Below are 72,089 nucleotides of genomic sequence, written 5' to 3'. Positions count from 1 at the left end.
CCAGAGTCCACCCAAACCCATGTCCATTGAGTCAGGGATGCCATCCAACCATCTCATCCTCTGTCGTCCCCTTCTCCTCCTGCCTTCAGTCTTTCCCTGCATCAGGGTCTTTTCACATGAGTCAGCTCTTCGCATCAGGTTGCCAAAGTATTGGAATTTCAGCTTCAACATCAGTCCTACCAATGAACACCCAGGACTGATCTCCTTTATTAGCCCTCTTCAAACAAAAGTCTTCTATATCAGCTCACTTATCCAGAGGACAGCCATTGACTAGCCTCAGATATCCATTAAAGTCTTTATGCCTGATTATTAAAAACAATTACTATTCATGTCAGAATTTTATCCAAAGTGTACTTACTCAAAGGCACAATATTAATAACATTCATTGATATAGGAAATTATGAGGAGAAAGGAAGGCACAAGAAATGATAAATATTCCATGACTTAAAAGTTCTACTTCTTGAAAGTTATCCTAAATAAATACCTGGGCATGTGCACAAAGATATGTGAGCAAGAATATTAAATATTCTTCCATTTGTTAAGAATTTTGCAAATTTTATTTGTAACAAACTAAAATCATGGAAACAGCCTAAATGTCGATAGACACTAGGGAAAGGCTGAGAGATCCTACAGATATAAAGAATGATAAAGATCTTTATATACTAACATGGAAAAAATCTAAGATATAAGTGAAAAAAAAAATTTACAGTTACCAAAGGGGAAAGATGGGAGAGGGATAAATTAGGAGGTTGGAATTAAAATATACACACTTCTATGTATGAAGTAGATAACCAACAAGGTCTCACTGTATAGCACAGAGAGCTATACTGAATATCTTGCAATAACCTATAATGGAAGAGAATCTAAATAAGAGTATATTATATGTATATATATCTGTATATATGGATCACTTTGCTGCATACCTGAAACACAACATGGCAAATCAACTATATTTCAATACAATTTAAAAAAAATCTTCCTGCTGAATAACATGTGGTTGTGATTTTACAAGGTCACTTGTAAAACTCATGTATATATAATATACTACTTAATTATGTAGAATGACATGTATATATGTGTAGATACACACGAAATATCATGGAGGAAATATATCAAAATATAACAGAGGTTACTTTTGAACCAGAATAGAAAATGGTTTCGGGGAAGTTTTCAAATCAATGTATTGTTTGAATCATTTACTATGAATATGTATTCAGGTATGGTACTATTTATGTAATTAAAAACATGAGTGACAGCTGACATCTTTTCACTCATCCAGAAGATCAATCAAAGCAGAAAGAACAACTAAAATCTCATAGCTGTCTAGGTCATATAGTGATGGGGAAACGAATTTATATCTTCATGTCCCCTAACACTATCATTATAATAGAACAAGAAGCAATGGTTGTACTCACACTCCAATCTCAAGGAAATACTGAGATATTGGCAGAATTTCAATTTAAAAGACAGCAGATTATATGTGATGTAAACTAGAAAGATGTCCACTAAAAATAGGCAAAAATACAAGAATAAAAGACCTGATACTGAATAGATTACCTTCAGCTGCATATAAAATTCACTTATAAAGACCAGTTATTTGCCCAGCAGAGACAAGTAGGGAAGGGTTACTGTGTGAACTTCACACTTGGGATTTTCCTGAAGTTTGCAGGCTCAATTAGACAGATGGCATTGTATCCAGTGAGCTGCTGGTAAATGTTTAACAACTGGCTCTGGGGGTTGCGTAGGGGGGATTCTGATGTGCCACATTTCAGATTTCCATGGTGAAGATATTCCCCCCAACGGTTGACTGCAAGAGGAGGAATTGGGCAGAGATGCTGAGTAGCACACCAGTCCATAACAATTCCTCCATGCAGATAACAGATGTAAGCAACTTTGACATCTTTGTATTGCAGTAGTCAAAAGCAGTAAGATATTAAGATATATTTTGAGTAGTATTACCTTTGGTTTTAGGCTTAACCGTGGCTGAGTGGTCAGGAATCTGCCTGTAATTCAGGAGACAGAAGAGATGCAGGTTCAATCCCTGGGTTGGGAAGCTCTTCTGGAGGAGGAAATGGCAACCCACTCCAGTATTTTTGCCAGCAAAACCCCAGTGACAGAGGAGTCTGGCAGTCTACAGTCCATGCAGTCACAAAGAGTCGGACATGACTGAGCACTCACACACCTTCATTTTTAATATGATTCATTGAGTTGTAAGTTTATATAATTTAAATGTTAATCACATTAACTGTGATTTAAAAACCAGTTTGCACAACCCCTGCAAATTTGACAATCACCTCTGGAGCTGGTGGGGGCCACTGCTGACGAGCAGCTCCCAGATTTCTATCTGGAACATTTCCACAGAGGATACTTCGAGGAAGGGGCCAAGTAGATGCTAATCAGAATTAGAGAAAACGCTGTGTTTGGCTCTAGAAATATAAACAGACAGATTGTGTTTTTGCAGCAGCCTGACACAAGTTTTGGTTGGGAGCAATGCTCCCTAATACCCCCAAGCAAAACTTGTCTGAGCAGGAGAGCGAGTTAGGAAGACAATGTCCCTTCCAGTGGGGAACAGATTCTACTTCTGAGGCCTGATGTTGGAAGGAAATTCATACTGTGTCAGATGCTAAAATGGCCTGCCGCAAAACACTTTCAGAGTTGAGATATGATCTGACCAGCAAGTGGTCTGTAGTCATTGCTGTTCTTATTCATGCCTCTGCATATTTTTCCCTTTATTCAGTTTTTCCAGAATGAGGAGACTCTGCTAAGATCGTCTTTCTAAGCAATACTGTTTGGGATTTTTTTTTTTTTTTAATTTCATGATCACTATGTTTACTTGGGCTTTTTTTTTTTTTTTTAACTTGGGCATTTTTAAAGTGGGGTTATATTCTTGGCTATATAAAAATGGAGAGCTTTGTAAAACAGCAGAAACCTAATATATTATGTTTCCTCATTTGTAAAATGGACCAGGAAAGGGTGCTGCACCTCAGAGTCACTGAGGACCATTTTAGATGAATTTTTGTTCCATGCTTTTATGCAGTTAAAACATAACTGATGGCCAGTGAGGAGATCCAGCAGGAAGGGGCCGGAGTGAGACCCCAGCACCTGGGGCATTCTCAGTGTCTGATAAATGCCAAATTTACTGCTAAAGTGAGATTGATAAATACTAACTAAATCACAGCCATGCTCGGGGCTCAGTTCATTTATTTTTTGCCAACCCCCCGAAAGGAACACAAAAACATGGAACTCAAGTCAGGCATGACCAAACCTGAAGAATTTGACTCTTCCATCCTGCTGCTAGCAGAAGTCCTCGTGATTTGGGCAGACGGCGGGGGAGGCCCCGAGTTGGGGGAGAGAGGTGGGCTGCTGGGGCCAGAGTAGAGTGGGGGAGGGGGTGGGAAGGGGTCCTTAATCTGGCCCGGGCTTTGGGAAGGAAGGAGTCTTGCGGCCGGCCAGCCCAGTGCAGTCTTTCATGAATAAACACTCTAATTGGGGACATCACAGATAATGGGACTGACTTCTTTCACTGGAGGGCCGGATCATGATTTGCTAATTGGATATTCCTGGGGTAGTGGAGGCGCCCTCACTGGCCCTGAGTGATTACTAGTTAATGGGGTTTTAGAAGTTCCTATTCCAGACTGATAAAGGGAGTTACGCTAAGGAAAAAGAGCCGGCGCCCTTCTCGGAACTGCAATCAGGAAGGAAGCCCAGCATTTGGGAAAGCACCCGATTGGAGGGGTCCGTCAGGTCCAGCATTGACTTTCCGAGCTGGGAGTGCCCATCCCCGTTAGACCTCTGGTACTAACCCCTTCCCTGCGGGAGCATATGATCCAGAAGGAAAAGTGCCGTCCCCAACCAGATCTTCCTCAACACTGGCCTTTCGGTTCATGCCTTCACACAGAACAAGTACCCAGGAAGCCAGACTCGGGGGTGGGGGTGGGGGTGGGGGCAAGATAAACTCCAGGGATGACTCACACCAAGGGCAGAGAAGGCTGCGTCGGAGTCTCCGCATTGGAGCTGGAGTGTGGCGGATGCTACCTTTCTTGGAAGGTGAATTCTGTTCTGTCCCCTGCCGGCAGATGATGGCACCCGAAGAAAAGAGCCGCAGAGAAAGGAAGCCTCCAAGAGCGCAGGGAGGGCTGATGTTTCAGAAGTGGTGCTCCTGCCCATCCTTTTTTCAAGGTCACTCTGGAGTCCTTGGTCTGTCCTAGCAAATGGCCCGGAGGGGCAGAGGAAAGAAGAATTTTGGAAAAGACAGGACAGAAAAAAGGGTAGGCAAGAGATCTTTCTAGACCAAAATTCAAGTAAATTCCTTGCTCCACCTCCCCCCAAAGTTCTTATAATCCCAAGACGAATGGCACTTGCCAGAGCCAAGAGTGTGCTATGTCCCATAGACCATCCAGTTTCTCTTCCCACAAGAAAGCATGACTTCTTTCCTGATGAAATTTACAGATAATTCAGGATCTAGAGACTTTCTACTTTGCTTCAGCCCGCTCATGAGCAGTCAGCCTGCTTGGTTGATCCTGTCATTAGTCTTGTTTGTAGGGAAGGGACTCTCTTCCTGGGACTCAATTACTAGTTTTGTTAAACTATCCTTTCACACATGTGTAAAAGATGTGGCTGGGGGGCGCTTAAGGAAATCGTTGCTAGAGGCAAACAAAGGAGGGTGACTTTATCACGTTGAAAACCTAAGATGTTCTGGATGAAACCTCCACCACCGCCACCAATTCTCAAAAGTTATCCACAAATAGTGGAGAGCTGACATTATGAAATCGATTTGCATTTCATAATATTGTTACCGAGTCCACGCTCACTCTACTTGCTGCAGGAGAGGCCAATAAATCCAAGAGACGAGGTTTTGAGGCAAGGAATATGACTTTATTCGGAAAGTCAGCTGGCGGAGAAAATAGCAGATTAACATCTCAAAATATTGTGGGGGCCAGAGTCTGAATGCCAGGGTCTTTTATGGATAGGAGACAATTGGTGGGGGGGGGGGGGGGGGCGGGGGGTGAAGAAACAAAGTAAAAAGGCCTTTTACTCTGGCAAGTATCTCCTAGAAGGACAAGCCTCAGGCAGGGGTATGTGTTAATTTCTTCTTTCTTTCTACAGGTGGACAGGGTTCTGAACAAAGGCACTTTAGCTTAACAGGCAGAGGGGCAGGATTCTCTGAGGCATTATGTGTGATTATAATAACAAAAGCAGCCAAAGACACAAATCTAGCATGGAAGAGTCAAAACTGACTCTTCCTTATTACAATATCTACCATTTATTGATCCCATTTTACACGCTAGACACTGTGCTTTGCACTTGACCTATAGTCCCTCATTTGATCTTGTCAAGAGTCTGAGGAGGTAAACACGACAATTATCTCCATTTCACAGATGGGAATATTGATTGACTTCTTAAGCTAAATTCACACCCTGAGTAAAAGACCAGCCTGGAATTTAACCCCAAGTTCATCTGACCCCAAAGCCCTTGTCCTTGTCCACTGTGCCCCATCCCTTCCTTGAATTTCACCCAATTCAACATTTCTTTCCTGAAGAGAACAGACCAGAAGGGAAATGGCCTGGATTCACAATGCAGAAGCACAAGGAATCTAATTTTATTTTCATAGAAATGGTGAGAAGGGAATTCTAACAAAGGATATGTTTCTTATTGGGGGTCTTCAAGAATGGCACCTTCTTTTCCAGGGGCAGTAATAACTGGTCACTTCCCAGGAATGGCCATGCTGAGCATCAGAGAAGTCTTGCTGATGACGCTGGGGAAGTTGTTTAAACTCTCAAGGACTGATTTTCTAACCACACAAAATGACCTGTTGGAATGGGTGTCATCTAAGCCCCATCCCAGCCCCATACTGATGTATCAGGAATTCTAAATGTGTTACAAAGAGGGAGTTTGCTATTCCCCCCAGTATTATGAGGTACTTTTGCCATAGCTCAGAGTATTAGTTAGAGAGTGGTGGAGGGTTTACGCTCCTATTTATCAGTACCCTGTTTTTTCTCTTACTTTCATCTTGCTCTCCCTTTCTTGGTGCGCGTCCCTGTTTCCTGGAGCTATCTATCTCCTGGCATTTTGGGTACAGCTCCATCTGGCACATTTGTTATTCATGAATTAACATGTGTTTTGCATGCATTTGCCTTTGAACCACTGTTCCAAAGTATACCACAGTGTAGCAACAAGGTCCCCATGATTGATGCTGTATACCATCACTCAAAGATATTAGAACATGTATCCCAAAATAGGTATATTAGCTTCTACATGTGTTCCTTAAACAAGATACACAAGTACACTTTTAATAATAAACATAAAAATAGAAAATAAGAAATTCAAGTATATTTAAGCCATATCCTATGGGTCATTTGGGGGGCCAACCTGGCTGATTTTAGAAAACCCCAGTTATCTAGAATGGTGGAAACGCTTAGATATTGATCTTAAGATTTAGATTGTGTAGAAAAACTTGAACAAACTTTTTAGCCAACCCAATACTTTCGGCTTAGATATTTGAGAATGAACCCTTAGATATTTGAGAATGAACATTTGAGAGTCAACCCTTGTTAAGCTCTATGACCCTCTTGAGTTCACAGATACCCAGTGAGAGAGAAATGATGGAAGACAGAACTAGATTCTTCAAGGGAGGCCAGACTTCCAGACATTTATGGGAATTCTGCTAAATTTTAACAGTGGTTTATTTTTTGCTGTTACCCTGTGTACGGAACCAAAGACATGTAAGGGTCAGCTGTGACCCATGTTCTGCCAATTTGTCACCCTGTCCTATAACCTAGAGGCCATCTTTGGCACCTCGTTAAGACCCAAATCCCTCAGAGAGATATCTCATTAAACTGGGTTATCTCTTTTCACTGCATTTGACAAGTATAGATAATGGTAGAAAAAAGTATAACAAAAACAAGAGAAACTAAGAGAAGACAGCCCCAAAACAGTTAATTTCAGATTCTCAGGAACCCAAGGATCCGATCCTGGTTCATATGTTCCTTCCAACCTACCACCTACCACTCCCAAGTTTGATGAACATACAGAATCATCAGTCCCTTAAGCGAATGATTTTCTTCCATCCCTTTGGACAATGTTGAGCTCGCTGAACTTGTTGAGAAGCTATCAGGGCTCTGTACCTTGACTTGGAGAAGACCAAACACTTCCCTGCACCCACTTCAGTATCTCCCACCTTCTGCCCTAGTGACCTTCCCAGCACAGTGCGGTCTGCTTGCTAAGACTGGTTAAGGGAGGGGCATGCAAAACATATGATAATAAAGGCAGATAGAGCTGTAATGAGGATGTCTAAAGATACGTCAAGGAGACAGAGACGGGCTCAGGAAGGAGACACAGCAAAAAGCAAGGGAGCAAGAGACTCAAATACGGTGCAGAAGAGAAGAAAGAATTTGGTTTGTTTGGTGATGCAAATACATTAGAAAAAAGAAAAAGTGGGCCGAGAAAGTACTACTGGGTAACACTGCAAGTCAAGGTGCAGTCTAGGTGTTACTTGATTCAATAGACGTATATGAACTTGGACTCTACCTTGAAGTAAAGCCATTCATAATACTTCAGCATTTCCCATGTGCCAAGATGTATTGACACAGAAAAATATCATGTAATGTATTTAGTCCTCACAATGTTCCTATGACATGGGTCTATGATTACTTTGTCAATGTTACAAATGAGGAATAGAGGCACAACAGAGTTGGTGAAGTTAGCCCAAGTTTGCACAACTGCACGTCTGAGGCTGGGAGCTAAGGTCTCTAGAGCCTGCCAGTCTACACAACAAGAGTCTACACCAGCTGGCAGAGGACCCATATCTCAAGAGGCAGGATTGCCATGTTCAGAGGGAAAGTCCCTTTGATGTCATTGCTTTATTTCTTCCAACGGACAGAATTTAGTGGGCAGAATGGAGCTCCCACATGGCTCGGTTGGGAAGCTTGTGCTGGTCTCTTACCCACTCTGGGCTTCAACTTCTTGGGACAAAGGACGGTTGTTTCTTGCTCAAGGTATCTCTGGTGTATTGATTAACCATTATAGTTTGCTAAGGGCATGTTTAAAATGGGGTTAAAAAAATCATCTCAGCATAAATAAAGTAATACTTGAGATCTGTTCATTTAGGAGATTAATATTCCTTTCCAAAGCACTGAGATTCATCATACGTGGAAAATATTTGTTTGGACAAATTTTAAATTGAGGATCATTTGATTGATAGATAATTGTTTCCAATGTCAGTTACATACTCTCAGCTGTCGCTGCCACATCACAAATTGATGCATTGTTACCTTTTTCTGTTTTCTTTCTTTCTTTAAAAAATCGTGAGCATTATTTTCTTATGATCAGCTCTGAAGTCAATTTCTTTCCTAAGGAAAAAAACAAATGACTCCCTTTTTAATTCCTGAAGGACCCAAGGTGTTAGGAACCCCAGAGGGAAGAGTTTGGGGCCAGACATCACAAGATCTTGAGGATACAATTGTCTGCATCCAGCCTACTGAGCCAAGCACTGTTTCACCTCCATGTTCTGCAAGAACTTCCTGTGCCTATTTGTCCCTCCTCCCCCATCCAACTGCTCACTTTCCAGGTGAGATGATTAGGGGCCAGATGGATGATTGCCCTGTGATCTCAAGGGAATTTTGTGCCCTAAGAATATATATACATGTATACATATAAACATGCACACACACACACACACCCTGCGTCCTGACCTAGGAGTTAAAAGATGGAAAGATGAATGTAAGTCAGGAAAGTCAGAAAAGCTTACTGGAACTTATCTTTTAGAAGTTAAGTTGATTTTTTAAAAAGAAATAGGAGGAAAAGGAAAAAGTATTGGTCAGTTCTCCATGAGGAACAGTAGTTGGATGAAAAAATAAATATTGCTGCATTCAGCACACTAATCTGACTCTTACTAGACCTGCTCTCTAGTTGCTTTCAATTCCCAGACCTTTCAGGCCTCTATTTATTTTCATGGCTCCTTTACAAATAATAGATATGATTTCTATGGCTAATTAACAAAGTAATCTGTATTTTTATTTTCCCCTAATTTCTGGAAAAGTTAGTGGCCAGAGGAGGGAAAAAAAAGCTAGATTCTGTCTTGTTTGAATACTCCTCTTGTTATTTTTTTATAAGAAGTTTAAAAATCTATTATTATAGAGTAATTGCTCATCAAATTTCTTTTTAAAAGTCAAAGCAATTTTCAAATTATAAAGAACTTCTCAAATGTGTCTAGATAATTATGAGGGTGCAATTTATATAGCTCCTGTACCTTGCAAGACTGCAAGTCCTGTAGAATCTTTGCCTCTGAAGCCTAAGATTGCATCATCTAGGTTCACACAAAAGGCATCATGTGATACATGTTAAACATACAACAATGCAGAGGTCATGAACACATACACATGGAAATTATCTATCACCTTCCTATAACATCAGAGGTTAGGACCAACACAAATGGTTTTCTTTCAGTTGAAGTTTCAAGGATGATAAAATTGCATGATAGGTAGAGAGATGGATACATACATACATACACACATACATACATACATACATGGATAAATAATAGATAAACAGGCAGATAGATAAGTAGATGAATAGATACATATACTGAGTTTAGTCATTCAATTGTGTCTGACTCTGTGACCCCATGGACTATAGCCTGCCAGGTTTCTCTGTCCATGGGGATTCTCCAGGCAAGTATACTGAAGTGGGTTGCCATGCTCTCTTCCAGGGGCTCTTCCTAACCCAGGGATCGAATCCAGGTCTCCCTGCATTGCAGGTAGATTCTTTACTGTCTGAGCCACCAAGGAAGCCCGGTAAATACATACATACTCACAAACATACATGGATTGATAGATAAACAGATAGATGGATAGATAGATACATGCACACATAGATGGATGTATGAATAGACAGATATACATCAATACATACATTCATACATGGATGGATGAATGGATGGATATATAGGAAGTAGATAGATACTAATAGATAGATAGATAAAGTAGATAGATAGGCAGATAATGGGCAATGACATCAACTCACTTATTCCTTCTTGAGAAAATGAGATGGCTAAATGCCCCTGAAGAGCTAGAATCTCCAGAAGGACTCTTGTTATCAGTAGAACAGTTTCCTCTAACCTGGGGGGCAAGACTGTGTGACTTAGCTGTGTCTACAATTCTCTCACCAAAGCCAAAGATTGGAAACCAAGTAGGGTTCTGAGGTTCCTGGCCACAATTTCAACCTACCAAACAGCATCTGAGTAATTCTTACTTTTTTAAAAAAATTGTTGATATCTCTGTGTACATAGGAACCTGAAGGTCTGTGGGCTATCCTTAAAAAAATGAAATAAAAGGTCAGTTTTGGGGTCTCTAGTATTGTAGATTGATTCTAGGATATAGGGAGAAGTAATGAAAAGTTTTAAACATTCCTAACATTGATCGCACACACGTGCATGATTGTGTATGTGTGTGTGTATGTTCCCACACAGAGACAGTAATGCATAGACGCACATTCATCGCACATTAGTCTTCCTTTTCCTGTTCAATTCTTGAGTGTGACTTTTAGTGCTTGCATCCTGGAACTTACTGGACACTTAGAGGATGCCTGATTAACAGCTGCTTCTCTAAGACACCTAGGCAGAGAAGACAACTACAGCTGCTTGGAAAATGCTTTAAACATTGCTTCTCATCTGTAGTCTCTACCCCCCAGTACAGTTGCCGGCTGTGATCTGCTGCCTTTCAACTTGGAATAAAATACATTACTTATGCAGTGAATGTTTTTAATGTAACAAAGCAAAGGAATAAAAATGCCTTACAACAGTTTTATTAAAAACAAATTCCCACAGTAAATACATATACACTCCGTTTCTGGGAGCAAAATAGCCAAGGACATCACTGCTAAGTGCTCTGGGAAGTGCTTATAAATTACTTGAAATAAAAAACATTGTTGCCCGGACATCAGGGATGAAATGCTGCAGTTTGTAATAAATTAACACAGAACTTTACTTCCCCTCCTCGAACAAAGCAGCCATTTGTCTGAATAACCCACATTCAGCTGTGAGTTATATTTTCACAACTCCAACTGCATTCATTTGCAAATTATTCTGCAGTTTTAATGCTCAAGTTTTAAATACCTTAAGAACGAATAAATAAAGCAAAGTCGAGCAAACTGTTGGCTTGTAGTTTAAAAACTGCCCTAATTTCTGCTTTTCTTTTGGCTTTTTTCCTTTCAAAGTTTTCTTTTTTTTTTTTTTTTAAATCGCACAAAGTTTCTTTAAACTACATTAAAAAAATTAAAAACTAAAATGTATTTGGGGGTATTCACACCGGAGAGGTTTCCATAAATCCACGATCTTTGAAGATATTTGGCTAGTCCTCATTTTACAATTTTAAGACTTTTCTTCTACCAATACTTTAATTTAGTGACAGAATAATTTATAACTATCTTTGAGGTTTTGCCCATTGTGTGTAACTTTTGTCTGCTAGTCTTGGAATTGGTTAGGTTTTTTTTTTCTCTCTCTCTCCCTCTACTAGACTTTGTCCAGAAAAAAAAAAAAAAAACTCTAAAGAAAAAGTCGTGTCACTTCCCTTGAATTATTTTGATTATAAAACAAAAACTCTGCAAGAAAACTCTTTTCAAACCTGTTCTGTAAAACAAAACGAACCACTTTCCAGGTTCTTGAAAGAAAAATTTGATAGAAGCATTTATAGATTCAGTTTGATATTTGAAGGTTATTTTTCTGGCTAAAAAAGAAAGGAAAAAAAAAAAGGCCTAGTTTCCCCGTGCGGAGTTACTGGCTTTGTCGGATTTCTTTGCATTGTTTTAAATGAGGTCCTGGGTAGCCACTTGCATTGGATAAAAGTAATGTCACCATTTTCAGGAAGCGATTTGGGGAGGAAAAGTCTTCAGAAGCATGTTATTTTCAGAAAAGTACCTCATAAAATGATTTTATAAAGTAGGAGTTGAAATCATTTAAAAATCACTCTTTTATAAATCTGTTTGGAGAAAGCTCTTTTGATCCCCTCTTTCTTCTGATCTTCATCTTTTATTTCGCTTAGAGGTAAACAACATTTGCCGCGTTTAAAGAAGGGCATTTGCCATTGTGGTTCTTAAATAGTTTTCCAGTCACCCTATGGCAATTCATCACATGGGATAGAATAAAGATACTCTCCTTGCAAGACTTTTATCACCTCCCAGAAAATGTTTGTTGTTTTTTGCTTTGGGTTTTTTTTCTCTTTGCCTCCCACCCCTACCTCTACCCTGGGCGAGCTGCGGGGGATTGTTTTAGGACATTTCAAAGCCTTTTGTGAAGACGGAACCAAAGTCCTTCTGCGGAGGATAAGAAATGCTTGATTACATGCACTGTAAAACGGAAGATATTCCCAAATTCCCTTTTAATTAAGATGTTTAAAGAACCATTGCCTCGGAGAGAGAGACTTCCAAACAATTTAAAAATAAGGATGCTTTTAGATCGGCTATAGATACCGACCTCTCCCCAATCCTGGGGAGAGGGGCAGTTGTCACCTCCCCCTTCTCACCTGGGGGGAGGTAAATGAACATTAGGAACTCCACCAGAGTCAGATGGGGAGGGGTACATGAAACAGAGGCTAGGATGCCGAAGCAACCAGGACCACAGAGCTTGAATGACTCCACCGGCTTCAGTTAAGAGAGAATCACTGCTTTAGTTAGCCGGGTCCTTTCTGTAAAGGCAGACACCTTTGTCATTAAAAAAAAAAAAAAATCACTTAGCGATTACTGGTTTGATGCTATTTGATTCTCTGACCATCCAAGCCTGATTAAGAGCATTTGCTTAGGCCCTAAAGACTTCATAGCTGGCCACCCATCTGGTGTTAGGCTTGAGTCTGTGAAAATCCCTCAGCTTAGCGCTGAATATTCTTTTTAAAGACTTTAAGTAAAAGGGCTGACATTAGCATATGTTCCCCCCAAGTGTCCTGTTGAACTTTCTGCCGGGCATTACCCTACCACGGGCTTTCTGGATGTTGTCCAATGAGAGATTGGCTTGGAACTGTAAAATTAGCCATCTGCCTATTAAAAATGTAACCAGCTGCATCCGATGAAACACAGTGACTATTGAAATGAACTCATCCGGGAGAGAACCCGGGTCCCCTGCTTGGACATTTTTCCAATCTACTGCTGGAGTGAGACTCCACAAGCAAAGAGCCTCCGTCCTTGTTTGGGGAAAATGACACGCCTCACGAAAGGAGAAGAAACCTTAACGGGTTTGTTTCCATGCTAAAGTTCTGGCATTTCTCAGGTTGACTTGGGTCCTAAGTGCAGAATTCTCTATTACTTTGCTACTTGCTTAAAGCACCTCCTTCTTGTAGGAGGAAACAAAGGACAAAATAAATCAGCCAATTCCTACTCTCTCTCCCTTTCTACAAGATGTTATGTCCGGATATTCTATCCCAAATCCTGGATATTTATAATCAGCCTTAACCCTCAAGCCTAAGATACGCTAAGCGGCACAGAGTAACTTAAAAGAAAGAGCCGGAGCCATAATTACTCCTGCAAGAGCTACCATTTCAGCAGATATTAAGCACTCCATATTTACTACAAGGTCTCTTTATTAAAAATGAGAACTTTCAATAGCTTTGCGCTATTTTTTTCCTCAAGCCTAATGGAGCATTAAAAAAATAATTCATTAACTAATTAACAAAACTGTGTTTATTTACAGTATATAAAATGTTTCTATCAGGAAAATAACACACCATAATACAGCGTTGTGTTGACAGCGAAACATCTGCAGCTTAATTTAATGCATTTACTAAATGACGAGAGGAAATCAAAGGATGTTTAAACAGCTACTTCTCTGCCTGTGATTTTTGTTTTTCTCTCTTGAGGTCACAAGGCACCAAGATGCCCCTTGGGAAGTCAGAGCTGCTTTCAAAGTTGCTCAGTACATTTGTCTTTTACAAAATTATGGAAGAGTCGGTGCCGTGAATTGTTTGGACTCAGTGCCCATTTAAACTGATGGGTCCCTATGAGTGAACTAAATATAACCGCTTTGTAGCCACTAAGTGCTGTGGGGGAGAACCATATGAAATTATCTTTTTTTGTATGTTAAGATTGGTCAAATAGTGACAAGTTTCTTTCATTCAACCTGGTATTTCCGATTTGACTCGTTTTCTCTGTCTCTCTTTTTCTTATTTTGCCATGGGCAAGAATATACTAAAAGTGAGTATGAATTGAAAATTTGCCTATTCTATTACTCTATATTAAAATCTATTTTGCTACATCTGTTTTCCCATTGAATCTCTCCTCTCCACTGCCCCTGCCTACAGTCTCTCAGGGGACAAAGGTATTCTGTTTATTTGTAGGTTTGATCTTTTTATCACCAAGCCAATATCAAATTCCAAGAAAAAGAGATAGCAGTGATTGTATTAACACACAATTCAGGTAGATGTGTAAATTACAACCTATCAGGTGATAAAGCATGAAGAATAAATAAATAACTCCAGAAACAATACATGCAAAAGTGATGTTTTAAGAATTTTTCTTCCAAATTCTTAAAATTCCTAGTGACCTAAAGTTCCTAGTGACCTCGGGAATTACAGAATGAACTGGGGGAGGGGGGAGGGGGTGGAATCTGGTTTTCCTATAACACTCAGTGAGGTCCATGTGTCTACCTTTGTTATAATTATAAAATAATAATAAAATATTTAACTTTAACTCGACTACATAGGAACCATCCTGGCTGCCTTTTTATATTAGAATCTGGATTTATAATAGCTATTAAGAGATTTTGTAAAGCAAATTTACCTGTTTCAGATGCAAACAAATTTAAAGCTACACAGAACAAATTGAATATATCTCGGGGCTGGTTAAAATTAGATTATAAAATATTGAAAAGATAGTTTAGCAAATCATATTTGCTGCCCAGAACTGTTTTATCTATGTCCCTCTGGATTCATATACAAGGTGCTGTGTTTTTATCTATTAACTCACAATCCTGTGTCTGCCATGCAATTATCTGGGTGTGGTCATTTTCTGTTATTATGGGTTGGGCATGGACTTTGGTTTGGTTCCCTGTAGGGGGCCTGAATTAGGGAAACCATCCACACAACCTCATTTTTCTCTCTCTCTTAGTTCTATATCTTTAGGTATACTATTAAAGTAGAATACCAAATATCTGCTACCTTGCCTCAGAGTTCTTCTTGATCAGAAGCTTAGAAATTACTTAGCAAATATACTTACACACCCCTGTCTGTAACCTTGGCAGACATTACTGGTGGATTACTGCACTCATTCTCAGGAACCCCAATCAGAACTGGCTCAACAGCAAAACCTGTTAGGTGAAACTACAGCCCACAGAGATCAAATCAAGGACCCCACTATCAATTTGTTCATCATGGTCTCAATGAGCCACATGCTAACTCATCAGCTCTTCAATTAGGCAGGCTTGTTTTTCTTCTGGCTGTTCCCCATCTGTAGGGGAAGGAGATACGTGAAAAAAGAGAAGCATATATCACAGAATCTGGGGAACCTAAACCTTCCAGGCTATTTCCTGTGATCAGGACATAATTAACCTCATCTCTTTACCCCATCTGCACCCACCCATCCTGGCCTGCCCTATGCAAAATGTTTAGATTGACAACTTAAACTAGATTTGTTTTTTCTCAAATAGTTCTCACTCCCAGTAAACTTAGACATGTTGGAAAGAATAAAGAAAAATATATAAACTAAAAGAACCAAAAGCTGAAACCGAAAGAATTCTCAGGAATTCTCTGATTTGATTTGCATTTTGGACCATGGAGACCCTGCCCTAATCAGAGTTCAGTGCGTGCACCTCCCTGCACAGGATCTTCAGAAGCTCCCTATTAACCACAAAGTAGTTAGCCCAGGCCCTTTTCTGTAAAAAAAAAGACAACATGCTTTGTCAAGTTGTATATCATGCAGTCTTATGCCTCCACACCCTCCTATTATTCAGACTCTGTCAGTTATTCACCTGCATTGTTTTCTCAGACGCCAGTTCAATTGTTTATGTATTCCTCTCTGGTTCAGTTCAGTTTCAGTTGTCAGTTGTGTCCGACTCTTTGCAGACCTCATGGACTACAGCATGCCAGGCTTCCCAGTTCTTCACCATCTCTCAGAGTTTGCTCAAACTCATGTCCAGTGATCCGGTAATGCCATCCAGCCATCTCATCCTCTGTCATCCCCTTCTCCTCCTGCCTTCAATCTTTCCCAGGCTCAGGGTCTTTTCCAGTGAGTCAGTTCTTCACATCAGGTGGCCAAAGTATTGGAGTTTTCAACCTCAGCATCAGTCCTTCCAATGAATATTCAGGACTGATTTCCTTTAGGATGGACTGGTTGGATCTCCTTGCAGTCCAAGGGACTCGCAAGAGTCTTCTCCAACACCACAGTTCAAAAGCATCAATTCTTTGGCGCTCAGCTTTCTTTATAGTCCAACTCTCACATCCATACATGACTACTGGTAAAACCATAGCTTTGACTAGATGAACATTTGTTGGCAAAGTAATGTCTCTGCTTTTTAATATGCTTTCTAGGTTTCTCATAGCTTTTCTTCCAAGGAGCAAGTGTCTTTTAATTTCATGGCTGCTGTCACCCTCTGCAGTGATTTTGGATTACTGGTATACCCTCCCTGGTATATGGTATATGCTGTGTTTCTCTGCTTGTTTGATTTCTAATTATCCCTCAAGTCCCAGTTCAAGTAGCAGATTTGTGTGTGCCTGATCCACACAAGCTGTGCCCACTGCTCTCTTCCCTTAGAATGTGTGTGTGCAGGCATTTTCCATCCATCACCTCCAACTGTTTAAGACCCCATGGATTATCGCCTGCCAGGCTCCTCTGTCATGGGATTTCCCAGGCAAGAATACTGGAGCAGGTTGCCATTTCCTCCTCCAGGGGACCTTCAGGACCCAGGGACTGAACCCACGTCTCCTGTGTCTGTTGTACTGACATGCAGATTCTTTACCAGTGAGCCACCTAGGAAGTCCCTCCCTGAGTATATGACTGTGCAACTGAGCTGTGAAGAAGAGTCAGGAGGAACTCAGGCCCTGGAGCAAGACTCTTGAGTTTGCAAGCTTCACTGACTACTTACTAGCACTGAGTCCACAGGCAAGTCATTTAACCTCTTTGTGTTTTGATTTTCTCATCTGTAAAATGGGGATAGTAGCAACTAAGATGAAGAATGCAAGCATGCCTCAATGTATTTAGAATGACAAATAGTGTTGATAAACGTTAGCTATGATTTTTCTGCTAGAAGATCAAACAGTTGATCCTAAATGAAATCAACCCTGAATATTCATTGGAAGGATTGATTCTGAAGCTGAAGCTCCAATACTTCGGCCACCTGATGGGAAGAGCTAACTCATTGGAAAAGCCCCTGATACTGGGAAAGATTGAAGGCAGGAGGGGAAGGGGACGGCAGAGGATGAGACGGTTGGATGGCATCATTGACTCAATGGACATGAATTTGAGCAAGCTTCAGGAGATGGTGAAGGACAGGGAAGTCTGGCCTGCTGCAGTCCATGGAGTCACAAAGAGTCACTGTGTGACTGAACAGCAACAGCACAATTTTCTATTCTAACTCTCAACTTGTATGTCTGGGATGACCCACTGAGTCCAGAGACCTTCCTTTAGTCACCCTGGCATTCCCAGTTCTTCACCTGGAGCCTGACATGGCATAGGTATCCAGCAAATGTCAGCAGAGTATCTAAATGAAGAATAATAGAATGGAAAGGTAAAGAAAGGGAAAAAAGTTTCGAGTGGGCAAAACCTAGAGTCTACCTGCTTCTTATTAATGTATATGTAATAAAAAAGGCAGTTGAAAATATAGCTTCTTCTACTTGAGCCTTACTGATAGCCACTCATCAAGAGAAGTTAGATTTTTGTAGGGGAAAAATCCCCACTGGACTTATTTATTTTCCACTCCAACAACGAGGCTACGAGACTCATTGAAAGTTCATCCCAAATACATGGTTTTTTAAATCAGTCTACACTTGGATTGCCAGAAAGCCAAACCACCTCTTGTCTAGCCAGGGAAGAGGGTAGGGGTGAGTGAGCTTGGAGAAGGGCAGGGAACAAGTGGTCAGAAGAACAGCACCCCAGGGATGGTGTATGGCTCTCCAATTAAAGCACAGGTTCTGGAGCCAGATTACCTGGGTTTGCATCACAGACACAAAACTGACCAGCTAAGTAACCCTCAGCCATCACCTACCCTTTTTGTCCTCATCCTGATGCTGGAAAAGATTAAAGGCAGGAGGAGAAGGGGACGACAGAGGATGAGATGGTTGGATGGCATCACCGACTCAATGGACATGAGTTTGAGTAAACTCCGGGAGTTGGTCATGGACAGGGAGGCCTGGCGTGCTGCAGTTCATGGGATTGCAAAGAGTTGGACACAACTGAGCGACTGAACTGAACTGATCTTGTCTATAAAACAGGGATAAGATGGGCGTTGCTGGGAAATGAAATGAGATAATCCTCATAAATCCCTAAACACAGCACCTGGCACGAAATATGTGCTTCGTTATTATCAAACGAAGCTTCTCAAAGGTGGTCTTAGAAGCTGGATCAGTCAAACTCAGGGGAAAGAGCTCGCCAGATAGGAAGAGTGAGGCTGGGACCTGGCAGAGTGAACTTAGCATTCAGTGGGGAAACAGCATGTGCCTTCTCCTCTTGCCTATGTTTGGATCAGTTTTTAACACTGCACAACCTCCGCTAACCTTAGTCGCAACACTGCAGTGAAATGTTACTCCCAGGATTTGACACCTTCTTATTCTTCCCACTACTGTTTTCTCCTTTGTTGCTTTGAAAATATGAATTAATGATGAATACTAATGAGCCCCGTGACAAGGCTAGACTCCATGAATGTTGGGAGCTGCTGCAAGATTCATGACACTTCCAACAAGGGAGAGTGTAAGGAATCCTTTTCCTGATTCCTGAAATTGCATGACCCAAATACTCATTTTTTTTTAAATCCCACTCCTTCTGTCCTTTCTTTTTAAAATTTTTAAAAGAATCTTCATAAAAGCCTCATGAATAAGACTTTGAAGTTGTTCATAAGATTTTATGTGTCTACCTGGAGTAGGCTTGAAATTGCTTTTTTTTATAAAAGTACTGTTGCATTTATGAAAATTTTTCTGGATGTCTTTTTACTGTCCTGTGCCTTCTTTTTTTCTGCCATTGGCATGAAAGACAATTTTTATGGCATGGTCTGCACTACTATATCAACATGATGGTAAATATTTCAGTGTTAAAAACCAAGGAGAAACCAGAAGGACTGTAATATTCAGGATTTTAGAATCAAGTCATAAGGTCTATGAAAAGAGAGACTAAGTATCCAGCTTTCTCAGTGAGTGTCAGTACTTACTCTGAGATGTTCTGCATGATCAACAGGTATTGCAGTTAGAACAGACTTAAGAAAAAGGGCTTCCCTGATAGCTCATCTGATAAAGAATCCACCAGCAATGCAGGAGACTCTGGTTTGATTCTTGGGTTGGGAAGATCGGCTTGAGAAGGGATAGGCTACCCACTCCAGTATTCTTGGGCTTCCCTGGTGGCTCAGCTGGTAAAGAATTACCCAAACCCATGGGGTCTCAAAGAGTCTGACACGACAGAGCAACTTTCACAATTTCACTTTAAAAAAGAAACAATAGCTTGCCCTCAAGGCTGTCTGTCCACCCTAAATTCCTTTCCTTGGCTGCACTCTAAAGACCAGAGTCTTGGACATCTACAATGGATAAATGGCAAGAGAAGGGCAGGCAGGAGCCTGAGGGTCCACCAAAGCCATCATCAATCAGACTCTTCCTGCATCGAAGCTCAGCAGAGAAGCTCAGGAGGGGTCCTGTTGTAAAAAGGGCCTTTCTCGCTAGATGAGCTCTGGCTCATCTTTGAAGTGTATGTGCGTGCTCAGTTCTCTCCAACCCCATAGACCGTGACCCACCAGGCTTCTCTGTCCATGGGATTCTCCAGGCAAGAATACTGGTGTGGGTTGTCATTCCCTTCTCCAGGGGTTCTTCCCAACCCAGGGATCGAACTTGCATCTAAGGCTTCTCTCACTTTGGTAGGTGGACTATTTACCACTAGTGCCACCTGAGAAGCCTCATATTTGAATATGTGAATTCAAATCCTCACTAGTGTGTGACCTTGAGCCTGCTGGCCCCATGACTCAGTTACCTTCTCTGTAAAATTGGGATACTATTAGAACATGCTTCCTGTGGCTGTCAAAAGGATTAAATTATGTGCTTCTTCTAAAGGCCTTAGCATTGCATCTGGCTAATGGCAAGAGCTCAGTGTTTGTTAATATACAAGCAGGTCTACTTATAACGGAGAAGCGAAGCCTGGCGTGCTGCAGTCCATGGGGTCGCAAAGAGTCAGACATGACGGAGGGACTGAACTGAGATACTTTCAAAGGAGCCAGGTACCCAGTGGCTTCTGCTGTCTGTAGAGGTAAATATTCTATCCAAGATTTAGCAGGAGAACAGGACTTTCTTGCCCAAGAACGTCTGAACGCAGAACATCTTCAAAACAGAGTTAGAACAGTTTGTTTCACTAAAATAGTGCTTAGCAATTCTTCCCTGACTCACTTTCTCATTTCAAGTTCAGTTATTTACCAGCCTCACAGGTTTTCTAGTAAGTTCTTCAACAAATCATATGTAACCTCTTAGCATGTACATTTATTCAACAAGAAATTCACAGAACTTCCCAGCTCTGGGCAATGGTTATAGTGATGGTGAGGGCAGAGGGATAGCTTGCAGGGACCACCAGCACTACAGGAAATAGTTCCTATCCTTAAGAAATTCATGGGGAAATGAATGCCAATAAACACTCAAATCTACAACAATGAAAATGATAATTTGGCATAAAGATTGAGTATAATCTCTGTGACCAAGCAGACTTAAATCCAGCCTCCACCACTGAATAACCTTGTGAAAGATCTCTCAGTCTCTCTGTGCCTCACTTTCTTCATCTATCAAATGGGCATGAAGACTGTACCCACCTCATAACATTGAATGAGTTAGTATACATAAAGCATTCAGAATAATGCCTGATGCATAATTACAGTATATAAAATTGACCTTAAAAATAATCAATGAGAGTGAAAACTTGATGCACTTACAATGGATCAAGCCAGATGCTATCTCATTTCACCTGCACAAGGTGATAATGGATTAACCCTGGTCAAGTTAATTGCCCTTGGGGACTTCCCTGGTGGTCCAGTGGATAAGACTTCATGCTCCCCATGTAGGGGGCCCAGGTTCAACCCCTGGTAGGGGGATTAAGATCCCACAAATCACTGAGTCTGAACACTTTGGAGCCTTCATGCCACAACTAGAGAACCCCGTGTGCTGCAATAAAGAGCCCATGCAGCCAAAATAATTGTTTTTTAAGTTATGAAGAAATTTAAAAATTTACTTGACCTTGTTAGTAAAATGGGCTTAAGGAAGTGCCTATATAATTGTTGGAAAAATTGAATGAGTTAACATATGTTGTGTGATCAGGCCCAGGCCTGTGCAGAGTAAAGGCTCAGCAAGGAGTCTAACAAAGTTTAAACAATTTGCCCAGATTCACAGAGATAATTGACTAGGGTTGAATCATGGTATAAACCCAAGCATACTCTTGCCACCTTCCCATAGCAACTGACTCCATATGGTAAACACCCAGAGGTCCATGTATAATATTATGCAAGCCCACTTCCATCCGTCTATCTCTCTCTCTCCCTCTCTCTCTCTCTCCCTCTCTCTCTCTCTCATTATAGCAAGTATGGGAGACATTCATCCACTTTATTAATAGTTGGATGCAACAGTAATGAGTCAAAATATACTTATGAAAAATGATACGAACTCTTGCTGGTCAAGAGGAAAGGTCATGTATCACGGGCCAAGATGTAGTCACACATCACGTGACCACACAGGACTGTAACTTTAGTCATGGCTGGTCTGACTCAGCCTGAAGCCAAGAGGAAAGCAAATGTGGTTAATTAAGACTCCAGGGAATGTTTAGACTGTGTGCAACTGATACCCTGGCCACCGTCTCCAGGTTTTCCTGGAGATAGAATCCTGCATACAACTTGAGTATGACTTCCTTAAAACCCTTCTAGATATTGTCAGGGAGAGACTTGAGGGGCAGGACTTAGCACTTGCAGAATTATCTTAGTGGCAAGCTTGAAGAACGTTGACGGATGAGAAAGGACAAGTCCTAATTCCCAAATTAGGCTTCTATTTGCACTTCAATTATAACTTGAAATCTAAAGCGCTGCTCTTGCTGGAAGAAACCAAGCCTTGTGTCTTGTCGTGGCCTCCATACAACTGAGCTTGATGGCTGTCATATAGATAGTGCCCAGAGAGCAATGATGACCCCAGAGAGAAAACAGAGTGTGATTTTGGTCTATTTTTAATAGAGCAACAGATATCTCTCTCAGCTCTTTGGTGAAAGATCGCAACGTAATAACATACTTATGGAGTACAGTTTTCTTTACTAATGACCTGGAAGTAGAGCAGAACTTACTGGGTAAACACTCCCTGAGGTAGTTTTGAACTCTAAGTACAAGGCAGTTTACTCTCCTGCTAATTCTTCTTTCACCTTCAGAAACCAATCAGTTGGCACAAGACATTAAAACATAACTCTTCCCAGCTAGAGGTCATTACTGAGCTTCTCTCAACTCCTGAAACAAGGGAACCTTCACAAACAAGTTTGGAATGAACCTGCTCCACAAATTCCTCCAAGAAATAAGGGTTCTCGTTTCAGTAAGTGAGGAAAATAGCACAATAACAATCCTTCCTTGGGGGAGAATGGATACAGATATATGTATGACTGAGTCCCTTTGCTATCTACCTGAAACTATCACAACACTGTTAATTAGCTATACTCCAGTATAAAAGCAAAAGTTAAAAAAATTAAAATTAAATAAAGCTCCCTTGGGAAAGATGCTTAAAAATAATAATAGTAATGCTTCCTTGAAGATTTACAATTATACATTATTATGCTAAAGAATCCATAACAAAAAATGGATGCAGCTGTGTTCAGTGCAATGATTCCCAAACACATTTGGCCATAGAACTTTGAAACATATTATATTTTTATTAATATATATTATATTTAGTTTATATTTATATTTATAATTTAATTATATTTAATTTATAATTTAATATATATTATATATAAATATATTATATTTGAAAAATATATATTTTAATATATCTATGTATCTATAGAGAGGTGGATATCCATCTTGAAGAAATGGTTTCTAATGATGTACATGTAAACAACTGCTGCCCTTGGTGGGATTGTGTTGGTTGTATTGAAGTCTGGGTCAGAGGTAACTGAGACCCTGTTCTCCAAGTAGCTATGTGCATGATTTGATGTCTGTTAGAAGGCTTTAATTGAGGAGGAGATCCTGTCCTAGAGTAGAAAGAAGAGACTCAGAATACAGGAATCAATGAAAGTGAGCAATGAACATGGAGAAAAATAACAAGACATCTGATTCATGACTACTACCGGCTCCACCTCGCCATCCATATTTATCTACCCCCAAAGGGTTGATTTTGAACCCTGTGGTGAAAGTGAAAGTGTTAGCTGCTCAGTCATGTCCTACTCTTTGCAACCCTACAGACAGTAACCCCACCAGGCTCTTTTGTCCATGTGATTCTCTAGGCAAGAATTCTGGAGTGGGTTGTCATTTCCTTCTTAAGGGGATCTTCCCAATCCAGGAATCGAGCCCGGGTCTCCTGCATTGCGGACAGATTCTTCACCATCTGAGCCACCAGGGAAGCCTGAAGGGTTGATTCTGAACCCTGAGGTAGAGATGGTTAAAACCGAAAGCTGTCTTCATGAGCTGCTCTGCGAGGTCTGGTCATTGGCTGGGTAGACTCAGAAGCCAGCTAATAGCATAGGATTGAAGGCAGGAAGCTCAGGGGAGTAGTGTCCTCAAGGGGCAACTGTGGCCAGGGGTTCAGAAGAGAAACCCAGGTGTAGATTCATTCTAGAACATATAGTTGATACACTACCTTCCTGAGACTCTCCAAAAGAACTGGGGAAGTGCTGAGGGAAGCTGAATAACCAAATGACAACCAGTTGTCACAGTTATATGTGCAGAGGTGGTCACTCTTGAGGAAATTTTAGTTTTACTCGCAGTCTCTAAGACCCATTGGATTTTTATAAGACATTTTGACTTCATAATATAAAATACACCAATCCATTTTTTCTTTACCCTTAAGCATGACTAAAATCAGACCAAATAATTAGGAATTACTCTGCAAATACATACACTGTACAACCCACTTGAAGTCACTTTATACTCACCATTTTCAAAACTCTTCTTAACTCTCTCGAAATTGTCCACAAATAGTCGTCTTCTCTCATCTTCTAAATGAGTGCTGTGCTGTGGGTGTCAGGGTCATGGTTGCTGGTGGGGCAGGAAAGAATGGGCATTAAGAGATGCCTACAAAACAAAAGCAAAACAAGCAAACAAAAAGACATGCCAAAAAAACACAAAAACTTCTGGTGTGATGTTGTGGGAAGGATTTGTGTTCTTGGAAGAAATGGTTAACCTGAAAATCACCATGGGGCAATGGCCAAACAAATCCAGAATGTTGAGCAGGACCTGGTCTGGGACTCTTCAAAGAACATGGAGCAATGAGCAGAGGGAAGTGGTGGGACTTATCTAAGTGTACTGGGGAGATAAAAACACATAGGAGTCAGGGAAATACTGGGAAAGGGGAGATGTGTCATGATGTGTGCAAACTATTTTTGGACATGGTGCATAGGGGAACTACAGGAAGGTCGTGAGTGTAGGTAGATGGCAATATTCGGTGAATATAGATGAAGACGTATGGTCATTTATTATATTGTCTTTTCAGCTTTCCTGCAGATTCTAAGTCTTGAGTTAAAAAGTGCTTTTTTAAAAAGGAAAAGTCACAAAAATAAGAGGAAAAACTGAAGAAATAATCATGATGCAAAATAGTATAATTTCCTTTAGCCCAAGTTTTCTGGAACAAGTATCTCCCCTCTTTACACTGTGGTTCATGAAGGTATTTTATATTCTTCTTAAGAAACAAGGAAGGGATCTAAAGAAGTGTGATTCCTCCTGTTCTCATCTTTAATAAATGCTTCTCTTTTCTCAAATAGCTCAGTGAATCAGGAAACTCTCTCCCTCACCTTCTGAGGAGCACTACCATCCCCAGACTGAGCTTTTCTGGTACTGAGGTTGACTTTGCACATTTTAAAGAGCCAAGAGATGCTCCTGAGCACGGTCCAGGCAAAGATTTTAAATTCAGCATTTTTAAACCAGACTAAGTTACTTGAGCCGATAGATATCTGGCAATCTCAAAGAATTCGAGTAGAAAGGGTTCAACACCAACTCCCATGAGAAAACCCCACCCTCACTTTAACACTGGTAAGAATGTTCCCAAACGCCTCTTGGATTCTCCCATCAGAAAGTCTGACCTCTTTGCCACAGTTGAGAAAGGCTTGGGCAGATATTTTAGGGGAGGAAGACTAGGTGGAGTTAGACTCAAGGGCACCAAAAGGAAGGTCAAGGAAACTGACATTGAACATAAGCTTTGTGGAACCTGTGAGCACTGTTTCCAAGTATCTACTGTACAAAAATATAGGATATGAACTTGATTTCTCTGTGGCCCCAATACTTAGACATCAGAGGGAGGTCAATTTTGACTCAAGATCAAGGATGAGTGGTTTTAAACGGAAATGACCAAAGATGGAGTGGTAGTAAGTGCCACACCAAAGGAAAAGTGAAAATGAAGGATCTACAACCATTGGGTGAAACACTACTTTAGGAAAAATGGAAGCATCGGGAAAAAGAATAACTGAGAAATCTCTGAGCTCCTCTTCTGCCTGGTCACATTTCTTTCTTCACTCTCCCCATGACAGTGCCGTCTCCTTGAAATAGGACCGATGGCATTAAGCAAGATCCTAAGGAGCCTGCTCTCTGTATGGGCTGTGTCCTGACTCTTTAGAACAGCCTGGAGGAGACCCACTGAAACCTGTCATCGGGCACAGCAGGGTGGAGACAGGGACCTCTTGGGGAGCCTTCTTCCCCTCAACGTTGGCCTTTGTGCATCACCCCCCTGATCATCAGGTACCCTAGACAGCCCGCTGAAAAGAATTCAGAGGCTCTCAAGCTCCCAGCGGGGAAACCTTGGAGCCCTGTTGTTGGAAATAGCTCCCAACCTGCATCTCAGGCAGGTATTTTTAGGTTCTGTCGTGAAGACACAGAGACTTTCATACATTTCAGCTTCTTTGTCTGGAGTCACTGCAACCCCAGACATGTCATTGAAATGGGGTATAATTGTGGTCTCCTCCACCCACCAATCTGAGCGAGTCGAAAAGAGCTTCCTGCTGGGCAACTGAGAGTGTGGAGAGCCTTTTCTGGCAAAGGAAAGTCAAAATGGATTTTTGAAAATAATATGTTGATCAAGACGCGAGAAAAAATGTCTGTTGAGGAGAGGGGGCTCTGCTCTGGGGCTGATATGAGAAGAAGCTCACCTATTATTTGGAAACCTGGTCTGAGCTCTCTTTTGCCAGCTGCAGAATTCAAGCTTGGAGGAGCTAAAGTCTCACATTTGAGGTTGGGAAATAAAGAGGCTTGGAATCATCTGAGTTAGATCAATGGCTGTTATTAATATGAGGCTCTGTGAGGAGTAATTATAATTGTCAATCATAGGGCAGAACCTGACATTAAAAGGAGCGATAGGAGAGAAACCAAAATGATGCAGGGCAAATATGTGGAACTGACAAGAGCATTCTGATAGCGCTTAGAAGCTGCAAGAAAGGATTTTTGAGAGTGGCTCTGGCCACTCTCTCACCATGAGACTGGTCCACAATGGTGACCCAGGGCTATGTTTTCTGGGAGTTTCAGGGAGCAGGTCTTTGGGGCTGATGTTCTAACTGTAGGGTAAGTGATCCAAAGGTCCAAGAGAGCATTAGCTGCCTACTGCTCACAGGATTGTGGAAAGCAACCTGTATCAAATCACCCACAACAACATGGCCTGAATCCCTGCCACCAGGGCTTCTTGCTATTAGACAACAAAAAGAAGTTGATTGCAATAAAGGGTTTGTGTGGGGTTGATTTAAGCAGATGGTGGGCTTTTTCCTTAGGAGTAAAATAGTAAAGCACTTGCCTACAGGGTCTAGAAAGAAGATCACCAATCATCCTTTATTCTAAACTCAACTTGATTGAAAGTTAAAAACCTTACTCCAGGAATAGGTCATAAGAAGGTTCTGAAAGCAAGCAGAGCATCCTGTATGGTTTCCCTAAAGAGACCAGCAGGCAACAGAAGCCAAAGTCCAGTTTCCATAGTATAGAGACCAGACTGGGCTTCCCAAGTGGCATTAGTAGTAAAGAACCCGCCTGTCAATGCAGGAGACGTAGGAGATACAGGTTCAGTCCCTGGGCCGAGAAGATCCCCTGGAGGAGGACATGGCAACCCACTCCAATATTCTTGCCTGGAGAATCCCATGGACAGAGCAGCCTGGTGGGCTACAATCCTTGGGGTCACAAATAGTCGAAAACAACTGAAGCAACTTAGCATGCACAGATCAGACTGGCTATGGAATTTGCAAAGCCGATGGCAAAATGAAAATGTAGGCTCCCCCTAACCCCATGCACTCAAAAATGACTAAGAATTTCAAGACAGCAAGAGAAGGTCATTAAACCAAATGCAGGGCCTTTTGGTGAGCAGAGGCTTGTCCAACTATGCAGGCTGCCTACCCTGATTAGAGAGCAAATCCCTATCTTTTGGCCACTGAGATTAGGAGCGTTAGGAGATGGGTGATTTTTTTTCTTCAAATCACAGGAAACTCTTGAGATGTTGCTGGAATAATTGGTAAGGAAAACTCAGAATGGATTCTTAAATAATATTATACTGATAAAGAATAGGAAAAAAAAAATCTGTTGAGAGAGGGAGCTATGAATTTTGGGCTGATGAGCCCGATGATGATGCTTCTAAAAGTTCATGTTGAATTTAGAGGCTCAATATTTAACACAGGACACTTAATCCAGAAATCACTTGCCCCTAGTCAAGCTTCATATTTCACACATACACATACACACAGATATCCAAACACACACATACACATGTATACATTCAGTCATAGGCACATGTATACATATATACCCACAGATACACACGTATACCCACATACATACTACAAACATACACGTGCAAACCTAATACTTGCCAACCTTCACCGACCTAGTAACTATTTCATAGATTTGCTACTAAAAGCCTTTATTTGATCTTTGTAACAACTCTGTAAAGAACGAAGCATTATTACCCCTATTTTGAAAGATGAGGGTGTTGAGACTTTGTGGGGTTAGATATTTGACTCAAAGATCTACAGCTGCTGAGTAAGCAGAGCCTGAATTTGGAGTCCTGACCTGGATTCTTAACCACTAGACCACACTTCCTTTTCAGAGAAGTATGGTCTCACTTTCTCTTTATGATGGCTGTACCAAGTTCTCTGTCCCACTTGATCATCAAGGGAAGAGAAATCCTCTGAAAATCACTTGGTAAGTTAGTGGGCAAGTCAGAACCTAAACTGAGTCCCGACTTAGGACTCCATCACTGAAGAAAGGAAACGTAAAAGGGCATAGCCCCCAGTCTTCAAAAACAAAACAAAAAAAAAAAAAGAAGGAAAGAATGTGTGCATATGTATAACTGAACCACCATGAGCTACAGCAGAAATTAATACAACATTGAAAATCTACTATACTTCAATAAAATATATATTTTTAGAAAACTAGTAACTGGAGACCAAAAAAAAAAAAAGCCCAATTTTATTATAGTATAGTCCCAGCTAACTTAGTGGTAAAGAACCTGTCTGCCAAGCAAGAGATAGGGGTTCCATCTCTGGGCCAGGAAGGTCCACTGGAAAAGGAAATGGCAACCCTCTCCAGTATTCTTGCCTGGGAAATCCCATGAACACAAGAGTCTGGTGGGCTACTGTGGTCCATGGGGTCTCAAAAGAGTTGGACACGACTTAGCAACTAAAGAACAACAGCAAATATTAATAATTGATTTACAATAAATTGCACATATTTCAACTATTTCAAGGAATTTGATAAGTTTTGACATATATATACACCCTTGAAACCACTGCCGCTATCAAGATACTGAACATATGCATCACTCTCTCAATTTCCTCCTTTGCTTTTCTCTCAGCTCTGACTTCTACTACCCCATCCCAATGCAATCACAAACCTGTTTTTCTAAAAATATGTTTTATAGCTTTATTAATGTATTATTGATCTAAAAATATGTAAGCTTAAGGCATGAAGCATGCTGATTTAACACACACATGTATTACACAAAACCATGACAACAAGCCCTTGAGTGTCCACACAGCCACGCTGTCCAAGGACCTGGAGCTGGAGGGGGCCTCGTGTGTCCTAGGACCCATATCCTCCGGCAGGATAGGAACAGAGCCAGACAGACAGACCAAGAGAAACAAGTTGCAGAGCCTAAGGGAGAAAACTACCACACAAATACCTGTAAAATGTTTTTGGGTTCAAACTGGTTTTTTGCAACAGCCAGAATTTTAAAAAATAAAACAAAAAAGCCCTGCCCTGGCAGATCGTAAAAGTTCAGAGCTGAGCAAAGAAGTTGTTTCATGCTAACTTTTCATAAAAAGCAGAAAAGCAGTGAGAACGGGCTAATTAAGGCTGAACTCCGCTTCTGAGGAAAACTTTGCTTCTTACTGAGATGAAATTATGCTGGGTGGGAAGCAAAAGTTGTCCTAAGCTGGGGAACCAGTGTAGCTCACTTGTACGTCTTTGCGTTTTCTACATTTGTTGGAAGATCAGGGAATAAAGGGTATGAGGAAGAAAGAGTCTGAGATCTCCCCACTCCCAGGAGTCACAAGCAGCTCTCTTTCATGAAAGGAGTTGCTTTACTTTTTCAGCTTTATGATAAGCTTTATGACAAATGCAGTGGCAAGATAGTTAAATGTCAACATGGTGATCTGATACACCTGAATAGTCATTAGAAGGACTGATGCTGAAACTGAAGTTCCAATACTTTTGCTACTTGATGCAAAGAGCCGACTCATTGGGAAAGATCCTAATGCTATGAAAGATTGAGGGCAGGAGGAGAAGGGGACAACAGAAGATGAGATGGTTGGATGGCACCACTGGATCAATGGGCATGAGTCTGAGTGAACTATGGGAGACAGTGAAGGACAGGGAAGCCTGGTGTGCTGTGGTCTGTGAGGTCACAAAGAGTCAGACACAATTGAGTGTCTGAACAGCAGCGGATACCTGTACTTAGGGAAGGGCTTCCCTGGTAGCTCAGACAGTAAAGACTCTGCCTCCAACGCAGGAGACCTGGGTTAGATCCCTGGGTCAGGAAGATACCCTGGAGAAGGGAATAGCAACCCACTTCAGTTTTCTTGCCTGGAGAATTCCTTGTACAAAGGAGCTTGGCGGGCTCTAGTCTATGGGTTGCAAATAGTCAGATACAAATGAGCAACTAACATACTTGGGGAAAGGATTCCCGCTGAGTTAGTTAACACATCGAATACCCCCACATATTTACCTTCTTTTGGTGAGAACATTGAAGTTATACTCTCTTAACAACTTTTAATTACACAATACAGTGTTATCAGCTCTAGTGATCAGGTTGTACATTAGATTCTCAGACTTTATTCATCTTATAACTGAAAGTTTATTACCCTTTAGCAAACCTTGGCTATCCCTTTTCTATCCTCTGTTTCTGTGAGTTTGACTTTTTTTTAATTTGAAAGAAACTATTTTATCAATAATCAATAAGAACGAAGCAGAAGCCAACTCAATATTAATATAGGAGCTGGAAGGAGCCTTGCAGAAACAAGTCTGAGACAGAAGCAGATGGACCTCTGAGCCCACAACCTCAGCACTTACCAAGTGTGGGATGCCTGTCCCCCAGTCTTGCTGGAACTTTGTCTGCTTTGCATATTCCTATCGAAGAGCTTCTCAAAAGCAGAAAATGTTACTTGATTTATCTTTGTGTCTTCTGGTACTTTACCTGGCACAAAGAAAGCTCCATAAGGTGACCTGGCAACAGCTGGGTTAGTGGAAGAAGGTGCTTACTTTGGATCCTAGTAACTGTCTCTGTTTCTTTAAATCTTGCTCTCTATATATTTCACTTCTGCTCATAGGCTGAAAGAGCTGTATGGGATTCTCAGTGACTGTTGCTGTCGTTTTAATGAAGCATTATATGTCTATAAAAGAAAAAAACATTTGTTGTCTTGTATGTTCTTCCTACATCTCCCAATTGTCTAAACCTGGAGAAATAACATATTCGTGGACTAAGCAGCAATCCCATTTCCCAGAGAGCATCTTCTGAAATATTAAGCATGGCTCTTTAGGGGCAATAACCATTCTTTGCTATTTGTGCTTTAAACAATCCTCAGAAAGGAAATACAGTAAATAAGAGCAAATGCCACCACCATTTTAATTTTAGGTTCTGGGATACTTAAAAGATGTCGAGTAAAAATTATGCCCTAACATTCAGTGTCAGAGGCCCTGCTCTACTCTATAATTGTGTCTATTCCTGTTCTTCTCATTTAAGCTACTGGCTTCCTTGAAGTCACAAGTTTTTATTAAGCATCTATTGTGTGAGAAGCTACTTCGTGGCTCCTGCGTTGGTGGGTCTGTGCTGTCAAAGGTGAGTTTCTCGCACTCAAGTTCAGCGATTCCAAGTGAATTTGAATTCTGTCCTTGAGGCTGAAGGAATATCGGAATACTTTCAGAGAGGAAAACAACAGAGGAGAATCAGGGGCAAGCTCCAGATGGGTGCCTCATTCCACCCCATCACACACCAACTCCCCCAACGAGTGACTGTTGCATCCTCCCAATCCTTCTTTTTCCATTCAAATGGGGAGGATGGTGACAAAAGAGAAAGAAAATGGGGAGCAGGAAGAGAGGGCGACCCAGTGTGCATGACTAAATGTCAGGTTGTACAGGAGAGTTTATAATTAAAGTCCAAGATGACAGATAACTATAAAATCAGATTGGTTCCTTTCCACATGGAAGGAAAGCATAATGCTGTCGTCCAACCCGAGCTTTTTTGGCAAATTGAAATTACAGTTTTATTTGGAGCTATTTTTAAAGGTCCATTAATTAAAAATTGGAAGCCATGCCAATGCAAAAAATACCATAAAAGGTGTTAGATTTGATGATCAGCAAGTACTATAATTAAAAGATGATGTTATCTGAATATCAAATGCTCTAAATCCATGTTTGTTTTTATTGAAAATAAACAAATTCAGGAGCAAAAAAAAAAAAAAAAGGATATGTGCAAAATGTAATGATAATGGTTGACTTCTAAACAGCCAAGGAAATTATAGTCATCTTGTGTGGGAAAAGAACAAACACCTCTTAATTGCATTTCATTATAACGTACCTTTCTCTGTTCAGTTGTATATATTAATTATAAAAATCGTGTCGCAGAGTAGAGAGGCTCTACAATAGTTTTTTCTCCCCTTCCTCCCTTAATTCTGTCTGAAGCAGGATGGAAGAACAATATCATCTGTCATCTGCAGAAAGAGCTTTCAAAGACAAAATCATAAAAAGAATGAAAGGCTATTATATAAAAAAAAAGAAAAAATGCTTTGATTTCACAGATTTTTCCACTTATTAATGTTTAAGGTTATCTGCTCTTTTAGAAAAGTATCTTATCATACTGTTGTGTATGTGTATGTTCAGGTAACATCACCTTCTGATAACTGTATCACATGGCACATGTGTTACGTAGATCATAGTTGAAGGAGGGGAGAGGGAATGGGTGAGGAGGAAGCATTATTATGGAAAGATGCCATGCAGGACTTGAAGAGTTTCCTAAGATGAGACAAAACAAGAAAGGGATGGATTGGATTTGAGGTCAATGCTTTCAGACAGATAGACAAATACCCTGTAGCACCACAAAGAGAAGTGAAGAGTTAAGGAACTTGCACTATGATGAGAAAGAGGCAATACATGTGTTATAAGGATATTCAGGCAGCCAGTGTTTTCAGATGGTGGAAAGCAATAGCCAAAATGGCATCCAGAATTCTGCTTTATCAGAAATTTGTTGAAACAGGTGAGATCATCTGTTTGATTAAGATATTTTTCTAGAGCAAATTAGAAATCTCAACCTGGGCTTTTAGGAGATGTATGTGCATGACTCAAGCTTTCTGGGCAGAGGTCCATAACTTACCAGATTCTTGGCTGAATCTGTAGTCTAGAAAGGCTTAATAGCTGTTGCTCTAAGCCCTTGATACTCACTGTGTGGTTCATGGCATCACCTGGGAGCTTCTTGGAAACACACAATCATGGGTCCTGCCTCAGACTTGCAGAATCAGAATTAGTATTTTAAGGAAGATCCCTGGGTGATGCATGTGCAGTTTAAAGTGTGAGATGTGGTTGACTTCCCTTGTGGTCCAGAGGTTACTGTTATGCCCGATGTCCAGATCCCCGAGCGGGAAGAGAGAAGGCTTCCAAGACAATGCAACTCGCAGGAAGGGAAGTTTATTACTGACTCGAGTCAGGACTCTCCGCCCGCAACCAACACAGTGGTGCGGGTCAGAGAGCCCCAAGCCCAGGCTGTTACACAAATTTATAGGGTGAGAAGCGGATTGGTTACACGTTTGCAAAGCAATTTCATTGGTCAATACTTTCGCGCGCGGGACTTTCCTGGGGGTTTCCGCCCCGTTCCTAATTTCCTAATTGGCAAACTGCAGTCAGTATTAAGTGAAAGCTAATTGGTCCAAATTGGCAAACAGTGGTCCCAAGTGGGAAGGTCTCCTAATCTAAGCTGCGTTACTTCTGCTCGCCTCACAGTTACTACTTCATGCTTCCACGGCAGGGGATGCAGGTTCAGTCCATGGTCAGAGAAGTTCTGTATGCCACATGGAGTGACCAAAAAATAGAGTGTGAGATGTGTTGATTTAGAGGACCCGATGATGACAATCCATGCCCATCTGTGTACTGGAGATTCAGAGCCATGTTTCTCCATCCGTGGTTGTGGAAACCTCGGAGGCTGAATCCTGGACACTGCCATTAACTGTGATCCTAGACCCTAAGGAGGTGGCAACAATACCTTCTTCATATAATCGTTGTAAAAATTATATGAGATAATGTGCATGAAGCATTTAACAGAACACTCCGCACATAGGAATCACTTAATAGCAATTATTTTTACATAGATTTTTCTCAGATTCTGGAAGCTATCTGTGGCATCAAAAAATCCTGTGAACTACACACTTAGAACAGTGATTTTTCAACTGGAGCAGTTTTGCCCCTCTTGTTCCCAGAAATTTTCATTTTGCTGAATGGGGCACATTCAGCAATGTCTGGATACATTTTTGTTGTCATAATTTGGGGGTGATGCTACCTGAATCTAGTGCTTAGAGACCAAAGAGCTGGAGTTGAAAAACTGTGGTCTAAAAGTAAGGGCATGGGGACTTCCCTGGTGGTCCAGTGGCTAAGACACTGTGCTCCCAACTTAGGGGACCCAGGTTCAATCCCTGGTCAGGGAACTAGATCCCACATGCCACAACTAAGAGTTTGTCTGCTGCAACTAAAACCCCACATGCTGCAATTAAGACCTGGCACAACCAAATAAATAAATAAATAAATATCAAAAAAAAAAAAAAGTAAGTGCATGAAAAACTGACTTAGTCAGGTCTTAAGCCAGCCTCAGGGTTCTATGAGTACTTGAGAGGTTACTTGTCATCTTAGCATTTAAATTGAAAGAATGAAAGAGAATTGCCACCTTCAAATATGTTAAGAATCTAAGTGAGGTTTCTACAGGGACTTCAGCCCTGCAAGGAAGTTAGGCAGTAACTGGTCAACCTACCCAAATTAGCTCCCTTTGCACCCCGTCCTGTCGCCCACATCTCAGCACGCTGTGTTTTGTCTCTGATGTACCATTTGTGCTCCATGATTATTGCCCTCGTATTATGTGCTTCACTCTGCTCTGCTTTCACTAGAGATCTTGACAAGAGATCGTCCATCTGCCTGTGTCCCTCCTGCCTAGCCCTGTGCCTGGCACAGACGGAAGCTTCTGAATTATCTATTTATGCCGGGCTTTTCTCTTAGATATGGATGAGACATGCCAGGCAGTTTAATATACCTGTTCTCCTGGTCTCTCTGTCTGTTTTTAAAGACTTGAGACCAAAACAGAAAAAACAAAGAAAAAAACTTTGAGTTCAGGGTTATTTTGGAATCTCATAAGGATTTCCAGAAATGGGATGAGATTTAAAAAAAGGAGAAATTATACACATGAACTCCTACAATGGGCATCACAGAAACATGGTAAAGACAGCAGCCTATGGTACTTGTGTTAAGAAAGAGAGAAAGACTCTGGGATTTCCCTGGTGGTCCAGTGGCCAGGACTCCATGCTCCCAATTCAAGGGTTTGATCCGTGGTCAGGGAGCTAGATCCCACGTGGCACAACTAAGAGTTCACATGCCATGACTAAAGATCTTACATATGGCAACAAAGACCCAGTGTAGCCAAATAAAATATATTTTAAAAAAGAAAGAAAGAAAGACTCCAGGGTCAGACAGAACTGGGTCCCAATTAGCATCACTATTCATTAGCCACGTGACTTTAGCAAGTTATCCCGCTGCTCAAAGTCTTGGTATTTGCACCTTTAAAGTGGGACTATCATTAGACTGACCTTTGAAGGTACAGTATTCTGAGGATAAAAGGAGAGGGGGTAGCTATCCCTTCTCCAGCAGATCTTCGCAACCCAGGAATCGAACTGGGGTCTCCTGCATTGTAGGCGGATTTTTTACCAGTTAAGCTACCAGACTATCATTCAACAAATATCAACTGTGAGCCAGTGCTGTAGAGCATCTTGCTAAGCATTCATGCATAGTCAGATTCAACCAACCCTCAGATGGAAAATAATCAGAAAAAATTCTAGAAATTTCTTCAAAACAAAACTTGAATTTGCCATTCTTGTGGTAACTATTTATATAGCATTTACCTTGTACTTGCAGCTATTTACATAATGGTTGCTATGTATTAAATATTATAAGTCATCCAGGGATGTTTCAACACTTCCCTGGTAGCTCAGGTGGTAGAGTCTGCTTGCAATGCAGGACACCCGGGTTTGATCCCTGGGTTGGCAAGATTCTCTGGAGGAGTAAATGGCAACTCACTCCAGTATTCTTGTCTTGGAAATCCCATGGACAGAGGAGCTTGGTGGGCTGTAGTCCATGGGGTCACAAAGAGTCAGACATGACTGAGCGACTTAGCACCACCACCAGGGATGTTTTAATGTACTCAAGAAGATGTGTTGTGGGTTATATGCAACTACTATGCCATTTTATATAAGGGACTTGAGCATCCGTGGATTTTGATATCTGAGGTGGGTCCTGAAACAAATCTCCCTCGAATACCAAGAAACAACTGTAAACATTTGACACACACCTGGCATAGAGTACTTGGCAGTAGGCATGAGTGTGTAGGTATGCTCTGTCGACCGTCTCACAGATAAGCTAGGTTCATCAAATCCCTAGCGGGAATCCCTGTCTTCTGCAGCTCATTGACATCTCTTGGGCAAGAGCAATGATGACTTGAGGATCATGCCATCTTAGTGCCCAGTGATGTTGGGCTTAGTAAAAAGAAACCAAACAGGGCTTAAAATAGTTTGTCAGCAAATTAAAGTGCTCTCTGCCAACTTTTTAAAATTAAATGGGAAGGACACATAAAAGTAGTCTGGGAAAATAAACTACTACTTTAAGAAATCAAAGAAAAGTGTTTTTGACAGATATTGCTGTGTTAGTTACAATAGCTGAAAAGTTAACCCAACCTCAATATACAAGGAAATGGATGATCATTTGGGAAACTGGGAGAGTCATTGTGATAGAATTCTTACCATTAGTAAATTAAAATTACATAAATCTTTGGAAGATATACCAAAAAAATTTATGTGTACAATCCTTACATGAAACTCTAGCACTTTAGTCAAATTGCCTAAGATAAAATGCAAAAAATGAATAGAATTATATTTGCACTGTGCATTTGCTATTCATTTTTTCCCAAAATCTTTCTTAATGCTGCAAATCTTCTTTCTAGTTAAAATATAATATCTATAATAATAATTCAATGCTTTACTGTAGTGCTAGATTAATGACTAGGAATTTTCCTATTTTGGAAAAAAGAATAATCCAAAAAAGGTCCCAGAAAGGGAGAAATGAAGAAAAACACATTGGAAAAATTAAATATGGTCAGTGGATAAACTGTAATTACCTCGTGCCTGGCAGTTTGAACCAGAATGCTATGCAGATGGTCATTTGCATGCTTAACTACAGAGAAAAGAGGCAGGTACTTTATCTGGGAGGGGAAAAAGGAAAAATATATACTTTGAAAGTAAGGATTCACTGGGTAAGTTTTTATCTATCCTCAGACTTGAATCCTTTTAGTATAGTCAGATCCTGGGCTAAGGCTGCTCCTCAGAAAGCAAATCAAAATGTTCAGATGCTCACGTGTTAGGGTCAGAAAGACTTTGTCCCCAAGTCCCTGCCTTACCTTTTGCTAGGTGTTTGTCTTTAAGCAGCAAGCTTGACTTGTCTGAACTTCCTTTTCTTCATTTGTAAAATGAAAATAGCATTTCCTTCTCCATAGGGCTATTTTAAGGATTAGATTTTAAACTAAATTAAAAGTATACACTCAACACCTAACACTGGTAAGTACTTTGTCAGCACCTATTAATTATGGTATTAATATTACTGCTCCAATTGATTGTTCTCGCTCTCTGTTTCATTCCTATCTGTGAGCCAGGGAGTGTTTGGATGTGTTTGGGGTGTGTCGATGAAGAACTCTGTTTTGGCTTTATCCTCCACTCCAAAACTCAGACTCCCAGACTCTGAGTTTCTTCCCAATGCTAATTGCTGCTCCCCATGCAGTGACATGCATATCTTTCATATTTGGTAGTTGATGAATCAATCAAAAGATGCTTTTGTAACACAGTGATTTGGGGTTTGGTGGCATGTGTGACACTGACAGCCCCCATGGGGATGAGGAATGGAGATTTGATGTTCCCAGGGGGTGCCAAACAGGCTTCTGCACTCCAGTCTAGCCAGGACAACCACCTAGTAAGCTGGGTAGATGGCTACCCAGCCCTAACTCTAGTTTCTATGGTAACAGTTATTCAGGGGCCCATATCTCAACAATCCTATTGTAATAGCCACAATATTGCTCTCAGTCCCCAACATACACACTACTTTCCCTGCCCCTCTCTTTCTGCCAATCATTGCTGTTCAAATACACATCCCTAGCCCATGCCACCAAAGCTCTCTATTCTCAAAATAAATGTGTGTTAGTGGCTCAGTCATGTCTGACTCTTTGCAATGCAATGGACTGTAACTCGCCAGGCTTCTCTGTCCATGGAATTCTCTAGGCAAGAATACTGGAGTGGGTTGCCATTTCCTTCTCCAGGGGATCTTCCTAACCCAGGGAGCAAACAACCTGGGTCTCCTGCATTGCAGGCAAATTCTTAACCATCTGAGCCACCAGGGAAGCCCCTCTCTGTTAAAGGGCATATGTAATTCTCTGATCAGCATATTCCTAGTAAAGACTCAATATGAAATAACAACAGTTCGTTGAATAACTCCTTTATCAAAAACATTAGGATTTTAAGGTGGCATTCCCCAAATTAAGCTGTACTCCAAGTTGATCACTGAGTGCTACTGTGTACCATGCACAGTCCCAAAGGCCAGGCAGGGTGAAAAGTGAGGAGAATAATTGCAAACAAACACCATCCAGACTTCAAGGAGCTGAGAATTGAATTTGGGGAAATGGCTGTGTTTACATCTCAGAATGATGCAAGAAAAATTAATAAGGGCTAATCAGGATGTAATTAAAGGTGGAGACTTCACCAAGGAGGAGACATTCTGATTACTGGGCCAGGCAAGGAAGTAAAGGGGAGTCAGGACAAACCCCATGGAGAAGCAACTTTTAAGTTGGGCATGGCAGAATGAGAAGTTTTAATGGGCAAAGATGAAGAGTGAAGAAACAATAGCCATAGGTAAGAGAGTAGCATGATGAAGGGCACAGTCTCAAAGATACATTGAGTGTGAAGAATGGGAAAGAAATAGCTGAGGATGGTAAGGAGATTGATTCTATGGGGGAAAGTGATGGTGAATCAGGCTTATGTGTTAATACTATCTGTCTTTTTAAAACTTTATTTTATATTGGAGCATAGTTGATTAACAATGTTGTGTTAGTTTCAGGTATACATATACATGTATTTATTCTTTTTCAAATTCTTTTTCCATTTAGGTTATTACAGAATGGGCTTCCCTTGTGGCTCAGCTGGTAAAGAATCTGCCTGCAATGCGGGAGACCTGGGTTCGATCCCTGGGTTGGGAAGATCCCCTGGAGAAGGGAAAGGCTACCCACTCCAGTATTCTGGCCTGAAGAATTCCATGGACTGTATGGTCCATGGGGTCGCAAAGAGTCGGACACGACTGAGCACCTTTCACTGCACTTCACTATTACAGAATACTGAGCAGAGTTATTTTAAGTACAGCAGTGTATCCATGTCAATCCCAAACTCCCAATCTCTCCCTTGTCCCTAGCCCTTCCCCTTGGTAACCACAGGTTTGTTCTCTAAGTCTTTCAGTCTGTTTCTATTTTGTAAATAAATTTATTTGTATCATTTTGTGGACAGTTTATATAAGCAATACCACGTGATATTTGTCTTTCTCTTTCTGACTTATTTCATTTAATATGATAATCTTCAGGTTCATCTATATTGCTGCACATTGTCCTTCATGATAACACCCCCTAAGATAACACATCTTGAGTAACTGTTGTCTTCTAGACTCTGTTGTATATACTTTATGAATAAAAATGAACCCCTGTTAGGATGTAATAAGGACTTAATTGTGTTAGGCAGTGTGCTAAGCCCTTGATATAAATTTGTATCACTGGGTCAATCAGTTTCATTACCTGTGAGAGACTTGTGTTTTCTTTTTGTCCTTCTGAGCAGATTTGTAATGTACTAGAAGATTCTTCAGGCAGGGCAAGTGAACACGTGAGCCTTCTACTTCAGCTTCATTCTGTGTTGGCTCTGCAATGCTGGACAAGTTATTCTCCCCTCCTGAGGCAAAATGAAATGTGATTAAATTAATGCCCTTACCAGGTGGCTGTGAAGAGTAAATGAGAGACTAGGGACATGAAAAATACCTAGCGTAGGGCCTGGCTGTTGTAAACACTGCAAAAATGCTAATTATTACTATCATAATTATGACTCCACTATCACCAGTTTACTAAGGCCAGTATAGCCATTCCGAGGACCTACAGAGATAGAAAAAAATGCTCCGTTTCATTTATTTGTGTGCTACCATCTAGCATGTTCATCCTTTTCCCGAATCATCTGCTAAAGGGTTGCGCCTGGTGAGGTGAACGATACTTCCAGCTCTAAAGTGCCCTTTCTTCAGTGTCTCCACTCAAGCATACATCTCCAGGAAGCCTTGATGGGCCACCTCAACCCACCAAACTCATCCCCTCCACTGACTGCCCAGGCATCTCAGGCTGTTCACTTTCATATGAACTGGTCCAGGAGAAGAGCAGTTCATCTACATCCTTGGAGCCCTCAAATGGTCTTGGGGTGCAGGCAGGAGTGCCAGAGTCTCCAGCAGTCTGCTGGTCCATCCTGTAGCCACCGACACACATCCAACCTGTCAGCAATTCTCTCATCATTTTCTCACCCGTCTTTCTCCTCCAGTCCCACATCAAGACTGAATTCCTGCTCCCAAGACTCCTTTCTTCTTGAAAAGTTTATTGTTCTGTTAGAAACCTGCCCCAATCCATCTCTCATTGTCTCTTAATTCAATCCCTCTACATTTTCAGGTGTTTAGGGCTTAAAAAAAATTTTTTTTTCATCAAGTATTTAAATCAATCTCTCTCCTCTTTATTGATAGAAGCTCAAGGCTGCTGATTAACTTTTCAATCAAAGCTGCCTACAACACACTCACTGGTGTTGGCATCAGCAATTGCAGCTTTGGTGGCAACAAAAGCAGTCACTTAGCAGACTTCCTCTGTGTTTCTAGCTGCCCTTCTAGAAGCAGAGGAAATTCTTGGGTTGGCCTAAATTTCCTTGCTCTAAGTGCCTGGTAACGAAAGCTCTTTTACTGAACTTGAGTTTCCTGAATGCTTCTTGGTTTGCTGAAATTTCTGGAACTTGCCTACTATGTGCAGCGTTTGAGCCAGAAAATTGCACATTTGAAGGAATGGGGAAAAAGCAAAAAATAACATTCTTTCTTTTTTTCTCATTTTTGAAAAACATTTACAAGAGTTGATTAGTTCTGTGCCCTGTCATAGAATCACAGTCTCTTACAAGGTAGATAGAGAAAGATATATAGAATCCTTTTTGGGTACCAGGAATCACTCAGAATGCTTCCCCAGAAATGCCAAAGGAAGTGTGAAAGAAAACAAGACTAATAATAATAGCAATAATAATTGCTCTTGTTCTTGTTTAGTCACTCATAAAAGGGTCCGACACTTTGCAAGCCCACCCACCAGGCTCCTCTGTCCATGAGATTTTCCAGGCAAGAATACTGGAGTAGATTGCCATTTCTTCTCTGGGGGATCTTCCCAGACCAGAGATTGAACCTGAGCCTCCTGCACAGGTAGGCAGATTCTCCTGCTGAGCCACCAGGGAAGGAATAACAGGAATAACAATAATAATAGCTAACAACTAACATATATACATCACCGTCTATGGGCCTGGCTCTGTGCTGAATCTGTCCATCTACGATTTCAGTCCTCTACCTGTCAGGATTACTACTCACCCCCTTTTATAGTTGAAGAAATTAACCTGGAGATGTTAGGGAGTTTGACAAAGGTTGCATAGCTGGTCAATGGCAGTCAAGGAGCTCATCAGAGCTCCCTGACCCACGAACCCACTGATTCAACATGAACTTATTGGGTCTGTCTTCTGCCTGTATTTCATCAAGAACCTAGTGAGAGTAAGGGCAATAGCTTTGTTTCTTACAGGTCTTGCACACAGTAGGTGCTCAGAAATGTCCACATCAGTGGTTCTTTCAATAAAAACATATCTAACTGGGACCAGACCAGTTCTAGATCCTGGGGATACAGTGGCAAGTGAGAAAGCCAAGATTTCAGTGGGGCTTAAGTCACAGTGAGTAGAGGGTTCTGCTTTCATACAGGCTTCCCAGGTGGCTCGGTGGTAAAGGAATTGCCTGCCAATGCAGGAGACAAAGGTTCGATCCCTGGGTCAGGAAGATTCCCTGGAGGAGGAAATAGCAACTGACTCCAGTATTCCTGCCTGGAAAATTCCATGGACAGTGGAGTCTGGCTGGCTACAGTCCATGGGGTCACAAAGAGTCAGACACAACTGAGTGAATGAGCTTGCATGCACAGTTGATTGACAATGCTGTGTTAGTTTCAGGTGGACAACAAAGTGAAGGTCTCTGCTTTGATCCTTGCTGTGACAAATTCAGTGTTTCAAGCAGGTTCTCTGATCTTCCAAGGAGCAGCATCATGAACCTCTTTTATTGCTCACAGTCACTGAGCAGTTTCCCTGCTTGTGACTTGATTTTGTTTCTTCCTGAATCTAGAGTACAGAGAAAAGTGGGTCCAGTTTAGAGGATGGTAGAGAGAGAAGCAGAAGGAAGTATTATTCTGGCAGCGAGACTATAGGAAGGCCAGACATGGAGTATCTGGTCGCCAGAGAGTCCATCCCTCCTAATTTACAGTCTAACTGAGGGGTGTTTGTAACCTATTTTGTTTGCCATCAACTTCAAAATGTCTCTTTTGTTTGTAAACTTCTGGAAAGTGAGATTGAGGACTGTTGAGATCAAACAAGTGGTCCAGAGTGATATAATTTCACTGTTCCTCCAGCAAACTTTCTATAGCCAGAATTCTATCACGCTTTTGGGATTGGGGGTAACTTAGTGACTCTTTCAGGAACTCAGCTTTTCCACCAGTAAAATGAAGGGATACAGGCTCCTTCACCAAGCAAGTGTGTGACTCTCTCCTGGGTCCTGTATGTACCACACGCTGTGTGTGCTCTGTGGTGCTTTAAAAATGGTGCTCGGGCTTTTGTTGTTGTTCAGTCACCCAGTCGTGTCTGATTCTTTGTGACCCCGTGGACTACAGCACTCCGGGCCTCCCTGTCCCTCACCATCTCCCAAAGTTTGCCCAAGTTCATGTCCATTGCATCAGTGATGCCATCCAGCCATCTCATCCTCTGAGGCCCCCTTCTCCTTCTGCCCTCAATCTTTCTCAGCATCAGGGATTTTTCCATTGAGTCAGCTGTTCGCATCAGGTGATCAAAACACTGGAGCTTCAGCTTCAGCATCAGTCCTTCCAATGAATATTCAGGGTTGATTTTCTTTAGGATTGACTGGTTTTATCTCCTTGCTGTCCAAGGGACTCTCAGGAGTCTTCTCCAGCACCACAGATCAAAGGCATCAATTCTTTGGCACTCTGCCTTCTTTATGGTCCAGCTCTCACAACCTACATGACCACTAAGAAGACCATAGCCTTGACTATATGGAATTTTATTGGCAGAGTGATGTCTCTGCTTTTCAACACACTGTCTAGGTTTGTCATAGCTTTCCTGCCAAGAAGCAATTGTCTTTTGATTTCATGGCAGCAGTCACCATCCACAGTGATTTTAGAGCCCAAGAAGAGGAAATTTGTCCCTCCTTCCACCTCTTCCCCTTCTATTTGCCATGAAGTAATGGGGCTGGAGGGCTTCTAGTGGCTCAGTCAGTAAAGAATCTGCCTGCAATGCAGGAAACTCGGGTTAAATCCCTGGGTTAGGAAGGTCCCCTGGAGAAGGAAATGGCAACCCACTCCAGTATTCTTGCCTGGAGAATCCCATGGATGGGGGAGACTGATGAGCTACACAGTCCATGAGTTCGCAGAGTCAGACACGAAAACCATCACAATGGGCAGGATGCCATGATCTCAGTTTTTTTTAATATTTAGTTTTAAGCTGGCTTTTTCACTCTCCTCCGTCACCCTCATCAAGAAGTTTTTATTTTTAGTTCCTCTTCGCTTTCTGCCATTATAGTGGTAGTATTTGCATATCTGAGGTTGTTGATGTTTCTCCCTCCTATCTTGATTCCAGCTTGTAACTCCTCCAGCCTGGCATTTCTCATGATGTCCTCAGCCTATCGGTTAAATAAATAGGGTGACAGCAGACAGCCCTGTCATACTCCTTTCTTGAGCTAGTTTTGCCCCTTTAACACCTCGTGTTGAATCTGGTTGGGACATGGGTGAGACCAGAGCAAGGGGGAGACAGCTGGCAGTGCTTTGGTCTCCACTGGGGTTGCTGGGATCCAGAAGCCAATCCTTTAGGTCTAAGGGAAGCAGTGAAACACACACTCCCCTTGAAAGGCAACCAGGTAAATCTTGCCAAACCTTATAGTGCTTCCCGCCCATTTCAGCCCCAGGACTCTTTTGCCAGAAAGGTAAAGAAGAGCTTCTGATGACAAGTTCTCCTGTACTCAGGTTTCCATCTTCACACTGATTTCATTTCTCATTATTTAATTTCCTTACATCAGGCAGAATTAAATCCCAAATACCGTCCCCAGGGCTTCTAAAGTCCAGTAGCCCCAATGCTTTGTTTTCAACTTATATAAAAGTTTAAATTTCCTCTTCCCCTGCTCAAATTTCTGCCAAAACAGTCATCAGCAATGAAATTTTTGAAGATAATTAGCATATCAGATATCCGTAATAAGCTAATAATGTATTTCTTGGATTGTGCTTCTCTGGTTAGCTGTTATTAATCACAAATATTATTCATGTCATGTGAAATATTCCTGTTGGCGGATGTTTTTATGCTTGAAGGATTCCAGCTAAAAGTCTTCAGTGACCGACAGGGTGCCCCCTCCCTGCCACGAGAGGGGAGGTTGGATCCTGTCTTGTTGAACAAGGGTTAACCTTCAGGGGAAACAGCATTAAGGGAAGTAATTATCCATTCACACTGAGTTGGCTACAAAGAAGTGAGAAAATCACCTTCTCAGAACTCACATGAAAAACATAATGTAGTTAATATTAAATAAAGAGATTGGGCAACCTAGCTTCTTTTTACAGTGTGTTCTGATGTGTCCTTGATCAGGGGCTGTTTTGTTTATGATTAATGAATGACTCACCTTGGGCTGTGTTCTGTTCAATGCATACCTCATTATGAATTTGAAGAGGTCATTTGTTCCTTGGGTCTAAAATAAAAACCTTTTTGTACATTCAGAAGGTTACGAGTTTGATATTGGTGCAAAATGAGTATAAAGAATGGCAAGACTTTTGCTTTGGGGTTGTTTTGTTTTTTGTTTTTTTTCCCAACTTTTGGAATTTGGAGAGAAATTCTAAGCCTGAGGTCTGATTTTTAAAGTAGATCCTAAAATTACGTGGCTCGAGCCCAACTTACCTGTGGCAGCAAGATTGCCCTATGAGTGCTGGGAACCAGAAAGGCTTTGGGTGAGTAGAATGAGCCTGGGCCACGGCCGTTGTGCTGCTCTGTATGGAGTTTGTGGAGGGGAATTCAAGAGGCACAAAAACCAATGAAAAGTAAAAACAATCAGAGACCCAAGTACTTAGATGGGACCAGGTCTTTCTCTTCTTTCCACGTAATCCAACAGTCTCCCTTTTTATTACTTCTTTTCCTTTGTCAAGTTGTTCATTCTGTTCATTTTAATTTAATTTCACTCATTTAAATGTCAGGATTAGCCAAACTTTGCATTGTGATTTGCCAGACCCTACAAAACCCAAATCTGATACTTAAGGTCATAACCAGGGAACAAAAGGGAAAAAAAAAAAACCTCTCTTCTGTTTATTTTTCCTAGGTTCCTGATAAATGAAACCCTCTGATAAGGAAATACATAGGTACCTCTTTATCATGATATCTAAACACACACACATACACACGCACACACACAACCATATTTATGCGAGGAAAATAGATGATGGCTAGAGAGACAGATATCAACTAACCAGTCTACAGGTGTAGATTTTGTTTATTCTTGTAGATCAAGGCAAGAGGGGCCACTGCCTAGGAGAAGGAGATCATGTATTTGGCACCCATAACCCCACGTTGGGCAGTGAACACATTCATCATCACCATGGTTTCCAGCAGCGCACACACAAACGTGCAACTGACTACATAGGGGCCCCAGCACAGCTCAGTTAATGATCTTTCCACAGGGTATGTGTGTGCGCTTGTGCATTCAAATGAGGGCTTGTCACGCAGAAATAAAGGCACGCACAGGCACAGATCTTAGCGGTTGACTAAGGATAACACTTCATGGTAGACATAGTTCACTAGTCACCTAACTAACTTTTTTTCAACTCAAGTTATTTCTTTATGTGTGAGAGAAACTACGTCCTTTGATCACAACCATTCAGATGGGATTAAATAACAGCAAATCTCAGGGACTGGAGCAGTACTCTGTCACCAAATAACTTGGCCATTTCCCCACTCTGGGTTTTGAGATCACTGCTATAAAAATGCCTAGATGGCATTTAAATGGTTTCTGACCATCAATGTTCTACTTTTTTTTTTTTTCTAGAATGATGTCCCTCTGGGTAGTGTTCTATGATTCTGTTCCAGAAAAAAGTATGTGAATCACTAATATAAGGTGGGAGTCACTTCCATGCCAAAATGTCCTTTCCCTGAAATTGTCTTGCTTTTCCTCAAACTAAATTCAGACCAATGTGTCTTCCTTATCGGTAACCTTCATTTGCCGATTAGGTATGAGAACACGGACCAAACACAAAATACCTTCCCGTTCTGTTGATGACTATCCTTAAGTACCTTCACAACCCAGCAACAGACTGGTCACTTCAGCAGCAAACAAACAAATACACAATTTTTACAACTAAAACAAGTGGTTTCTTTTATCTTCTGACTTCAACAGAGAAGATGTAAAAACTGGAATCATATTATTGCTAAGGAAAACACCAAGCACCATCTCTTCATAGATATTTTAATACAATTTGGGCAATTTTCAAAACAAACTTCCAAGAAATTTAACAAAATTCCATAGATGGTCCTCAAGTTACCATAAAACATTATTTTTAGAGTTGGGGTCCAAACATCAGTATTGATAAATTTTTTAATGCATTACAAAATTAAACAGATTTGATTGGGCAAAGATTTGTTTTTTATGTATTATTACTCCATGCTCATTAAAATGCCCACCAATTTGAAAAAATGGAGACAGAGCCATGATCTTGGTTTTGAGTCAGTTTTGTTATATGCCAAACTAGTAGCCATTATCTGTGTGTTTTAGTTTGAAAACTAGTTATGCCAGATTGAAAATACTAAAACAACACACAACAACAGTCCTCTGATTTTAAGACAGGGCTGTGTGTGTATGTATGTATGTGTGTGTTTCATCTTCATAATCACAAGATATCTGTTGTACTTCTAGAAACCCCACCCAGTGACTTTCTCTTAACATCTCATTTGCCACAACTTCCTCTTGCCCTGCGAATCCCAACAACCATCCCTGGAAAGTCTCCATGAAGAAGGAGGTTGAGCGGGAAATAGTTCAGCTATCCATCTATATCAGCCACATTTGTCTAGAATCACCCTGATAAGGAGTGTCAGTCAACTCGCAAGTGATGCTTGATGATATTTCTTATTTTCATTAACACCAAGGAGCTATCTAATCTGCTTATTTCCTGGGAATCCCAAGCTTGAAGTTCTGGGCACTTTTCTCCTCACAAGTTTACTTTACTTGTTATGAGGGTTCAGATGTATAAGATTAGGGTAACAGATCTTACCTGCTTTAACACACAGAGGACTAAATGACTAGCTTTACCCTAAATACTTTCTGCCTCCTTCTTCCTGATTGTGAGCAGGAAGCAATGTCATTTTAACATGAAGATGGCTGTGGAATATGATTTGCATTGATCATGCATCGCTTGAGAAAGAAGACAACCTGAGTCCGTAAACACAAGTGCATTAGAGTGAGGAGTTGTGAGCTGACACTTCCTTCATTTAAACTGGTTATTCTCCATGGAAGAAGCTTGCTGCTTTTTCTGATCTGCATTTATTTAGACTTTTGCCAGTACCACATCATTTTTCTTTCGTACAAATAAACTACCATCCTTTCGGTCCATGGAGTTGAGGATGAATGATCCCATCCCCAAGTTCCAGAGGCGACAAGAGACCTAAGTCTGGCCAATCAGCGCATGGCCCTCTCCCCAAAGACACTAGCTCAGAGAGCATTTTCACTACTTCTGTACTGATACAACAAAACACCATAGACTGGTTAACTGACTTATAAAGAAAGACATGTGTTTCTCACAGGTTAGGAGGCTGGAAGTCTGAGATCAGGATGCCAGCATAGTTAAATTCTAGTGAGAGCCCTCTTCTGGGTTTGAGACTACTGACTGCTTCTCACATCCTCACGTGGCAGAGAGCAGAGGGAGGAAGCAAGCTCTCTCATGGGCTTGTGTGTGTGTGTTAGATGCTCAGTTGTGTCCAACTCTTTGCGACCCCATGGACTGTAGCCTGCCAGGCTCCTCTGTCCACGGGATTCACCAGGCAAAAGTTCTGGAGTGGGTTGCCATTCCCTCCTCCAGGGGATCTTCCCAATCCAGGGATCAAACCCCAGTCTCCCACGTTGCAGTCAGATTCTTTACCACCAGAACTGCCAAGGAAGTCCTTATGAGCTTACAAGGGCACTAATCCTATTCATGAAGGCTCCATCCTCATGACTTCTTATAATCCTAATCACCTCCTAAAGGCCCCACTTCCTGATACCATTACATTGGAGGGAGTAGTGTTTCATTATATGAATCTATGGGGGGACAAACCTCAGTCTGTCAAACCAAAGAGAATGTTCCATGGACCTTTGCTGGAACCATAGAAAAGACACATTCTCTCATCCTCCTGAAAATGCTAGACAGGTATAATATAATGTAGCCTGCATCTTCTTCCACAGATCACTACAGTAGGAAAGCTTGCCTGATGACAGAAATAGCCAGACCTTAGTTGTGTTATAATGATAACACTTAATAATGTGAAGAATGTATCAGAGAAGTAAGAGTGGATTTGGGAAGAAGGAAACAAAGGAAATGACAGGAAATAGAGAAGTGAAAAGCAGAAAGGGGGGAGAGATAGAATTCTATTGATGCCATCTTAGCATCTGAATCCTCCCTTTATTGCTATTCAGTGACATATCCAAAAAAGTCTTTTATTTTTAGCAAAAGCCAATTTAACTTATGTCTCTGGTCACTTGCAGCTGAAGTGATCCTGCAGGATATTTAACAATCATAATCATGCCTTACTGGTGTGCATGGTCCTTTGCAGTTGACAATGCGCTCACTCATTTTTTTCTCATTTAATCCTCACTATGAACCTGCAAAGGAGGTGGTTTTAGCCCATTGTTTACAGAGGAAGGGGCTTCCCCAGTGGCCCAGCTGTAAAGAATCCACCAGAAGATGCAGGTTTGATCCCTGGGTCAGGAAGATACCCTGGAGGAAGACACAACAGCCCACTCCAATATTCTTGTCTGGAGGATCCCATGGACAGAGGAGCCTAGTGATCTACAGCCTATAGGGAATGGACTAGCTCAGAACTTGATGTCTTCATTCTACTCACTCTGAATGGTAATTCAGTTCTTGGTGTGTGCAAGGCTCTGTACTGAGTGCTGGGGAAGTAGTGAACCAATCCAGCACCACCCTGTCTTCAGGGGACCCCAGCCCAGTTGGAAAGCAGACTGAACAAGTCACTGTCAATATCCACCTGGGTACATGCAATAAAGGAGTATTACAGAAAAGTCTAGGTGGTGAATAGACACTCCCTGAGGACTTAACAATTAAACTGAACTCAAAAAGATAAATTAGGAAAGTGGGAAGAGAATTCCAGGGAGGTGGAAAAGCAGACGCAAAGATCCTGGGGCAGGAAAAAAATATGGTGCCCACTTTGCAGGAACTCAAAAATGTCTCTCATGGCTGGAGCACAGAGGAAAGCAGGAGAGGGTCATGGGAATAGACTGGGAAGTAAGCAGAACAAGGGCATGTTTAGCCTATGGGCCACATTTAGAATTTTGATCTTCACCTTCATTCAAAGACACTGAGAGTTTTTAAGAAGAGGTGTGACATCATGACCTTATTTGTATTATGATGATAACAGTTTATAATGTGAAGAATGTATCAGAGAAATAAGAGTGGATTTGGGAAGAGGTTAAATGTGCCTGGCATAGGATATGGAGTTTAAAAAATATTTCTATAAAATGAGCTTAGTCACCTTGCCTGGGACCGTAGAGCCAATAAGTGTCAGAGACAGACAGGGTCCACAGACTGAACCCAAAGCCAGGTTCTTAAACACTGTGCAACGAGGAACATAAACTAAGAGACGTTTTCTACAATAGAATTATCTGATTATCCTTCAATTATTAGCAACTTGATAGTTGGCTCTTTCAAACTTTTCCATTTAGCTTCCTTCCTTTTTTTTTTTTTTTTTTTTTGTTAATAGCTGCACTACTCTTTGCCCACTCCAGTGGTCTTGCCCGGAGAACCCCAGGGACGGCGGAGCCTAGTGGGCTACCGTCTATGGGGTCGCACAGAGTCGGACACGACTGAGGCGACTTAGCAGCAGCACTACTCTTTACTGTGATTCAAGCAAAACTCCACTTGCTGTTTGAGTGGCAAAGTTCAAAAACTCCATATTGTGTCATCACTTTTCAAAAATGTATGACCAAGAACACTTTGCAAATTCCAGGAACCTTTGAACCCCAGTTTGTTGAATATTGTAGTTTATGTTTTCTCTAATTTGTCCTGAACCATTTGTACCTTGGATTATTAATCTATAACCAAACACAGCTCTGGCAACCTTCCCCCTGCCCCCCACACAGCCATGATGCCGGGAACATGATCAAATCCGTTATCTTTTCTTTGAATTCTGTCAATATATTTATTTCACATCTTTATTCTGGCTTCTTTTCCCCTTGGTATTTCGTGGAAAAACTTTCCAGATAAAATGAACTGCTTCGTCATTCATCAGCCGTAATGAAGTCTTACTCAAGAGCAGAGTTCAAAAACATATTTTTTTCCACACTCAGATGCAAAAGAGTAGAAAAAAAAAAAAAGTAGGTCACAGGTGTCTGCCTTTATTTTTGTAAATGTAATAGGAGACCTCTTTGGTGGATTCACAGTGTAAATTATTAGATATTCATGGAGCCTGAAATATCAGTGAGCTACTGACTTTCGACTTGAGGAATCTGGAAGGTTCTAGTCCCTAGAACACAAAGTCTGAGTGTTACAGAGCTGACAGCATGGTATGTAGACACTCTCATGCCAGGCTCTAAGGAAACACCATGTTCTCCCTCCGTATTCTGTCCCTCCATTTCATCATCTGTCTAACTTGAACCACAATGGTCCAGACATCATGAAAGCTCAAGCTGCAATTAGTCAATACGTATTTATGGAGTAGCTACAGTGCATCAGGTGCCTTTATTGGCAGTGGAATACTAAGTCCACACCATCGTGGAGCTGACATTCTCATAGGAGATGGAGACAATAGGCAAACAGATCAATAAGGTGATTTCTAACGTTGAAAACCTCGAGTAAAAATGAAGCAAAATCTTGAGAAAAGAAGTGACCAGGGACTTCAGTTCAGTTCTAGATGGGTCTCCAGATAGGTTTGCTATATGAAAAGTTGGCATTTAAACTCAGCCACTGATGAGAAGAAAGATCTAACCATGAAAAGATCTGGGGGAGGGAAGATCATGTAGAAGAAATGGTCAAGTGCCATCAGGGAAATGAAAAAGGCAGCCTTGAAGCAGAGAGAGAGAATGGGTAAGAAGGAGACAGAAGGAGGTGATGGTGGGGAGGTAGGCAGGGCCAAAATCATGTGGGACCTTGAAGGCTACATAAGGACTTTGGACTTTGGTCCAGTGCAATGAGAAATCACTAGTGAGGCTTAACCAGGGGGTACAATGATTAATGGCAATGGAGAGGCTGCCTCCCAGTTCTCTTTGTGAGTGGAAATTTTCAACTTGTAGCTCATATGGCATAGGTACCCAAAAGTAAGTGGGTCATGATCCAATATGTCTTCTGAAGTATTAGAAGTGTGTGTGTAGGGTGTGCAAGAGTGGTGTGTGCAGAGACCCTGACAGAGACCTGCCTCTAAGACTGTGCCTCGGAGGCTCCTCAGCTCCAGTAACCAGAACATGTTCAGCCTCTGCCAATAAAAGCTCTCAATTGCAGTGATTTACCTGAGATAGAAGTTAAGCTCTCTGGACGGTCCAGAACTAATACGGCACCTCAGTGGTGTCAGAGACACAAACTTTCTACCTTTCCCTATTTCCCTGCCAATCCCAATGTGCAGCTGCCTTCTCAATGCCAGCTGCCATCCTGGTTTCTGCCACCACTGCCATATTCCAGCCAGAGAAAAGGGAGAGAGGGAAAGGAGAGATAACACTCTTTCCTTTTGGGGGGTCACTACTCTGGATCGAGAAGATCTCCTGGAGAAGGAAATGGTAAGACACTCCAGTATTCTTGCCTGGAAAAATCCCATGGACAGAGGAGCCTGGCAGGATACAGTCTATGGGGTCGCAAAGAGTCGGACGCAACTGACCGCTGAGCACAGCTGGACGCCCCCTACTTCAGTTACACTCATTTTCCATTGACCAGACCTACTGGTATAGCCAAGACTAGCTTCAGGGAAAGCTGGGGAAGGAAGTTTTTAGTTGAGCAACCTCGTTCCAAGATAAATTTTTTCTTATTACAAAAGAAAGTAAGAAGGATAATTCTGATTTTGACCATAGCTTCCACCCAGTGCAAAAGCAACTGAAATTGCCTTCAGCCCCTGTAGAACCAGCTTTGTCAAAAGAAGCTCTGTTCCCAGAGTTATTTTGTTAATAAAATAAACAATAATCATAAATAATAAAAAACTAAGTAATTGAGGCATCACCATATATTAAGGATTCCTCCCCACACAATCCTTGTTCTGTGCCACATGCGTTCATCCATCTCTCTCAGGGTCTGCTCTTTGAGCTCTTTTCCTAGAAGTGGAGATAGATTTGTACTGTTTCATTTCTATTTCTTTATCTGGTCCCCTTTCTTCTGTGATTAGTGGCATGCAATTTCAAGTCAGCTTGTTTGGGGTGCAGAGTGTCCTTTTGCATGTTAAACAAAATAATTATAAATAATTCATTATTAATTTATAACTTTAAAATCATTAGCATTGTCATAACTCTGCGAACTCTTAGTAATTATCCTCTGCTCTTCACCAGTACCATATTGGACACCTTCTGACCTAGGTGGGGCTCATCTTCCAGTGTCAAATCTTTTTGCCTTTTCATACTGCCCATGGGGTTCGCTAGGAAAGAATACTGGAATGGGTTACCATTTCCTTCTCCAGTAGACCACATTTTCTCAAACTCTTCACTATGATCCATCCATTTTGGGTGGCTCTGCACTGCATGGCTCATAGCTTCATTGAGCTATGCAAGCCCCTTTGCCATGACAAGACTGTGATCCATGAAAGGGATCTTATATGCAGAGTACATCATTTGAAATGTCCCGTTGGATAAATCACAAGCTGGAATCAAGGTTGTTTGGAGAAATATCATCAACCTCAGATATGCAGATGATCCCACTCCAAAGGCAGAAAGTGAGGAGGAGCTAAAGAACCCCTTGATGAGGGTTAAAGAGGAGTGAAACAGCTGGCTTGAAACTCAAAATTCAAAAAACTAAGATCATGGCATCGAGTCCCATTACTTCATGGCATGTAGAAGGGGAAAAAGTGGAAAAAGTGACAGATTTTATTTTCTTGGGCTCCAAAATCACTGCAGATGGTGACTACAGCCATGAAATTAAAAGACACTTGCTCCTTGAAAAAAGCTATGAAAAGCCTAGACAGAGTATTAAAAAGCAGAGACATCACTTTGCTGACAAAGGTCCATATAGTCAAAGCTATGGTTTTTCCAGTAGTCATGTACAGATGTGAGAGCTCAACCATAAAGTCTGAGTGCTGAAGAATTGATGCTTTCGAACTGTGGTGTTGGAGAAGACTCTTGAGAGTTTCTTGGACTGCAAAAAGATTGAGCCAGTCAATTATAAAGGAAATCATTCGTTGACTGCTGCAGCTGAAGCTCTAATACTTTGGCCACCTGATGTGAAGAGCTGACTCACTTGAAAAGACCCCGATGCTGGGAAAGACTGAAGGCAAAAGGAGAAGGGGGTGACAGAGGTTGAGATGGTTAGATTGCATCACCAATTCAATGGACATGAATTTAAGAAAACTCCAAGTGATAGTGGAGGACAGAGAAGCCTGGTGTGCTGCAGTCCTTGGCGTTTCAAAGTCAGACACAACTTATCCACTGAAAAACAACTCTGTGAACAAACATTCAACTCATGGCCCCCTTTTGATGTGTGATATTAGTATGTCTACCAAGATAGTTTTCCTAATCCATTCAAAAAGTTTTGAACATTTATGATATGCCAGTAGTGTGTTGACAGTGGAAAGTTACTCCCTGTCTATATCTGAAAGGATAAAACAAGGTTGTGACTATAATGTATTAAAAGAATCAGTGTTTTAACAATTAATCTGTAAGTTCAGTTAATACAGGTAGATTTTAAAGAATTCAGTGGTATGACATAATTGTAAATGAAGTCAAGAGATCAATATGCTGGCTATGCCAGTGAATTCCCACATGATATCCATATTTTTTATGTAGATCATTTTTTTTTCAGTCCTTATTGAATTTGTTACAATATTGCTTCTGTTTTATGTTTTAGTTTTTTGGTCACAAGGCATGTGTGATCTTAGCTACCGAACGAGGAGTTGAACCTACCTCTCATTGGAAGAGGGGCAACCTGCATTGGAAGATGAAATCTTAACCACTGGATCACCAGGGAGTCCCTCCCACATGATCATAAGTCACTTTCCCTCTCTAGCACTCAGGTTCCTCATCGATGAAATGAGGGATGTTCCCTACCCTACTTTGGCCAATTCCTGGCATAATGCTGCCATTCCTACACCACTTGCCCATACAGACATCACTGATTAATCAATAGTGTTTTAGGAATTCCCTGGCAGTCCAGTGGTTAGGACTCATGCTTTCACTGATAGGGCCCAGGTTCAATCCCTTGTGGGGAACTAAGATCCCACAAACTGCAAACAATCCTCTTTCTACCGGAGTTGGACCAAAAGGTGAAACTTTTTGTCTTCCCTGAGTTCCATGCCTTCTTAGACCACTTCCAGCTCTAATATGAATTATTTAAAAAGCAAAGCAAAACAAAAAGTTACCCTGAAATGGCCCATTAATCTGATAAGTGATAATTTGCAATTTTCAGTGTTTGGCCTTGAGTACAAAACAGTGAAGTTTTCTGGCTTTTGTTAATTAGAAAAGGATAAATCGGGTGGTGGGGTCGATAATAAAAGATAAATCCCTGGTGGTCTAGTGGTTAAGAAGTCACCTTCCAATGCAGGGAGTGCAGGTTCGATCCCTGGTTGGGGAGCTAAGATACCACATGCCTTGTGTTTAAAAAACCAAAACATAAAGCAGAAGCAATATTGTAACAAATTCAATAAAGACTTTTAAAATGTCCCATTAAAAAAAAAAACTTAAAAAATAAAAATGATGGCTTATATATCTTGGAAACAATGTTGCACCATCTCCTTTACCTTAAAGCCAGAGGTAGCTGAGAAAAGAAATGCAAATTAAATGCAAATATACTATAGGGACCTTCCTACTTCTTAGAGCTGAATTCAGCTTCTGGGACAATGTAGAAGAAAACTTCAAGTCTGTATTTGCCAGGAGTTAACTTTGAAAGTTTGGAGAGCCTAATATAAATTGCCACCTTCCATTATAAAACAAAACTTGGATTTTTCAAGTTAGTCATGAAGGAAATATCTCCATGTGAGGATGGAGGGTGAAACTTAGCAGGTGTGATTTTCAGGCCTAAAAACCACCTTTCCCTGTGGTTGTCCCCAAGTGATAGTGTGAACCCCCCACATTGGCCCATGGGGAGTTGAAAGGGGTGACACTGATCACTATTGCTGTCCCTCCACGGGGAGCACAAACCCTCCCCTTAATCCCTCATAGCATTAAGATTAGGTGGGAGGAATAGACACAGAGAACCATGAAATTAGTTTGCTTGGCTGGTTTTGTTTGGTAAGCTCTCACTTTGGGCAGCAACTCTGATCTGCTTCCAGGTACCAAGGGCCATCTGGGGTCCTAGCCCCTAAAAGCATCAAGAACCTCATCAGAGCTCTCCAAAACAGTCCATACCAACCAGATTAAAGATAGACTGGTGTTCATGCTCCTAAGGAGTCCTCTTAGATTTCTTTTTCCTGACCTAGGATCTCCCTGGATGAGTGGTGGTGAGAATGCCCACCTCTTCCAAGAGCCCTACACACACCCACAGAGTCTATACCACATGAAAACCCATGTATTTAAGACTGATGGGGACTTTTTAAATAGAGGAATTATGATGGTTGAAAGCTGCTTTTAAGGAAGTTGTGGTTAGGACAGAGTTGTAGCAAGGACAGAAATTGGGGCTTCCCTGGTGGCTTAGTGGTCAAGGACCCGCCGGCCAATGCAGGAAACTTGGGTTTGATCCCTGGGTGAGGAAGATCTCCTCGAGAAGGAAATGGCAACTGACTCCAGTATTCTTGCCTGAAAAACCCCATGGACAGAGGAGCCTGGCGGGCTACAGTCCATGAGTTCACAAAAGAGTAGGACACGACTTAACAACTAAAGAGCAAGTTAGGACAGTGCTTCTCAAACATTAATGCATGAGAATCATCTAAGGATGATGTTAACATGCAGATTCTGATTTAGTGGAACTGGGGTGGGGCCTGCAATTCTGCATTAAAATATATATACATATATATATATATATATTTGGTCGCGCCGAGTCTTAGTTGCTGCACACAGGATCTTCATTCTTTGTTGTTGTGGCATGTAATATCTCTAGTTGCTACATGTTGGGTCTAGTTCCCGGACCAGATATTGAAACTGGGTCCTCTACACTGGGAAGGTGGGGTCTTAGTTACTGGACCACCAGGGAAGTCCCGCAATTCTGCATTTTTAATGAAGCAGCTCAGGGTAAGCTACTGCAAAACATGCCACTTTGGCATGCAAATTATTTTGAATTGAAGGCATTTGATTTCCTCTTTGTCTTCCTAAAAGCAAAAGAACTTAGTTATCATAAATCCTCTCCCTAGAAGCAATTCCAACCTGCTTTGAGAGGAAAAGTCAGCATCACACTCAAGCAGATTCTGTCACAAGTCTATCACGCTTGCTCAGTCGCTCAGTTATGTCTGACTCTTTTGGGACCTCATGAACTGTTGCCTTCTAGGCTCCTGTGTCCATGGGATTGTCCCAGGAAGAATACTAGATTGGGTTGCCATTTCTTTCTCTAGGGGATCTTCCCAGTCTCTTGCACCTCCTGAATTGTAGGCAGATTCTTTACTGCTGAGCCACCAGGGCAGCCCCAAGTCTATCATATCTCCTGTCTGTTCTCCCATTTATCTTTCCAGCCTCCTCCCTTTTCTCTATTGTTAGGTATTTAGACCCCAAATTCTCACCACCTGTTTTGAATTACTCAACACTGAGTTCGCTCATGTGGACTTGCTACACATATTAATACATTTGTATACTTTTCTCTATGTTGTAAGTTTAATTTGCAGGTCCCCCAAGACTAAAGATAAGAGAGTAGAGGAAAATCTTTTCATGCTCTATACTAATAAGCTTCCAGGTGATGCCAATGATTTCCATCCTAGAGCCACACTTTGAGTAGCCATGGCTTAGGACACATGCCCTTATGTTTATCAGGGGAAAACTACAGTGAGAAGTTAGCCAAAGAACATGAAGTCAGATGCAAGTAACTTAGTCCATATCTGAGGCTGTTCAAACTACTTCACTTCCCCATATTTGGGACTCAGAAAGACCCAGGGATAGGGCCAAAGAAAGAAGACCACAGAGAGCGCAGAAGATGCACAGAACAGTAAAGTCCAAGCCCAACCCCCAAGTACATAGTCCGAGGAGTCCAGAGCTAAGGGGCCAGTCACCAGAGCTATATTCAAGAAAGAGTTTGGTACCCTATATGTTACCACGGAGGGTAACAGGCTGCTGAAGGGTTTTGGATATATGTCAGATGCTGAACTAAGGAAGAGTGTGGAGAGGAAAATGTCTGTGTATAGCATCATCAGAGTGAACAAATAGAAATATGGGCTACAGTTAAATTTAAATTTCAGATTCAAATATATTTTTTAGTATAACTATATCCTACATAATGTTTGAAACATACTTATGCTACAAAGTTATTCACCTTTTAATCTGAGATTCAAATTCACTGGATGCCCTATATTTTATTTGTCAATCCTACTTAAGTAGAGTGTGGAACAGCTTCAGATCCTTGAAGGACTGGCATTAGGCCATCCTCTACTGCATATGGGAATAGCTGGGAAGCTTTAAAAACAATGTATATCTGGGTCCTGAGGCAGGAGATAGATGCCCCCCACCCGAGGGTAAACAACTAGAGTTCGTCTCTGTGGACTGATACTCCAAGATGAAAATAGCAGGGCAGGGAGGTGGGAGGGAGATTCAAGAGAGGGGGGACATGAATATACCTATAGCTGATTCATGTTGATGTATGGTGGAAACCAACATAATATTGTAAAGCATTTGTTGGGTGCTCAGTCATGTCTGACTCTTTGTGACCCTACAGACTGCAGACCCGGCTCCTGTGTCCCTGGAATTTTCCAGGCAGAATATTGGAGTGGGTTGCCATTTCCTACTCCAGGGGATCTTCCCAACCCAGGGATCAAATCCATATCTCCAATGTGTATCCTACATTGGTAGGTGGATTCTTCACCATTGAGCCATCTGGGAAGGATAAAGCAATTTTCAATTAAAAATAATAAAAAAGCAAAGAGCAGTGTTGCAGGAAAGGGGACCCCTTCCAGGGCCTGAAAGTGGGCTCTTGTCTAACACTTGGAAATGAATTGCCCAAGGAGATACACGTGCTGATGAAGCAAGAGATTTTATTGGGAAAGGGTGTCCAGGCGAAGAGCAGTAGGGTAAGGAAACCCAGGAGAACTGCTCTGCCGAAGGGCTTAAGTCTAGGGTTTTACCGTGATGGGATTAGCTTCCAGGTTGTTTTTAGCCAATCATTCTGACTCAGAGTCCTTCTTGGTGGCGCATGCCTTGTTCAGCCAAGATGGATGCCAGAGAGAAGGATTCTGGAAGGTGGTCAGACATGTGGTGTCTCCTTTGGATCTTTCCGGAACTCTTCAGTTGGTTGTGGTTTATTAGTTCCATGTTCCTTACCAGGACCTCATGTCGTAACAACTCATGCAAATAGTTACTATGGTGCCTGGCCAGGGTGGGCGATTTCAGTCAGTGTGCTTCCCCTAACAGCAGGACAGTTGAAAGAGGAGGCTGGGCCTTGTCCAGATGGGAGTTAAGAGACTACATATTCCTCATTCTTGAAGTCAAGGAGACCTTCCCAACTAGAAAGCTCCCTGGAGGGCAAAAGAGGAGTGATGATTAGGTACCCCTGGATCTCTTCACTGGAATATACCTTGGCTGAGAGATGCACGTCCACACAGGGGATGAGCCTGAGATATACCAAGTACAGACTCAGAACCAGGCAAATCAAAATGAGTGGCCAAAGTGTTCCGGGAAGCACACTGATTGAAACCGCCCACCCTGGCCAGGCACCATAGTAACCATTTGCATGAGTTGTTTTATGATAGGAGATCCTGATAAGGAATACGGAACTAATAAGCCACCACCAACCGGAAGAGTTCGGGAAAGGTCAAAAGGAAACACCGTGTGTCTATCCACTTCCCAGAATCCCTCTTGCTAGCATCCATCTTGGCTGAGCAATGTGTGCGCCACCAGGAAAGACTCTGAATTAGAATGATTGGCCAAAGACTATCCGGAAACGAATCCCATCACCATAAAACCCAAGACTGAGAGCCACGCGGCAGAGCAGTTCTCCTGGGTTCCCTTACCCTCCTGCTCTCCACCCGGGTGCCCTTTCCCAATAAAATCTCTTGCTTTGCCAGCATGTGTCTCCTCGGACAATTCATTTCCGAGTGTTAGACAAGAGCCCAGTTTCGGGCCCTGGAAGGGGTCCCCCTTCCTGCAACAAAAGGAAGCCTGGAAGAACTGTCCCATATAACCTATTTAAATTACCATGAGGATGTGACTTGCTCCGCCTGTGTGTCTATCCACATAAACTGCACTCTTTTTCCCTCCTAATACTCGCTTCACTACATTCTGTCTTTGCGAGAATTCTTTTATGCAAAGCCGAAGGACCAGGACCTCGTCACTGACCACTGGTCTACTGGCTAGGATTCAGCTCTTACTGCCAAAGACCGACCTCAATCTCTGACCAGGAAACAAAGCCACGCTTCAAGCCACTACAGGCCAAAGCCAACCGAGATGAGTCCCACCTCCAGAGAGTCTGATATAGTTATTATGGGGTTCAATTTGTGCTGGGGTGTCTAGATACTCCAGAGGTGATTTGAAAGTGCAGCCAAGATTGATAACCACTGGATTAGATGGACATAATCCAGTGAGAAAGAACCACCTGTCAATGTAGGAGATGTAAGAGATGCAGATTCAATCCCTGGGTCAGGAAGATCCCCTGGAGAAGGGAATGGCAACCCACTCCAGTATTCTTGCCTGGAAAATCCCATGGACAGAGGAGCCTAGCGGGCTACAGTCCATAGGATTGCACAGAGTTGGACATGACTGAAGCAATTTAGCACGCAATCCAGAGCCAGAGGTGGAACTAGAGCTCTCAAGGGGCCATGAGACAGAAGACTTTTGGCTCTTCCTGTGATCTCTCCAACAAGAAAGGTCAAGTGGTCTGAAAAAGGTAATGAGCCTCACGTGTGTCATGTGCAGTGTGTAAGCAGTGGCTTGATGTTCTAAAGGCGATTTGTTTTCAGAGAGAATTCAAGGATCAGACAGACTGTAGAGATGATTGCTGAGATGGTATGGTAGGATTTGGGGAAGTAGTAGGTGAAGTGATTGTTATAGTCTTTCCAGTGTTGAAATCTCAGGATTGGTTTATTTGTTAGATAGAAAAAAAAAACAAACAACAACTAAATGAGTCATATGATGATCCACAAAGACATACAAAGAAGGAAAATTAGTACATGCAAAAAAATGGTGACATCTGAGTAAGGTCTGTAGTCTTGTTAATCGTACACTGCCAACGAATTTTCTGGTTTTGATAATGAGCTGTAGATGTCACCTTGAAGAGAAGCTGAATCTGGGCCCACAAAACCTGCCTGTACTATTTTTGCAACTACTTGTGAGTCTGTAATTATTTCAAAATAAAAAGTTTAGGATAAATGAATTGATTAGATCATACCAAACAACTGTTTTTCCATGAGGCCTAAACAATGGGAGGTCTACCAGGATATGAAGACTCCCCATTGGAGAGATGCAAAATTTTCCCATCCTTCTCACTCCCCTTGAGTGGGGACATCCTCCTCTTTCAGATATTCCAGACATGAAGGCAGATGGAACTGGAGCCCTTTCTGAGTATATGTTTACAAACAGAAACAGGGCCAGTGGGTCACTCTGAAAATAAAGCTACTCAAGCTTTTCCAGGCAGTTCCAGTTCCTAGAAGGGGGTTGGGAAGGGATCATCATATTCCAGCTTTAATTAGCAATACAATGAACTAATAACAAAAAGGAATGCCAAAACTGAGTCAAGATGTGGTAAGAACAGTGGCCTGCAGTGACTCTGTGCGTGGGTGTTGAGTTGTGTGTGTATTTTTAGATAAGGACTTATTCTGCACGTGGTAATTAGGGCCCCAAGGGGGCTGTGGAATTTTTTTTTTTTTCCCCCAAGATTGGCAAGTGTCAGGAGGAGGCAGCTAAAATTCCCATACGTCTGGGGCAAACAGATACTCCAATTTCCTGTCGGCACCACTGGTTTCTTGCGGATTTACTGGCTGAGTAAATGATTGTTATAAGACTATGAAGATTCGGTCAATCAAATTAACCCCTTTTGTCCACTGCCTCCCTCCCCCCCAACCCCAACAGTTCAGTTCATTTGCCTAAACTCAGTGGCTTTTGAAAATGTCTTCAAGCTTGAAGGCCCCATCCTTGCTCACATTGGCGGAGTGTAACCTGAGTGGGTTCTGAGGCCCCCAATTGTTTTGCTAATCAAGATTATTGCCCCATTGAGATGTGGCCGCCCAGCCTGGCTGACAAAATTTGTCAGTTTCCCATGAAATAGTTCTGTCAGTTTAGCCCCAGTGCTGGTAACTATTAACATATAAATGAAGTTTCTCCCTCCTCTGCTCCCCCTTACCCTCCACCCTTCAGCCACTCACCCTAATGGATGCACAGAAAATATAAACACACACACACCCAGCTCCCCAGCCCTCCATGCTTAAATCAAACCAGTTTCTTTTTCTCCAGTGCCTGGAAATCCCGTGGGCCATGGGGGCTCCCTAAGAAAGGGGGAGAGGGGCTGGGAGGAGCTGAATTCACAAAACTACTTTAAAGGCACCAAACTGCCAGGCCTTAGTCCCCTGCTGTTAGCAACAGGCAACTGGCTGGGCCAGTGACAGTACAAATGGTGGTCTGAATGCCATGGCAGACCTCCAAGGCAGCCTCCAGGGACAGAGTGGCAAAGTGGAACATAGGCTTTGAAAGAGTTATCTTGCTCAGGGGTCAGACACCCAAGATCTCTTGCTAGCTTCACGGCCTGACAAGGACCAGGGTTGGGTGGCAACTCAGAGGCTCCCCCACTCCCTTTGCTGGCCTTCTCACAGATTCTGGAACAAAGGTGGGCCTGGGCCTGGGCTTGGGTTGAGCTTGATTTTTACTTCTTCACTCTAAAATCAGGACTGCCTCCCCACAGTGTGGCTTGGGTTCTTAGCTGAGCCAAAAGAACTAAGGAAATAAAGCCCCGTTCTTCCTATTTCTTCTAGAATCGAGTTTGAACTATAGGGAAAAAGACCAAAGCATATATTATTATATATGCATAATATATATTATGTGCTTTCCTGAGAGCTCAGTTGGTAAAGAATCCGCCTGCAAATCAGGAGACTGCAGTTGGATTCCTGGGTCGGGAAGATCCCCTGGAGAAAGGAAAGGCTACCCTGCCAGTATTCTTGGGCTTTCCTTGTGGCTCAGCTGGTAAAGAATCCACCTGCAATGCAGGAGACCTGGGTTCGATCCCTGGGTTGGGAAGATATCCTGGAGAAAGGAAAGTCTACCCACTCCAGTATTCTGGCCTGAAGAATTCCATGGAATTTATAGTCCATGGGGTCGCAAAGAGCTGGTCATGACTGAGTGACTTTCACTTTCAATGGGGAAAGATATACCCATTTGTATGCAGAATTCCAAAGAATAGAAAGGAGAGATAAGAAAGCCTTCCTCAGTGATCAATGCAAAGAAATTGAGGAAAACAATAAAATGGGAAAGACTAGAGATCTCTTCAAGAAAATTAAAGATACAAAGGGAATATTTCATGCAAAGATGAGTACAATAAAGGACAGAAATGGTATGGCCCTAACAGAAGCATAAGATATTAGGAAGAGGTGACTAGAATATACATAAGAACTGTATAAAAAAGATCTTCATGACCAGATAACAATGATAGTGTGATCACTCACCTAGAATCAGACATCCTGGAATGCAAAATCAAGTGGGCCTTAGGGAAGCATCACTATGAACACAGCTAGTAGAGGTGATGGAATTCCGGTTGAGCTATTTCAAATCCTAAAAGATGATGCTGTGAAAGTGTTGCACTCAATATGCTAGCAAATTTGGAAAACCCAGCGGTGGCTACAGGACAGGAAAAGGCCACTTTTCATTCCCATGCCAAAGAAAAGCAATGCCAAAGAATGTTGAAACTACTGCGCAACCACACTCATCTCACACGCAAGCAAAGTAATGCTCAAAATTCTCCAAGCCAGGCTTCAACAGTATGTGAACCATGAGCTTCCAGATGTTCAAGCTGGATTTAGAAAAGGCAGAGCCAGAGATCAAATTGCCAACATCTGTTGGATCATTGAAAAGCAAGAGGGTTCCAGAAAAATATCTACTTCTGCTTTATTGACTATGCCAAAGTCTTTGACTGTGTTGACTGTGTGGATCACTACAACTTGTGGAAATTTCTTAAAGAGATGGGAATACCACACCACCTGACCTGCCTCCTAAGAAATCTGTATGCAGATAAAGAAGCAACAGTTAGAACTAGACATGGGACAACAGACTGGTTCCAAATTGGGAAAGGACTACATCAAGGTTGTATATTGTCACCCTGTTTATTTAACTTATATGCAGAGTACATCATGCAAAATGCCAGGCTGGATGAAACACAAGCTGGAATCAAGATTGCTGGGAGGAAAATCAATAACCTCAGGTATGCAGATGACACAACCCAGAAAGCGAAGGAGAACTAAAGAGCCTCTTGATGAACGTGAAAGAGGAAAGAGAAAAAGTTGACTTAAAACTCAACATTCAGAAAACAAAGATCATGGCACTTGTTCCCATCACTTCATAGCAAATAGATGGAGAAACAATGGAAACAGTGACAGTCTTCATTTTGGGGGGCTCTAAAATCACTGCAGATGGTGACTGCTCTCTGCTTCTGTTAGGTCCATACTATTTCTGTCCTTTATTGTGCCCATCTTTGCATGAAATGTTCCCTTGGTATCTCCAATTTTATTGAAGAAATCTCTAGTCTTTCCCATTCTATTGTTTTTCTCTATTTCTTTGCATTGATCACTGAGGAAGGCTTTCTTATCTCTCCTTTCTATTCTTTGGATCTCTGCATTCAGATGGGAATATCTTTCCTTTTCTCCTTATATCTACCACTTATATCTACTACTGTGGCAAGAATCCCTTAGAAGAAATGGAATAGCCTTCATAGTCAGCAAAAGAGTCTGAAACGCAGTAGTTGGATGCAATCTGAAAAACAACAGAATGATCTCTGTTCATTTCCAGGGCAAACCATTCAATATCACATTAATCCACGTCTATGCCCTGACCAGTAATGCTAAAGAGGATGATGTTCTATGAAGACCTACAAGACCTTCTATAACTAACACCCAAAAAAAGATGTCCTTTTCATTATAAGGGACTGGAATGCAAAAGTAGGAAGTCAAGAGATACCTGGAGTAACAGGCAAATTTGGCCTTGGAGTACAGAATGAAGCAGGGCAATGGCTAATACAGTTTTGCTAAGAGAATGCATTGGTCATAGCAAACACCCCCTTCCAACAACACAAGAGAAGACTCTACACATGGACATCACCAGTTGGTCAACACCAAAATCAGATTGATTATATTCTTTGCAGCCAAAGATGGAGAAGCTCTATACAGTCAGGAAAAATAAGACCAGGAGCTGGCTGTGGCTAGGATCATGACCTCCTTATTGTCAAATTCAGACTTAAACTGAAGAAAGTAGGGAAAACCACTAGACCATTCTGGTATGACCTATATCAAATCCCTTATGATTATATGTATATATATTATAAGTATAAGTATATACATTGTAAGTATAATATATATGTATATATTTTGTATATATAATAATATATACGTGTGTATATCATCTCAAATATTGTGGCAGAAATAAATCCATAAAGCCAAATGAAGGAATTATTTAAATACATGCATGGTAAGTCACTTCAGTCGTGTCCTACTCTTTGAGACCCCATGGACAGTACCCCACCTGGCTCCTCTGTCAATGGGATTCTCCAGGCAAGAATACTGGAGTGGGTTGCCATGCCCTCCTCCAGGGGATCTTCCTGACCCAGGGATTGAACTGGTGTCTCTTAGGTCTCCTGCATTGGTAGGTGGGATCTTTACCACTAGTGCCACCTGGAAATCCCTTCTTTATGTCCATATATGTATATATGTGGGGCTTCTCTGGTGGCTCAGCATTAAAGAATCTGCCTGCAAGGCAAGAACCACAAGACACATGGGTTGTCTCCTGGATTGGAAAGATCGCCTGGAGGTGTCATGGCAGCTCCAGCATTCTTGCCTGGAAAATCCCATGGACAGAGGAGACTGGTGGGCTACAGTCCATGAGGTCACAAAGAGTCAGACACAACTGAAGTGACTTAGCAAACACTCATGTATGTATGTATGTGTGTGTGTGCATATATATACACGCATGGGCATGAATCTGCAAGTCAACAGTATTAGCCGTCTAGTGCTAAATTAGTTTAGTTCTGGAAGGAAAGTTTTGCTAGGAGCCTTGTGTGGTTATACGAGCACCCAGGATGATTCTGATAATGACTTCCATAGAATTTACAAGGTGGAGATCTACAGAGAGGAACGCTTCAGTTATGATTTCTTTCTGCAAGCTGGGAAGCAAGCAGATTTTACCTTTTTGGCTGGTCTAGGACAATGTTATGAATGAGCCTCCTTATCCCACTTCCAAATCACATCAGTTTACCAATCTTCCTGCCGCCTGAGAAAAGATATGGTGAATAAATGGTCCCAAAGGAGGCCCACCAAGAAGAACCCTGAGGCTGGTGGACCTGAACAGATGTTTGCCTTTGGTTGGGACTGCAGAAAGCCTTTCTTACAAGCAAAACTGCTAAGATGCAGTGAATCTGTGGGGCTTCCCAATTAGAAAGACCTGAGTTGAAATGTTTTCTTCAAGTCTAGGCACTTAGCTATTAGTCAAACACTGAAATTTATTTTTGGAATTGGAGATCATTCTTAGTTTAGTGATTTTGAAATTTTTCTCCTGAGAAAGAAGAGTAATCTACAGGAGTTTTAATCACTAAATGTGTGAAAATTAGCCTTTCAGTAAATATAGTTTAAACATTAAAAGTTCAACATCAGACTTCCCAGGTTCCTAGTGGTTATGGGACTCACCAGCTGTGTGACTTTTGGCAAGTTATTTAGCCTCTCTGTGCCTTAGTTTCTTCCTCCTTAATATACGAATAAAATTGGAAATACTCTCAAACGAGGTCACAAGAATAAGACAGACAGTCAAAAATAGCTCAGCAAGGCAGTCTTTACTTCTGCAGAAGGGTGTACTACAGACAAAGGTCTAGGAGCAAGCACAGTGAGTAGGAAGTCTGTTTGGTTTCTGTCCCTAAGATGCAGGTTCCCTCCTCTGGTCCTCATAGGTTGAGGACCACAACGTTACAATCTTTCTTGGACTTCGCCTAAGTTTTTATTGGACCATTGGTCACCATGAGGACCATGAGAAGCACTTGTGAGTTCCTGATTGGAAGATTTATATTAGCTATTTTCCCCACTCTTTTAGTTCTTTGCACATGTCCAGGATAAAGCTAATAAAATTAGCCTGCCAAAATGTTCTTAAGAGGAAGGAGAATCAGGAAGTTTGGAACAAAGGATTGGCAATGAGCCACCATTTTAGGAATCTTATTCACAAGTTGGCTATATATCTTTCTGTTCAATTATTCTAAGAATGAATCACTTCTTTATTTCTTATAATTTCTCCTTTGATAGAGAAGACCATATCTTTCTAACAGTAATAAAGCTATTTATATATAGGTCATGAAGAATATACAGGATTATGTTTACAAAAGTGCATGGGTAGTATCTGGCATATAGTAAGTGCTAAGTGTTTTTTCAATAAGGCAATTATATACATCGATTTATTGTATGATCACTCTCTCCTTATAAAATAAGATCATTTAAATTTCTTGGTAATGATCTAAGATTTTCTTTTAAAATATATTTATTTAAATAAAATATGGAGTTAATTTAAATAAAGACACTAAATAAATCATAGTCCAGGGGAAAAGTATATGTAGTGAAAACATAAAGATAGTAGAGAAATGATTAATGGTTTGAAAAACACTATTATCCAGGACTAGACTTTGGGGCAAATTCTCAGATGTTTATCCCAAAGATGATCAAGATGTGCAGTGGGATTCTTCAGCTCTCTGTTAAGTTTAAATTTTTACATGAGGCAACATTAGGCTCTGTCATGGACTGAATTGCTGGTGTTGCTGTTGCTTAGTCTTGTCTGATGCTTTTGTGACCTCATGGACTATAACCTGCCAGCTTCCTCTGTCCATAGGATTCCCCTGGCAAGAATACTGGAGTGGGTTGCCATTTCCTTCTCCAAGGGATCTCCCAACCCAGGGACTGAACCCACCTCTCCGGCATTGGCAGGAGGATTCTTTACCACCGAACCATCAGGGAAGCCCATGGACTGAATTGTGTCCCTCCAAATTCATATGTTGAAGCCCTAATACCCTATGGAAACTTATTTGGAGACAATGCCTTTAAGAAGGTGATCAAGGTTAAATGTGGTTATAAGGCTGGGGTCCTAATCCTATGAATAAGATTGGTGCCCTTACAAGAAGCTGCTGCTGCTGCTAAGTCACTTCAGTTGTGTCCGACTCTGTGCAGCCCCATGGACGGCAGCCCACCAGGCTTCTCCATCCCTGGGATTCTCCAGGCAAGAATACTGGAGTGGGTTGCCATTTCCTTCTCCAATGCAAGTATGCATGCTAAGTCACTTCAATCATATCCAACTCTGTGTGACCCTATGGACAGCAGCCCACCAGGCTCCTCTGTCCACGGGATTCTCTAGGCAAGAATACTGGAGTGGGTTGCCATTTCCTTCTCCTCCTTATCAGAAGAGATCTACCTAATTTTACCTACAAGAGATCAAGGTACTATAATAGGAACATGAAGGAAATGCCAAGTGAGGGTGCAGGGAGAAGGCCATTATCAAGAAGCCAAAGGCAAAAGCTGTAGGAAAAACCAAACCTTCAGACACCTTAATTTCGGACTTCCAGCCTCCAAAGCCATGAGAAAAATGCATTTCTGTATTTAAGCCACTCAGTCTGTGGTCTTTTGTTATGACAGCCTGAGCAGGCTAATACAGGCTTAAAAAGGCAAACGGAAGAGATTTTTTTCAGCAAGTTCTCCCCCCTCCCACCCTGCTGTATGTAGAGAGATAATTTGAATTTAAAAAGAAAGAAACAGAGATAAGTAAGTGTATTTCAGAGAGAATCACACAATTTCCAACCCTTTTCAAGTAGAACAACACAATTTAAAATGGCTAAACTATACTGAGTACTAAACTAGATTGTTCACCCTCAGAGCTACACGTACCTTGTGTGTAGTATCACTGAAGTTTCACTACAAATCCAGGAAGAAAATTCTAGACATGTGAAAACTACAGCTTCAAGAGTTTGACAGTCTGCCAAGATGCCTCAAGAAGAAAATGCAGAAATTGTAGTCTGAACTCTGGTCTCTCAACCCCCATGGCATTAGGCTGGCAAAATTTTCTAAACTCAAGAGGCTTTCTGAGGACTGCTTACAATGAGTCAGGGGAACAGCCAAACAGAACTTCTAAGGGAGGCTACTCAAGAGTGCTGAGCGGCTGAGGGATTCTGGGAAGGGCCCCCCCCACCCTCCCCGAGGGCCACACTTTCAGAACCTGGGTCATATTCTAAAATAGTTTCATTTTACAAATGAACACGGGCTCCCCTGGAAGCAGCCAACATTGGCAGAGATTAAATAATTAGCATTTCAAAGTGTTCATCTCATTTTCCTCTTTGCCAGGGTGAGAACCAATGCAGGACAAAAATGAGCTTCTCTTTTTTCTGTCTATGCCTGGGAGGGAATTCACCCAGAGGAAACACCGCCGGCCCATTGCTGCAGCTTGTTCCTCAGAGCCGATTCTGAAGGGCCAGCGCCAGTGACCACCCTGTGAGGGATGGCTTATCAACACCGTGACTCAGCCCTTCCCAACAATTCCAGCGGGTCAATGCTGGGACACTGCTTACAGGAATTAATGAGAGCACAATGCTGGTAACTTTGGCATTTGTAGATTTGTTCGTTGTTCAGTCACTAAGTCATGTGCAACTCGTTGCGACCCCATGGACTGCAGCAAGCCAGGCTTCCCTGTCCTTCACCGTCTCCTCGAGTTTGCTCACACATGTCTTTTGAGTCCATGATGCTATCCAACCATCTTGTCCTCTGTTGCCCCCTTTTCCTCCTGTCCTCAATCTTTCCCAGTATCAGGGTCTTTTCCGATGAGTAGGTTCTTTGCATCAGCAGGCCAAAGTATTTGAGCTTCAGCATCAGTCCTTCCAAGGAATATTCAGGGTTAATTTCCTTTAGGATTGACTGGTTTGATCTCTTAGCTGTCCAAGGGATTCTCAAGAATCTTCTCCAGCACCACAATTTGAAAGCAATATTTCTTCAGTGCTCAGCCTTCTTTATGGTTCAACTCTCACACCTATACATGACTACCGGAAAAAACGTAGCTTTGACTATACAGACCTTTGTTGGTAAAGTAACGTCTCTGCTTTTTAATACTCTGACTAGGTTTGTCATAGTCTTTTTTCCAAGGAGCAAATGTCTTTTAATTTCATGGTTGCAGTCACTGTCCACAGTGATTTTGGAGCCCAAGAAAATAAAATCTGTCACTATAAACTATACCTGTTCAAAATATATAATAGGTAAGTTGTAAGATGAGTGTGCATTCATGAAGCCATGGATCTACATAATCACCAAAATCTTTTCTGACCGCTTGTAATCACATCCTCCTAGCCTGCTCCACTCCTCTGGGTCCCAAGCAGCCGCATGGCATTCTGTCACTATGGGTAAGTTTGCTTTTCCTGGAGTTGATATAAGTGAATATATAACATGTACTCTTTTTTGTCCTGCTTCCTTCTCTCAGCATAAGTTCTGAGATTTATCCAAATTCTCAAAAATAAAAATAATTTTATTTTTATCATTGCTGTTTTTAATGGCTGAGCAGTATCCCATTGAATAGATATATAATTGACTTATCAGAATACCTATTGATGAACACTTTAGTTATCTCCATTTTTTTAACCTATTATAAATAAAGCTATTATGAATATTTGTGAAAAAGAGTTTGTATGGATATAAGGATCTAATTGTCTTGGATAAATACCTAAAACTAGTATGATGAAATCATACTGTGGGTGGACATTTACCTTTTTAGGAAACTGCAAACTGTTTTTCAAAGTGGTTGTACCTTTTCACATACTCAGTGATAGCATGTGAAAGTTTCAGTTGATCAACATTCTAACCAACACTTGGAGTCTTTGATTTCTTAAAATTTAACCATTCTAGTTGGTGTAATATCATACCCACTGTATAGTAATGCCATGTTGTGGTTATAATTTGCATTTCCTTCATAACTAAAGATGTTAACTATCATTTTGTGTGTTAGTTGCCATCAGTATACTTTTTTAAATAAAAAATCTGCTCAAATCTTTTGGTGGTGGTGGTGGTTTAGTAGCTAAGTCAAGTCTGACTCTTTCGATCCCAGAGGACAGCCAGGCTCCTCTGTCCATGGGATTTCCCAGGCAAGAATATTGGAGTGGGTTGCCATTTCCTTCACTAGGGGATCTTCCTGACCCAAGGATCAAACTGATGTCTCTGGTATTGGCAGATTGATTTTAGTTTTGTTTTCACTTAATTTCTGTACTGATATTTATTTCCTTTTTCATTTACTTATTTTCTGATCTTTATTTATTGCCTTTATTTTTCTTGCTTTGAATTTAATTTGCTCTTTTTTTCCTAGTTTCCTATGGTAGAAGTCATTTATTTCAGACCCTTTTTCTCTTCTAATCTAGAAATCTATTGCTGTTTATTTCTTTTTACAAATAGTGAAAGCCAAAGTGAAGGATATTGCTAATGAAAGGGAAGATAGATAAGAGAGAGAGAGAGAGAGGTTTATGACTATAATATTTAAGCACCTGAATCCAGCTATACCTGCAGCCACATTACCCCAACTTTTTAAAGTGCATAAATCATTATATTATTTAAGCTGATTTACATTAGATAGCTCTCAATTAAAACTGAATTCTGTCTCAAAGGAAAAAATCTAAGATCAGGCTTTGGGAAACCAAGTTTCATTTGGTGAGAGCATGACCTAAGTATTATAAGAGGTACTTGCCATTTGTATTGCTAATCTTTATAAATAACCTGTAAAATTGGTATTATTCACTTCATTTTATGGAAGAAGACATTCAGAGCCAGAGACTAAAATGACTTGCCAAGACTACAGAGTGAGTGAGAGAGTATGAACCTAGATCTGTCCAACCATAAACTCCTTTCCCCAGTCCTTCACTGCCTTGCAAAAAGTTGACAAAAAGTCACTTAATTCCATTCTACCAGTCCTGGAAGAGTCAATTACATTAACAAAGCTTCATGAATATATGTGT

General features: G+C 41.5%; 1 non-coding gene across 1 annotated transcript; it reads left to right on the top strand.

Moving 5' to 3' along the window:
- The first annotated feature begins 34,400 nt into the window (after positions 1–34,400).
- TRNAG-CCC (transfer RNA glycine (anticodon CCC)) lies at positions 34,401–34,473 on the top strand. The gene has a single exon. It is a non-coding gene; the product is annotated as a tRNA-Gly (tRNA).
- The last annotated feature ends 37,616 nt before the right edge of the window (positions 34,474–72,089 follow it).

This window comes from Dama dama, chromosome 4 (genome assembly GCF_033118175.1).
Source record: "Dama dama isolate Ldn47 chromosome 4, ASM3311817v1, whole genome shotgun sequence".
NCBI classification, from domain to species: Eukaryota; Metazoa; Chordata; class Mammalia; order Artiodactyla; family Cervidae; genus Dama; species Dama dama.
The sequence above is the reverse complement of the archived record's forward strand: the minus strand, read 5'-3'. Positions and strand labels throughout refer to the sequence as shown.